Here is a 72089-nt window from a genome sequence, read left to right as displayed (position 1 = left end):
TTGGAGGGTACATTAGTAACTCCACTACGTTAGAGCTCCAACTCAAGGGAGGTACCACTTCTTTTATCTTTTTTGTCTCTCCTATGTGAACCAACGTGCTACGTGAGAAATGCATGCCTACTCCGCTTTCCTTACCTCCTTGCATGGATTCACTTGCTTTTACTTTTATTTAAGTTTTATGGGGTATGTGTACACCTCTTGGCTTGTAATAGATAGGGCTTGGCGAGCAATTTTATTTAAGTCTCATTATGGGTTATGTGTACACCTCTTGGCTTGTAATAGATAGGGCTTGGAGGAGCATTCAATGAAGACCTATCGAAGACGTGTGCCTAGCTAGCAAATGTAATAGTTAGGGCTTTAATTGCCTCATGTGTCTTGCATGCTTAGTTGCTACGTGTTAATTTGCTTTGTTAGGGCCTTGCATTTAGTCGAGCATGCTAATTGTTATGTGCTATGTGTTTATGGGTGTTTGGCATGTCTAATCGCTTTCCATAGCCATGAATGAATGTGATGGATGAATGTACGTCACCACACTAGTCCAATGCTAGTTGTGGCTCATTATTTCATTAGGAATTCATAGAAAGGGCTAGTCCAACGCTAGACCCAATAGGCCATCCCCTTTTGTTAGTGCATATTTGCATGTTCACTACATGTCATGCATTTTTCTTAGTTTTATCATTGGCATGCTCCTCGAACCCCTTTTTCCCCTCATTTTTAGGTTTTGCATCTCATACTAGTTATAGGGCTCATTTGCTTGAGAGTCCCCTTTCGATAAGGGAAACGAGCGAGTGTGGCTACTCGATAGCCTTAGCACGCTAGTTTTGCCTTCTAATCAAAGGGAAGATTAAGTCACAAAGTTAGGATCACATGGCATGCATTCCACTCATTTTTACGTCATTTAGGATCATGTGTGACCTCTCCGAAGGATCATTATTGGGCTTCACAATTAATGTGATTGGCACCACTCAACCTTTGAAGAGAAATTTCCCCCATGTCCCCCTAGGTCTAGGTTTTTTGCATTCATATAGACATATCCAAACACGCGATACATACCTTGGGTAGAAAAATTAGGAAAAATTGGTTTAAGTCACGCAACTAGCCTTGGCTAGGTCGAAGGGGTGCCTTGGATTTTATCCTTGCCTTCCCCTTCGTCAAATGTGACCCCCGATCCCTCTTTTGGTTACGTAGACCCAAAAGTTCTCTAAAAGGGTTTATTTACTTTTTCATTCAAAAACAAAAATCATTTTTGGGTGACTTGGTACACCCTAACTCGATACCAAGTGGCGACTCTATTTTCATTAAAAAACCCTTTTTTGAACTTCCCTTGGCCAAATCGTCGCATTCTTAAGTCCCATGGCCTTTTACTTTTCATTTCACACACGTTCACATCATACACACTCACATCTCACACACCACCACATTCATTCAAAAAGTGGGGCGCGACAGCCACCACAACTCATGTGGTTGGGACCAAAAAGCCTCGTAAGAGACATTTTAGATTTAGGATTGCATTTCTTTTTCATACCCATTAGTCATATCCAACATGCAAAACATACTTTGGGTAGAAGAAATTAGGAAAAGAGGGGCTAAGTCACGCAACTAGCTTTTGCTAGGGTAAGGGAGTGCCTTAGGCTTTGCCTTTGCCTTCTCCCTTATCAAATGTGACCCCGATCCCTTTCTTTGGTTACGTAGACCTAAAAGTTCTTAAAAAGGGGTTTGTTTACTTTGCTTTCCAAAAAATCACTTTTTGGGTGGCTTGGTACACCTTAACTCTATACCAAGTGGCGACTCCATTTTCCATTCAAAACCCTTTTTGAACTTTGTTTGGCCAAATCGTCGCATTTTCAAGTCCCATGGCCTTTTATCTTCATATTCCACACACTACTCACACACACACATCAAAAAAGTGGGGCGCGACAGTTGGCGACTCCACTGGGGACTTCCTAAGTGGGTCCAAGCATTTGATTTAGTCATTCCTTTCCGTTTTCTACCCTTGTTATGCATAGCATTTGGATATTAGGATTGCATTTTCCATTTTAGGACTTTTTGCCTCGCGCACGTACCAAACTACTTCTTCGCTCATGTTTGTATGATGGGTTTTTTGGATGTATGTTTCACTTATTTTATCTCGCGCTTTGCATTGCATTTGGGGGAGGGTGTGTGTCACCTTTAGAGCCTCGCGATGGTTCTCAACCCTTTCCCTCAAAATAGGGAGCACTTCATACGTGCACGTTTATTTATTGTTATCCCATTTTATTTTATTTTCGTGGGCGTTTCCCACACCGCCTTGTAGGATTAGGATCGATCGCCTTGGGTAGGCGGATGGTGTGCGCTGCGCCCATAGCGCTACTTAAGGGATCACTCGAGCCACCGACCAAGGGCCCTGGGAGTGATGACCCTTCGCCTTTAGGTCTGAAGGCTTGGGAGCCGAAGCCTTATCGAGTCTAGATGCATTAGTGAACCCCAACCTCATGCATCCATATTAGAATTGCCTAGGGTAGAGTCGACCTTATCCTGAACTAGGGACACTAGGCACGAGGGAAGGGATCCCACCCCTTTCCTTATTTACTTTTCCTGCTTTTTATATCATTTAATTGTCCAACGTGTTATGTGATTATGTGTTGAACTAACTTTCCTTGTCTCTTGCCTTTGCATTCACAAACGTTAGGGAATAAGAGGTCTGGCATGACCTTTCTTTTAGGACCTACCCTTGTAGATAGGCTATTGCACGTTTAAAAATTGTGGTATATTTCGTTCATAAATTAATAATGCCATACCATCTTAGGCCTACCCTGGCAGATAAAGGGTTCCTTAGGTCACGTCTCATTTCGAATTGCATATTTTACTGCTTTTAATAAACTGGCATCACGCATAAACCATAGAAAGGGAATGCCACGTAGGGGATCCCGTGTTTAGGAATAAACCACCTTATGTCTCGGATACTTAATCCAAGGAGACTTGCACGTTTACATTTTGTACCATCCGAAGGGGTAGTGCACGAGGTAAGGTAGGATCCGATCATTTTCGAGAGCGATCTTTGGAATATGAGCGTCTAATAATCACCTTTTGGCCATTTTATCAAATTGGTAAAAATCCCTTGCAAAAAGGACATTAACTTGAAGAAATTCACAAACAATTCCTCACTATTGAGACGATAAATAAACTGAGGCCAAAATTTGATTTTATAAGACTCATAGACTAATGCATCAAGCCATTCAGTCCATTGGATCATTTGATTCATCCAGTCCATTTTATCAATTTGTTCATTTTTAGGGCAACCTAGTCGATTTTGAATTCATTTGACTAGTTTATCCATTTTAGGGCAATCTAGTCGATTTTTGAATAAGATCACCAATTTCATTCAATTCATTTGATTAGTTTACCCATTCTTAGGTCAACTCAATCAATTTTGAATAAATCCAAATCAGCGGATTCGTTCAATTTCATTTGACCAGTTTACCCTTTTTAGGGTGATTTAGTCAATTTTCCGATCCATTTGACTAGTCTACCTATTTTTAGGACAATTCGGTCGATTTTGAATAAATCATCCTTTCACTCGATCGGTTTGGTCAATTGATTTCATTCAATTCATTTGATTAGTTTAAACTATTTTTCAGGGTTATCCATTCAATTTTCAATAAATAATCAAATTTCATTCAATGCATTTGACCATTTTACCCCTTTTGACACATCATGCGTCGATCAAAACAGGCGATCCATTCGGACTTTGTCCTCATTTTTTAGGACGAATGTTTCTTCTCACTCCAAATTGGCCAAATTTTTCAAATCATTTTTCACTCAATCAATTGATCGGATTCATCAGGTATGGTATAGTGCCTACCCTAGAGGATCGCATTTTCATGCTAGGCCTACCCTTGGCATAAAAGGGGTTCCCCCATAGGACATGCATACCGTTTTTTTATTTATTCTTGCTTACTGACTCTGGGTATTTTTCTTTTTGTTTTTCCCCTCCCCCTGCATTCATAAAAATATTTCAATAAGGGGAAAATACCCTTCTATATCTGATAATAATTTTGATCTGATAAAATTTGAAAATTACAAGTATTACTTGATTCTTAGGCAGGCCCTGCAATGTGAATTTGAAAATTCATCTGAAAGCGCTCGTGTAAAACATGTAAAAGATTTCATTGCTCAAAGGAAAAGGGGATATTAAGAGAGAAAATGTGTATACATGTGCAAAGAAATTTTGTAGAATTTTTCTCATATGTATTGCTTTTAAATTTTTCAAACATTGGCAATAATGAAGCTTTTGTTCAAGCAATTATTTGTGTACATTTCATTCTTTATTGAGCTCATTAAGAGGTTTCATGGTGAATTTTAAGAAATAAGCTCAAATTGAGATTTTTCAACCTCTTGCCTGAAAACTCACAAATGTATACACCAGACTGGTGATCCGAGCTACACAATAAGAGTGCTCAAAATTGAAAGAGGTCACTCAGAAGGCCCATGAGATACCTTTCTCCTTCACTTAACCCCAAAATAAAATCAGTCACATTGATTGATAAATTGCAAATTGGGGCAACTTTTGCTTGAAAATGTTCAAGGTGTCTAATTTGGTTCAATCACATCTAAGTGAAAGCAAAAATGTGCATTATTCTTGTTTGTTTTGAAAATTTGGAATGATACTTTGAGCATTCGTTTCTCTACTTATACAGATTTTATCATTTGCTTTCTCATTTGAGCCTTTAAAAAATAATTTCGTTTCAAATAAGAGCCCTATTGATCACTACCCAATATTGGAAAATTTTCAAATATCAAAAAGGGGAATGGATTTTCAATGACCATTTCGTTACTTTGGTTGATGATGCTTTGACCGTCGTTTCTACAACCCAAACACCATTTATCCCTTGCATCCTCATTTGAGCCAAAAATTGGTGGTTTTTTTTTCGAGTGCACATATGATCGCACCCCACATTAGGGAAGGAGATTGGGGAATTTTGAAAAAGGAAAAGGGAAAAAGGAAAGGGAACCGCGAATTGGGGAAATTTGATTCTACCGGGGTTTCAATTTTTGAAAAGAAAAGAAAAGAGGAAAAAGGACAAGTTCTGTCTGGTGGATCACTTGTGTTTCATATATATGAATGAGCAAGAGTCTTCCTCAGTCAATTAATTCAGATACATGCAAGAAATTTCGCATTAATGAAAGTTTCCTTTCAGAGTCATTGTAAGGAGCAGAATGAAAGTCAGGCCCTCTTCTTTTCCAATCAAACATTCTATCTCTAGTTATCCCTTTTGAGCCTTCAGAATAAATTATTTCGTTTGGCAATCCCTGAGAATCGCAAACCCCATACTGGGGGCAAGTTTGAGTTGAAAAAGGAAAATTTCAAGAAGTGAAAAAGTGAAAAGCAACAAAATAAAAAACAAAAGAAGAAAAGAGAACCTCAGTTCAAAATAAACTGGGGCAAATTTCACAAAACGGCAGAAGGCCGAAAAGTCAAAAGAAGAAAGAAAATGAAAGTGAAAAAGCCTCAATTGAGCATAAACTGGGGCAAATTCTGATTTAACCCTAAAATAGGGTTGGCGCGACAATGCGATCTCAGATTCTTCAAACCGCTTTTGAAATCCGCTTTCAAGCCTTAACCTTTTTTAAGCACCCCACCTGACCCCATTACAAAAGCCGAAAGTCCTAACTTCTATTCTTTGCAATGGCCCTGTCAAGAAAATTTTCGATGCCGGAATATTTTAGCTGTATTTCTGAATTGCTTGGGTATGGGGCTGACGCTACTCACCATGAGAAAACCCACCGAGTTGAGGGAAAGGAAAAAGAGGCAAAAAGCAAAGCAAGAAAAGTAAATGCAAGAAAAATGCAGAAAAAATTCGACGCTGAAGTCCCTGGTGAATGATGAGGAAAATGCAAACAAAGTCTGAGGTCTTTGAGTTCAAAATAGAGGCAATTTTGAAAAAATGCGATCTTCGGTGCAATGTCCTTGAGAATCTTATTTCTTTAACTATCGTTTCAAGCCACATTACAAGCTAATAAAGTCCATCGTTGACTTATTCCTTCATGACAATCCAAAGTGAGGATTATGCTCATAAGAAAATCCATCAATCATTTGCGATCATAAGGTTATGACCCGTTTTCACATGTTTAGTTATCGTTTCTATCCATATTGTTGCAAGCCCATGAAGCTTATATGTTGACTAAATTTTCTTAAGAAATAGGGGTGACATACTATTTGCTTTCATTAAGATGTGGTTTTGAAGGGATTACATACCGTTTGGGCACAAGAATAAGACAAATCTTGATTTTCCATTTCCAGATCAGACATAACGCCCACTTGATTGGTCCTGAAAGAGAGCCAACAGGGAATGGTGACCCATTACCCAAAGCATCGATGCTAAAGTGAGGAAGAAATCTTTTGTAATTTGGCATTATTTTGAGAAATTCATCATGAGTTAAGCAAGACGTTCCATTTTCTTCACACTATATAGGAAACACAGTTCAAATAAATGGAGAGGCATCCAAACCAATTTTTTGCAATCAAATGGGCCCCCACTGGAGCAAAATTTTTATTTGCAAGATTTCGCAAAATAAGCCCACACTGGGGCAAACTTTTTATAGTTCATTTGAGGATTTCGTCAAAGATTTAAGCAAGACTTCCAGATCAATCACGCTACTCTTTCCATGAGAAGTAGTTGCATTAATTTTTAAAATAATTTAAGTGCATGTTTTACTTTGGCAAACCCCCTGTGTAGGTATCCATGGCTGAAATCAATGAAGAAGCGCAAGTCAAAATCTTACGAATCAAGGCCTCAAGGGGGAGCAACCATGCCGCAATGCAAATCAATTGATCGGTTGCACAATAATTGGTGGAAACTGGGGCAAATCATCTTTGGAAAGATTCTCTCGAAAAATCAGAAAAATTCAAAAGTCAAAAGTCAAAAATCAAGTTCAAATTCTTGTTTCTTGGAAAATCAAATTCCTGGTTTTTTGACAAAACAAATTCAATTTCTTGACCATTGGATGGCAGGACTGGGCCTTATCCCACTGACCATTCACTTCATCACGTTGGGCCTGGACTTGGTGCTGCCAACATCACTTTATCACGTTGGGCCTGGACTTGGTGCCGCCAACATCACTTCATCACGTTGGGCCTGGACTTGGCGCCGCCAACTTCACAAAGATCACGTTGGGCCTGGATTTTGTGCCGCCAACATCACAAAGTTCACGTTGGGCCTGGACTTGGTGCCGCCAACATCATTTTATCACGTTGGGCCTGGATTTAGTGCCGCCAACTTCACAAAGATCACGTTGGGCCTGGATTTTGTGCCGCCAACATCACAAAGTTCACGTTGGGTTTGGATTTTGTGCCGCAAACTAAGGCAGGCTCGGGTTTAATCCCACTGGCCAATTCATCGCACTGGGCAAATCTTTGGATAGCTTTTTTTCGAGTAAATCTTATACAGTTTTTTCATACATGCCACTAGCCGTTGGGTCAGTCCCACTAGTGCGCATTTCTTTCATTCGGCCACTAGCCATTGGGTCAGTCCCACTAGTGAGCCCTTTCTTTCATTCGGCCACTAGCCGTTGGGTCAGTCCCACTAGCCGTTGGGTCAGTCCACTAGTGAGCCCTTTCTTTCATTCGGCCACTAGCCGTTGGGTCAGTCCCACTAGTGAGCCGTTCTTTTATTCTGCCGCTAGCCGTTGGGTCAGTCCCACTAGTGCGCCTTTCTTTTATTCTGCCGCTAGCCGTTGGGTCAGTCCCACTAGTGCGCATTTCTTTCATTCGGCCACTAGCCGTTGGGTCAGTCCCACTAGTGCGCCTTTCTTTTATTCTGCCGCTAGCCGTTGGGTCAGTCCCACTAGCGTGCCTTTCATTTGCATTGCCACTAGCCGTTGGGTTAGTCCCACTAGTGTGCATTTTGTTTTCTTTGCCACTAAACATGGTTTAGTCCCACTAGTGTGCATTTTGTCTTCTTCGCCGCTAAACATGGGTCAATCCCACTAGCGCGCATTTCATTTTTATTGCCGTTAAACATCGGTCAGTCCCACTAACGTGCATTTCATGTTTCATTGCCACTAAACATGGGTTAGTCCCACTAGTGTGCATTTTGTTTTCTTTGCCGCTCAAACATGGGTCAGTCCCACTAGCGCGCGTTTCATTTTCATTGCCGTTAAACATGGGTCAGTCCCACTAACGTGCATTTCATGTTTCATTGCCACTAAACATGGGTTAGTCCCACTAGTGTGCATTTGGTTTTCTTTGCCGCTAAACATGGGTCAGTCCCACTAGCGCGCGTTTCATTTTCATTGCCGTTAAACATGGGTCAGTCCCACTATTTCATGTTTCGTTGCCACTAAACATGGGTTAGTCCCACTAGTGTGCATTTTATTTTCTTTGCCGCTAAACATGGGTCAGTCCCACTAGCGCGTGTTTCATTCTCATTGATCGTTTTAAATTTCTGTTCGGGTTCAGTCCCGTTTAAATTCCTGTTCGGGTCAGTCCCGTTTAATTTCTGTTCGGGTCAGTCCCGTTTAAATTTCTGTTCGGGTCAGTCCCGTTTAAATTCCTGTTCGGGTCAGTCCCGTTTAAATCGGGTCAGTCCGTTTAATTCCTGTTCGGGTCAGTCTCGTTTAATTTCTGTTCGGGTCAGTCCCGTTTAAATTCCTGTTCGGGTCAGTCCCGTTTAAATTTCTGTTCGGGTCAGTCCCGTTTACATTTCTGTCCGGGTCTATCCCATTTACATTTATGCCCGGGTCTATCCCTCCCGTGGGTCTATCCCATTTACATTTCTGTCCGGGTCTATCCCGTGGGTCTATCCCATTTACATTTCTGTCCGGGTCTATCCCGTGGGTCTATCCCATTTACATTTCTATTCGGGTCTATCCCGTGGGTCTATCCCGTTTACATTTCTGTTCGGGTCTATCCCGTGGGTCTATCCCATTTACATTTCTGTTCGGGTCTATCCCGTGGGTCTATCCCGTTTTAAATTTCTTGTTCGGGTCAAATGTGACCCCCGATCCCTTTCTTTGGTTACGTAGACCTAAAAGTTCTTAAAAATGGGTTTGTTTACTTTGCTTTCCAAAAAATCACTTTTTGGGTGACTTGGTACACCCTAATTCTATACCAAGTGGCGACTCCATTTTCCATTCAAAACCCTTTTTGAACTTTGTTTGGCCAAATCGTCGCATTTTCAAGTCCCATGGCCTTTTATCTTCATATTCCACACACTACTCACACACACACATCAAAAAGTGGGGCGCGACAAACGTCATGTAGTAGCCATATATGGGTGCATCAAAAGAAAAGGGATACATTGCCCCACACCATGTTAACCCCGTCCGGTCTCTCACGTCACTTTCTATCCCACTAGATGTCCATTGGACTCCTGAAATCATTCTAGCCAGACCAAGACTGTTCATTTCCCAAAATGCGAATCTCAAATACTGAGCATCGCCTCAACGCTAAAGTACTCGGGCACGAGAATCCAAAATAAGACAATTCACATCTCGAGCTGGCCAGTCCCAAGAGTAAACCATCTACAATCGAAATTCCTACCCGACATACCTATCTATGGTCCTCAAATACCATGAGAGAGATTTAAAGCCTATAACATTCACAATTCATAGCTTATGCTCAAACGAGCACTTAGTCCCTCATACTCATTCACCACTTAGTCCAGGCTCACTCCGCGCAGAGACCATGCGAAACAGGCTCTAGGTTTTATCCCTCAATTGCTTAACTTTAAAGTCAAATCGAATTCCCACAGTCCAGCATCCTAAACTTTAGCCTAGGATACACTACAGAGATCTGAAGCCTAAGCTCTGATACCGACTGTGACGGCCCCACCTTCCCCTAAGGCGAGCCAAAGGGTTCGGCGGGCCGCCTGCCCAGCTCTCGCAGGGACTCAGTCAGTCACTACAGTCCTCAAATAAATTACAATATAAATCTCAAATATACATCAAATTCTCCAATAAATACAAGTCATAAGCGAAGCGGAAACTATTCCCAACTATACATAAAATGATTCCAAATCCAAACTGTGCAAGATATATGCCATCCAGTCACGTGAATAAGTACTACAAGCCTTCCTTCACCACGAGCCCTGTGGAGGGGAATAAAATAGTTTTGGGGTGAGCTAAAAGCTCAGTGAGTAACCAATAAAAGCAGTCATCAAATCAGTTTCTCAATAGTTCATTTCAATGATGTCATGAATCAGTAATCAAATATACGTTTATTGCTCTGGTGAGCCAGTGAAATCATTGCACTTAAACACCCAACGCTCAAATAGATCACTTAACGTTAAAAAATAAGGGGGAGCAACGTCAGTGCTCCAGATCATGTCATGAACAATAAACAGGGTGGAGACGTTGGTGTTCAGCACAAGACTCCCCAAGAACTCATTAAAGCCAAATCATGTCATGAACTCACATGCAAGCACGCATGATATGCAGTCGAGTAAATAATGCAAGAAACAATTCATAAGTAGCTTTGGAAACAGTTTGGGGTCACTCACATCCACGGCTCAGGAACCATCCATCATAGATCATTGGCTTGCCCAAATCCAAGCCATTCAACTCAAACTCAAAGCCCTCAAATGCTTTCAAGGATCGGACAGCATATCCCCTTAATTTTCTTACTTTTCCAGCCGTCATGGCTTCATTATTTCCTCAGCCAGTCCCAAAGTCATACGAAATATAAATTCATCCCAACAGTCGTTCAATAGGCTCAAAGTCATTCAAATACAAGATTTAGCTAGGAAAATGACCGAAAATGAAAGTTAAGCTCTAACTCGGAAAACAGTTTTTGGCATCGTTTAGCGGTTTTGGTACCACCGACATTACGATTATCGGATGAAGGTGAAAGATACACCGTTTCGAAGCTAAGAGATAGGGGTACAATGTAGTAGAAGGTCACTCAGCCCAGTTTCGAGTGTAACCAGGTCAAAAATGCAATATACTACACCAGAACCGCAAAAACAGATTCACAAATCGCATTCTGGTGCACACATCATAAATCAGGCTACCTAAGTCCAAATCCAGTAATTCCAAAGCCATCCGAAAGCTAAGAAACAGGGATACAATTCATCGGAAGACCTCAACAACCTATTCCGAAATATTCCCAACCAAAATGGCCAATTACAGAAGCAATTCTCAAGTTCGGGTAGAAACAGGGCAACAAGGGTAATTCCATCTTTTCTCAAGCTAAGTTGCTCCGATTGACCTGAAATTTTGTAGCCATCTCTAAAATATCATTCCCTACAACTTTCATGTTTTAACTCAAGACCAATTCGGCCCCTAGTTATGAGCTACAGAGCCAGGCAGAATGTAAGAACATAAAACCCTAGGTTTCCAATTTTCCTTCCAAAACAGAAATTTCTTGCAATTAACCACCAAATACACCTTCTAGCTTCATTCTATATCATTTCCAATCATCATACATAGCCACACCATAACAATCATATTAAAACAGAAAAATCACGAATAATTATGAAAATTCACCAATCTTCACCAAAAGTCACAAAACCTTGCACCAATCCAACTCTATGACTAACACAAGTCACTAATTAAACATTATTAAGAACAAAGAAAGGATTGCTAGACATGATACCTTGAAATCTCAAGAAAGGTGATGGCTTAGTCCTTTCCCTTCTCCAATCACTCCACCACTACCTTCAATCTTCCTAAACAAGTGACTTTTGTGGAGGAATTTGAAATTTTAACGGTTGATTCACAAGATTGAGCAAGAAATGGAGTTGGAGTTGAAGGCTTTCTTCTTGTTTTTCCTCCTCAAGAATTCGGCCAAGATGCTAGAAGAATGAAGATGTTTTTGGTCAATTTTGATTTATTGGTAAAGTTGGTTCAAAGGTCAAAGTCTAACCAAATCACAAAGTGACACTTGTCACTCTCATTAATGCTTGGCTATCCTTTTGTCTCTCCACTCTCATCCATATAACAACCTTTAATTATCTCTTAGCACTTGGTAAAATAAATCCGGTATCCAAAACTTAACCTAATTGGCCGAATTTTTCCGAACATTTCGCACTAGCGGGTCCCACATTCGATATACACTCTTAATTTCACATGAACTAACTTTTACTAGAAAAATGATTTAAAAACTATATTTGCTCATAAAAATTATCTGGGGAATTTTCTAATAAAGAAAAGGTATCAAAGCGTGAAATTAAATAAAATAAAGCCTAGAAATTCGGTAAATTTTCGGGTCCTCACACCCTCTCCCCCTTAAAAAAATTTCGCCCTCGATATTTTACCTTCATTTGCCTCAGACGAGTCCGGAACTGTTTGGTTTCCTAACGCATACACTTTTGCTGGCCCACTAGTTCGGTTCCCTCTTTCCTTTGCTTGTTTTGCTTTAGCTCCTTCCAGTTGCGGAATACTACCTCCGCGTTGTGACAGCCCCACCTTCCCCTAAGGCGAACCAAAGAGGTTAGCGGACTGCCTGCCCAGCTCTCGCCAGGACTAACGGTGCAGTATAGAGCGATCTATCACGTTCCGGAACTTATAACGCGCGAAAACAAGGCAAAAGGGCAAAATAACCCAAAATAAAAGAAACGAAATCCGGAGTCGGTCATGAATAGTAACCGACCCGCCCGAAACCCAACCAAACATCGAAATACATATACAACATAACATTAAACATTTACAAGCCACAATGGCATTTAAAAGTGATACAAAAGTCACTACATATGTGGTTTGCCAAAACAAAAGTGAAAACGGCCCTAATGATACATTTAGGGTCCCATTTTATATACAATACAAAAGAGTCATTTATCTAGTTCATTCGGCAACCATTTATCAAAATTCTTTCCAAAAGAGTCATAATCCTGTAAGGAAAACAAAAGGAACGGGGTGAGCTAATTGCCCAGTGAGAATACAACTCAAGCCACCAAGTTCATAGATGCATCAAGTTGAACAGTCCAATTGACCAAAAATAAGTAAAGCCACACATTAAGAATGAGGATAAAGGATACGGGTGGCTCTCAAGAGCCCTTTTCCTCGTTTGCATTCTTGATCGGATCTCATTGACTCTCCGTCAATGTTTGAAAGTAACCAACCGTAGACTTCACTTAACTTCCATTCCCTTCCTCCTAACATTCCTCAACCGGGCCCGAAATCCAAATGCATGCATTGTGGTATTACTCGAGTAAACCGGAATCAAGAGTCTCTCATACTACAAGATTCCATATAACGTTGCCCAAGGTACATTAATTGGCACGACCAAGCCCTCGCCGGCTCGATTGAATCAATTTCCAATGGGATTGAGCTCATGGATAATATTTGAAGTCATTGATAACATTGATAACATTTGTATTTCATTTCATATAACATTTCATATAACATTCCAATAACTTTTCAATAACATGCGAAACAATAAGTGAGAGTGATAAAGTACACTTTCACTTCAAGCAATTAACATTCCAAGCACCAAGTTCAAGTAGCAAAGCCATATAATAGCACACAAGTGAGTAGTAAACTCATCACGCAAGAAAGTGGTGTTTCATACACCGTGGTCACCAATCCGCCGTGAACTACCGTCACGTCCTAGAATCACGCAACAAATGCAATGAGACTCGATAACGAGTCATATAGCAATGCTTAACACAACCCCAATAGGGTTTCATATGCACAAATAAGCATGATAGCAAACCAGAAATTAAGAAAGGGCTTTAACTTAGGCCTTGATAAGAAAACCGGTTTTGACGTCATAATGCGGTAATGGCACAACTCTCACTACAAATATCGGTTGGGGGTGTAAGACCTACCGTTTCGAAGCTATGGAACAGGGCTACAACAATGTAGAAGACCACTCAATCCAGTTCTTAACAAAATTAGGTCAAATATGCCAAATACTAACCCAGAATTCCCACAACAGGTTTGCAAAACACACAAAACTGTAATACGTCAATCTCAGCCTACACAGGTCCAAATGCCGAAATTCCAAAGGAATAAGTTATCTAAGACATCCAGCTACATTTCCTCAGAAGACACCAACTTCAAAATCCAAACCAATTCCAGTCAAAACAGGCAATTACTATCGCAGTTCGGACATTCTGTGCACCAAAAACAGCAACAGTAAAAACGGCATAACTCACTCTACACTAGTCCAATTGCCCTGAAATTTTTCAGGCACACTAAACTCATCAATACCTACAACTTTAATGTTTTGAGAAAAGTCCAATTCGGCCTCTAACCCAGTGATCTAAAACCGGACAGAATTGGGATTTTATGAACCCTAACTTTCCAATTTTCCATCCAAATCCAAAATTAATTGCATTTATCCACAATTCACTCCCACTAGAACCATTATAGTCCATTTCCAATCATCCAAGATAGCTACAACATTCATTTCATATTAAACCAGAAAAATTCCCAATAAAATAAAAGCTTCACCAAAACTCTTCAAATCAAGAAATAAATCATATATTTCATCACCCAAGGCACCTCTAAGCATATTATAAGCATCATTAGGTATAGGGGAGAGGTTGTAGCATCACTTACCAAGAAACAAGGGAAAGAGAGGTTGTGGACACCTTTGCTCTTCAAAACAACTTCACTACAACCCTTACTAGCACTAGAAGGTAGGATTTTATGGAGTGAAATGGATGGAAGCAAATGTTTTTGGTTGATTTGCACCAAGTAGAAGCTAGAACTTGAAGAGTTTCTCCTTCCTTCTTTGCTCAAGATGGCCGGCCAACAAGAGAAGAAAAATGGTGATTTTTGTGCATTTTTTTGATATTTAATCCTTTGGTCAAAAAAGTCAAGAAAGTGAATAGTGTTTCTTAAAGTCCAACCAACCATATTGTGACACTTGTCACACTCATTAATGCATTCTTCTCTTTCTTTTTCTCTCTCACATCAATCACTTCACACACTCTACTTATCACTTAACACCCGATAAATTTCTCACAGTATCCGAAACTTAACCTTATTGGCCGAATTTTTCCGAACTTTTCGCACTAGTGGGTCCCACATCCAATATATATTCTTAATTTCTCAAAATCTATTCGATACTAGAAAAATCATCTAAAAACTATATTTACTCGTAAAATAATCTAGAAAATTTTCCGGATACAGAAAGTGTAGAAAACAAGCCATTGAAAATAAGAAAGCCTAGAAAGATTATAAAACCTAACAAATGGAAAAGTTACGGGTTCTCACACGCGTGACTGTCTCCTCGGATAGTTGCTAACTTGGTGCTCACCACTCCCACAAATCAAGCACTTCCGCCCTTTCCGCCAACAATCGTTCTCGGTATGATTGGCCTTTCCGCAATAGCCACGAGTCAAGTAGGAAGCCATCTTTTGGCTTTCTGGAGAAGTCTCCCCATGTCCGGTTTGGCTTCCTTTGGTAGACCTTCCATTTCCCGCCCCTACTGTCCATGGCGGGTAGGACAAAAAGTTCACTTTCTGCATTTTAGAAGGTGCTATTGATTCACTAGGAGGTTCTTCAATCATACTACCAACTGCACCTCTTTTCCGAGTTTGGGAGGCCTTTACTTGTGCCTTTGCATTCTCGATTCGTTGAGCCTTCTCAAGGGCCTCCGTAAAGGTATTCACTTGCGCCGCGGCTAACGCCTCTTGGATGTCCAAATTCAGTCCCTGTATAAACCGTCTTACTCTGCGCCGTTCAGTGGCTACCAGTTCAGAAGCAAACTTTGATAATCTTGTAAATTTTGTTTCATATTCGGCCACACTTAACGTTCCCTGGCATAATCCAATAAACTCCTCCTCCCTCCTTGCTTGGACTAAAGGTGGAAGGTACTTCTCGGTAAATTCTCTTATGAAGTTCGCCCATGTCCAGATGGTCTGTTCTCTTTCCCACTTTGCTCGAATTACGTTCCACCATGATCGGGCCGGTCCCTCAAATTGAAATACTGCAAAGTTCACTTGCCTTTGCTCAGTGTAGTTTAGGGCTGTAAAGATATTAACCATGGTTTCTATCCATTGTTCAGCCACGTCCGGATCGGGCCCTGCAAGGAATTTTGGCGGAGCAAATTTTTGGAACCTTTCAAGAGCCTTATCCTCGCCCATCTCAGGGTTTCAATTTTGGTTTACGGGTATTTGGCCTTGTTGATCCACTAGTCTTGCCAAGATATCCGTCATTTGTTGCATTGCCGTTGCCATTTGGTCTCCAGTCGCAGCTCTTGATCCCTGCCCTTGCTCGGCTGACGTTTCCCTTTCTCCTCTTGATTCCGGGGTCCGCTCAGTTCCCCGTCCTCGACCACGTCCACGACTACGTCTCCCGTCCATAGATATGTTTTTCCCTCTCTCTTTTCTTTTGTTTCCACAAAAGGTATTTTAGTGAATAAACACAGTAAATTAACTAAGCACCAATTCCAACATACCAAATACACAAGTAAACATATACGCACATAACACGCCAGATCAAGAAGGCAGATAATCAAATACACAAATAAATATCAAGTTTGACAGATAATATATACACGAATTCACATGTTAACGTCATGTAGTAGCCATATATGGGTGCATCAAAAGAAAAGGGATACGTTGCCCCACACCATGTTAACCCCGTCCGGTCTCTCACGTCACTTTCTATCCCACTAGATGTCCATTGGACTCTTGAAATCATTCTAGCCAGACCAAACCTGTTCATTTCCCAAAATGCGAATCTCAAATACTGAGCATCGCCTCAACGCTAAAGTACTCGGGCACGAGAATCCGAAATAAGACAATTTACATCTCGAGCTGGCCAGTCCTAAGAGTAAACCATCTACAATAGAAATTTCTACCCGACATACCTATCTATGGTCCTCAAATACCATGAGAGAGATTTAAAACCTATAACATTCACAATTCATAGCTTATGCTCAAACGAGCACTTAGTCCCTCATACTCATTCACCACTTAGTCCAGGCTCACTCCGCGCAGAGACCACGCGAAACAGACTCTAGGTTTTATACCTCAATTCCTTAACTTTAAAGTCAAATCGAATTCCCACAGTCCAGCATCCTAAACTTTAGCCTAGGATACACTACATAGATCTGAAACCTAAGCTCTGATACCAACTGTGACGGCCCCACCTTCCCCTAAGGCGAACCAAAGGGTTCGGCGGGCCGCCTGCCCTGCTCTCGCCGGGACTCAGTCAGTCACTACAGTCCTCAAATAAATTACAATATAAATCTCAAATATACATCAAATTCTCCAATAAATACAAGTCATAAGCGAAGCGGAAACTATTCCCAACTATACATAAAATGATTCCAAATCCAAACTATGCAAGATATATGCCATCCAGTCACGTGAATAAGTACTACAAGCCTTCCTTCACCACGAGCCCTGTGGAAGGGAATAAAATAGTTTTGGGGTGAGCTAAAAGCTCAGTGAGTAACCAATAAAAGCAGTCATCAAATCAGTTTCTCAATAGTTCATTTCAATGATGTCATGAATCAGTAATCAAATATACGTTTATTGCTCTGGTGAGCCAGTGAAATCATTGCACTTAAACACCCAACGCTCAAATAGATCACTTAACGTTAAACAATAAGGGGGAGCAACGTCAGTGCTCCAGATCATGTCATGAACAATAAACAGGGTGGAGACGTTGGTGTTCAGCACAAGACCCCCCAAGAACTCATTAAAGCCAAATCATGTCATGAACTCACATGCAAGCACGCATGATATGCAGTCGAGTAAATAATGCAAGAAACAATTCATAAGTAGCTTTGGAAACAGTTTGGGGTCACTCACATCCACGGCTCAGGAACCATCCATCATAGATCATTGGCTTGCCCAAATCCAAGCCATTCAACTCAAACTCAAAGCCCTCAAATGCTTTCAAGGATCGGACAGCATATCCCCTTAATTTTCTTACTTTTCCAGCCGTCATGGCTTCATTATTTCCTCAGCCAGTCCCAAAGTCATACGAAATATAAATTCATCCCAACAGTCGTTCAATAGGCTCAAAGTCATTCAAATACAAGATTTAGCTAGGAAAATGACCGAAAATGAAAGTTAAGCTCTAACTCGGAAAACAGTTTTTGGCATCGTTTAGCGGTTTTGGTACCACCGACATTACGATTATCGGATGAAGGTGAAAGATACACCGTTTCGAAGCTAAGAGATAGGGGTACAATGTAGTAGAAGGTCACTCAGCCCAGTTTCGAGTGTAACCAGGTCAAAAATGCAATATACTACACCAGAACCGCAAAAACAGATTCACAAATCGCATTCTGGTGCACACATCATAAATCAGGCTACCTAAGTCCAAATCCAGTAATTCCAAAGCCATCCGAAAGCTAAGAAACAGGGATACAATTCATCGGAAGACCTCAACAACCTATTCCGAAATATTCCCAACCAAAATGGCCAATTACAGAAGCAATTCTCAAGTTCGGGTAGAAACAGGGCAACAAGGGTAATTCCATCTTTTCTCAAGCTAAGTTGCTCCGATTGACCTGAAATTTTGTAGCCATCTCTAAAATATCATTCCCTACAACTTTCATGTTTTAACTCAAGACCAATTCGGCCCCTAGTTATGAGCTACAGAGCCAGGCAGAATGTAAGAACATAAAACCCTAGGTTTCCAATTTTCCTTCCAAAACAGAAATTTCTTGCAATTAACCACCAAATACACCTTCTAGCTTCATTCTATATCATTTCCAATCATCATACATAGCCACACCATAACAATCATATTAAAACAGAAAAATCACGAATAATTATGAAAATTCACCAATCTTCACCAAAAGTCACAAAACCTTGCACCAATCCAACTCTATGACTAACACAAGTCACTAATTAAACATTATTAAGAACAAAGAAAGGATTGCTAGACATGATACCTTGAAATCTCAAGAAAGGTGATGGCTTAGTCCTTTCCCTTCTCCAATCACTCCACCACTACCTTCAATCTTCCTAAACAAGTGACTTTTGTGGAGGAATTTGAAATTTTAACGGTTGATTCACAAGATTGAGCAAGAAATGGAGTTGGAGTTGAAGGCTTTCTTCTTGTTTTTCCTCCTCAAGAATTCGGCCAAGATGCTAGAAGAATGAAGATGTTTTTGGTCAATTTTGATTTATTGGTAAAGTTGGTTCAAAGGTCAAAGTCTAACCAAATCACAAAGTGACACTTGTCACTCTCATTAATGCTTGGCTATCCTTTTGTCTCTCCACTCTCATCCATATAACAACCTTTAATTATCTCTTAGCACTTGGTAAAATAAATCCGGTATCCAAAACTTAACCTAATTGGCCGAATTTTTCCGAACATTTCGCACTAGCGGGTCCCACATTCGATATACACTCTTAATTTCACATGAACTAACTTTTACTAGAAAAATGATTTAAAAACTATATTTGCTCATAAAAATTATCTGGGGAATTTTCTAATAAAGAAAAGGTATCAAAGCGTGAAATTAAATAAAATAAAGCCTAGAAATTCGGTAAATTTTCGGGTCCTCACACCCTCTCCCCCTTAAAAAAATTTCGCCCTCGATATTTTACCTTCATTTGCCTCAGACGAGTCCGGAACTGTTTGGTTTCCTAACGCATACACTTTTGCTGGCCCACTAGTTCGGTTCCCTCTTTCCTTTGCTTGTTTTGCTTTAGCTCCTTCCAGTTGCGGAATACTACCTCCGCGTGACTGTCTCCTCGGACAGTTGCTAACTTGGTGCTCACCACTCCCACAAATCAAGCACTTCCGCCCTTTCCGCCAACAATCGTTCTCGGTATGATTGGCCTTTCCGCAATAGCCACGAGTCAAGTAGGAAGCCATCTTTTGGCTTTCTGGAGAAGTCTCCCCATGTCCGGTTTGGCTTCCTTTGGTAGACCTTCCATTTCCCGCCCCTACTGTCCATGGCGGGTAGGACAAAAAGTTCACTTTCTGCATTTTAGAAGGTGCTATTGATTCACTAGGAGGTTCTTCAATCATACTACCAACTGCACCTCTTTTCCGAGTTTGGGAGGCCTTTACTTGTGCCTTTGCATTCTCGATTCGTTGAGCCTTCTCAAGGGCCTCCGTAAAGGTATTCACTTGCGCCGCGGCTAACGCCTCTTGGATGTCCAAATTCAGTCCCTGTATAAACCGTCTTACTCTGCGCCGTTCAGTGGCTACCAGTTCAGAAGCAAACTTGGATAATCTTGTAAATTTTGTTTCATATTCGGCCACACTTAACGTTCCCTGGCGTAATCCAATAAACTCCTCATCCCTCCTTTCTTGGACTAAAGGTGGAAGGTACTTCTCGGTAAATTCTCTTATGAAGTTCGCCCATGTCCAGATGGTCTGTTCTCTTTCCCACTTTGCTCAAATTACGTTCCACCATGATCGGGCCGGTCCCTCAAATTGAAATACTGCAAAGTTCACTTGCCTTTGCTCAGTGTAGTTTAGGGCTGTAAAGATATTAACCATGGTTTCTATCCATTGTTCAACCACGTCCGGATCGGGCCCTGCAAGGAATTTTGGCGGAGCAAATTTTTGGAACCTTTCAAGAGCCTTGTCCTCGCCCATCTCAGGGTTTCAATTTTGGTTTACGGGTATTTGGCCTTGTTGATCCACTAGTCTTGCCAAGATATCCGTCATTTGTTGCATTGCCGATGCCATTTGGTCTCCAGTCGCAGCTCTTGATCCCTGCCCTTGCTCGGCTGACGTTTCCCTTTCTCCTCTTGATTTTGGGGTCCGCTCAGTTTCCCGTCCTCGACCACGTCCACGACTACGTCTCCCGTCCATAGATATGTTTTTCCCTCTCTCTTTTCTTTTCGTTTCCACAAAAGGTATTTTAGTGAATAAACACAGTAAATTAACTAAGCACCAATTGCAACATACCAAATACACAAGTAAACATATACGCACATAACACGCCAGATCAAGGAGGCAGATAATCAAATACACAAATACATATCAAGTTTGACAGATAATATATACACGAATTCACATGCTAACGTCATGTAGTAGCCATATATGGGTGCATCAAAAGAAAAGGGATACGCTGCCCCACACCATGTTAACCCCGTCCGGTCTCTCACATCATGATTTCATTTCAAATTGCATGTTTTACTGCTTTAATAAATTGGCATCATGCATAAACCCTACAAAGGGAATGCCATTTAGGCGATCCTGTGCCAGGAATAAACCACCTCATGTCTCGGATACTTAATCCAAGGAGACTTGCACGTTTACATTTTGTACCATCCGAAGGGGTAGTGCACGAGGTAAGGTAGGATCCGATCATTTTCGAGAGTGATCTTTGGAATATGAGCGTCTAATAATCACCTTTTGGCCATTTTATCAAATTGGTAAAAATCCCTTGCAAAAAGGGCATTAATTTGAAGAAATTCACAAACAATTCCTCGCTATTGCGACGATAAATAAACTGAGGCCAAAATTTGATTTTAGGAGGCTCATAGACTAATGCATCTCAATAATTTTGAAATCACCAATGGTCGGACAATTCAATCAATCCATTTTGCCAATTCATTCATTTTAAGACAATATAGTTGATTTTGAATAAATCGTCAGTTCCGTTCAATTTCATTTGACCAGTTTACTCTTTTAGGGTGATCTTGTCAATTTTTAAATCATCCGATCCATTTGACCAGTTTACCTATTTTTTCGATCGGTTTGATCAATTTTATTCAATTAATTTGATTAGTTTAATTCATTTTTAGGGTTATCCATTCAATTTTCAATAAATAATCAAATGTCATTCAATGAATTTGACCATTTTACCCCTTTTGACACATCATGCGTCGATCAAAATAAGCAATTCATTCGGACTTTGTCCTCATTTTTTAGGACGAGTGTTTCTTCTCACTCCAGATTGGTCAAATTTTTCAAATCATTTTTCACTCAATCAGTTGATCGGATTCATCAGGTATTGTATGGTGCCTACCCTAGAGGATTGCATTTTCATGCTAGGCCTACCCTTGGCACAAAAAGGGTTCCCCCATAGGACATGCATACTGATTTTATAGTCTTGATTACTGACTCTGGGTATTTTTCCTTTTATTTTTCCCCTCCCCCTGCATTCATGAAAATAAGTTCAATAAGGTGAAAAATATCTTTCCATATCTGATAACAATTTTAATCTGATAAGGTTTGAAAATTACAAGTATTACTTGATTCTTGGGCAGACCCTACAATGTGAATTTGAAAATTCATCTGAAAGCGCTCGTGCAAAACATCTAAGGGATTTCATTGCTCAAAGAGGGCTATTAAGAGGGAAAAGTGTGTATACATGTGTAAAGGAGTTCCTTAGACTGTTTTTCATATGTATTAATTTTTAAATTTTTCAAACATTGGCAATAATGAAGCTTTTGTTCAGACAATTATTTGTGTACATTTCATTCTTTATTGAGCTCATTAAGAGATTTCATGATGAATTTTGAGAAATAAGACCGAATTGAGAGTTTTTTCAACCTCCAGCCTGAAAATTCGCAAGTGTATGCATTTTAGAATCCTTGTGTACACTAGATTGGTGATCCGAGCCACACAATAAGAGTGAAAAGGTCACTCAGAAGGCCCATGAGATACATTTCTCCTTCACTTAACCCTAAAATAAAATCAGTCACATTGATTGATAAATTGCAAATTGGGTCAACTTTTGCTTGAAAATGTCCGCGGTGTCTGATCCGATTCAATCGCATCTAAGTGAATGCAAAAGATGTGCATTATTCTTGTTTTTTTTGAAAGTTTGGAATGATACTTTGAGCATTCGTTTCTCTACCTATACAGATTTTATCATTTGCTCTCCCATTTGAGCCTTTAAAAGAATAATTTCGTTTCAAATAAGTGCCTTAATGATCACTACCCTACATTGGGAAAATTTTCAAAAGGGAATGGATTCTCAACGAGCAATTCGTTTACTTGGTTGTCATGAGGCGTAAGAATGATACTTTGGCCATCGTTTCTACAACCTAAACACTGATCATCCCTTGCATCCTCATTTGAGCTAAAAATTGGTGGTTCTTTTCGAGTGCACATATGATCGCACCCCACATTGGGGAAGGAGATTGGGGAATTTTGAAAAAAAGGGAAAAGAAAAGGAGGGAACCGCAAATTGGGGAAATTTGATTCCACTTGGGTTCCAATTTTGAAAAAAAAAAGAAAGAAGAAAAGGAAGAGTTTTGTCCGCGTGGATCGCCAATGTTTCACAAATATGGATGAACAAGGGTCTTCCTCAGTCAGTTAATTCAGATACATGAAAGAAATTTCGCATTAATGAAAGTTTCCTTTCAGGGTTATTATAAGGAACGGAATACAAGTCAGGCCATCTTCTTTTTCCAATCAAACATTCTATCCCTAGTTATCCCTTTTGAGCCTTCAGAATAGAATACTTCATTTGGCAACCCCTGAGAATCGCAAACCCCACACTGGGGCAAGTTTGAGTTGGAAAAGAAAATTTTCAAGAAGTGAAAAAGTGAAAACAACAAAATCAAAAGCAAAAGAAGAAAAGAGAACCTCAGTTCAAAAGTAAATTGGGGCAAATTTCAAAGAATGGCAAAAAGCCGAAAAGTCAAAAGAAGAAAGAAAATGAAAGTGAAAAGCCTCAATTGAGCATAAACTGGGGCAAATTCTGATTTAACCCTAAAATAGGGTTGACGCAACAATGCGATCTCAGATTTTTCAAACCGCTTTTGAAATCCGCTTTCAAGTCTTAACTTTTCTAAGCACTCCACCTGACCCCATTACTAAAGCCGAAAGTCCTGACTTCTGTTCTTTGCAATGGCCTTGTCAAGGAAATTTCTGATGCCGGAAGTTTTAGCTGTATTTCTAAATTGCCTGGGTATGGGGTTGACGCTACTCACCATGTGAAAACCCACCAAGTTGAGGGAAAGGAAAAGAGGCAAAAAGTAAAGCAAGAAAAGTAAATGCAAGAAAATGCAGAAAAATTCGACGCTGAAGTCCCTGGTGAATGATGAGAAGAATACAAACAAATTCTGAGATCTTTAAGTTTAGAATAAGGGGAATTTTGGGAAAAAATGCGATCTTCGGTGCAATGTCCTTGAAAGACTTATCTTTTAACTATCGTTTCAAGCCACATTACAAGCTCATAAAGTCCATCGTTGACTTATTCCTTCATGACAACCCAAAGTGAGGATTATGCTCATAAGAAATCCATCGATCACTCATGATCATAAGAGTATAACCAGTTTTCGCATGTTTAGCTATCGTTTCTACCCATTTATGGCAAGCTTAAAGCTTATATGTTGACTCAATTTTCTTAAGAAATAAGGGTGACAAACTATTTGCTTTCACTAAGATGTGATGTTGAATGCATTACAATTTTGGGCACAAGAACCAGACAAATCTTGACCTCTCATTTCCCTCAACCCCCTCAAAAATCAAAAACAAGACCACTGGATTGCTCCTGAAAAATGAGCCAATAAGAAGTGGTGACCCGCTACTCTAAGCACAAATGCTAAAAGTGAGGAAGAAATCTTTTGTGATTTGGCATTATTTTGAGAAATTCATCATGAAATTTTCTGTATGAGTCATGCAAGACGTTCAATTTTCTTCACATTATATAGAAAACACAGTTTCTTACTTTGTTCAAATAAATGGAGAGGCATCCAAACCAATTTTTGCAATCAAATGGGCCCATACTGGGGCAAAATTTTTATTTGCAAGATTTCGCAAAATAAGCCCACACTGGAGCAAATTTTTTATAGTTCATTTGAGGATTTCGTCAAAGATTCAAGCAAGACTTTCAAATCAATCACGCTACTCTTTCCATGAGTAGTAGTTGCATTAATTTTTAAAAAAATAATTCAAGTGCATGTCATACTTTGGCAAGCCCCCTGTGCAGGTATTCATAGTTGAAATCAACGAAAGAGCTTCTGAGTTGTGGAAGGCCGATGCCGAAGAAAGAGAAGAAAGAAGGGAAAAGGGCCCTACACTGGGGCAAATTATTTCGACAAGTCTCTCAGTCAGGAAAAATCAAAAAATCAAAAAATCAAAAAATCAAATCAACTTCATCACGGCAGGCTCGGGTTTGATCCCACTGTCCGATTGTCAAGACATTTTCATCGCCACTGGAGCGTGAGGTTAATCCCGCCAGTGAGCATTTCATTTTCACAGCCACTGGAGCGTGAGGTTAGTCCCGCCAGTGAGCATTTCGTTTACATCGCTACTGGAACGTGGGTCAGTCCCGCCAGTAAGCATTTTCATTTACATCGCCACTGGAGCGTGAGGTTAGTCCCGCCAGTGAGCATTTCATTTTCACAGCCACTGGAGCGTGAGGTTAGTCCCGCCAGTGTGCATTTCATTTTCACAGCCACTGGAGCGTGAGGTTAGTCCCGCCAGTGAGCATTTCGTTTACATCGCTATTGGAACGTGGGTCAGTCCCGCCAGTGTGCAATTTTCAACCGCGACTTTCTATCCATTTCACCATACAAGTGAGTTTAGCAAATACCAAAGCTTCAAATTATAGACTAAACGAAACGCATACTCTTGTTGCAGAATTGAAGCTAAACATTTAAGTTGTCCAACAGCAAGGGAAGAGGGAATTTTTTCACGCAAGTTTCATGCAGTCACGTATGGCTCTCTGCGACAAACATTACTAATGAAAGCTTTCTGCAATCAAACAGACTTTCGGCAGGCAATTTCACACAGCACCTTTTGGACTAATCCCAACAAGCATGACTAACGTTTCAGTGCAAATGCAATTCGCAGAAACATTTCATGCAAGCAATAACAGCGGGACCAGCTTCTGCAAATTTTTGCCGCAAGCTTTGACATCTTCAAGCCATGCGTATTTCACACCAGAAGAAGCACAAAACTCATTTGTTTGCCAACCCAACTCACATGAATTCCAAATTGCCAACCCAAGCATCATTGTCTATCACTATGTGATCCAACGAAGAGTATCCCAAGCAAGAAAAACAAGGAAAGAAACAGAAGAGATCCTGAACCTTGCTCAAAACATCGAACCAGAACATCCAATAAAACATGCTAAAGCCTGGACCATAAAGCAATCAAGATACTAGACATCTGTACAAGAATTTTCAAGGCAACATCATGCAATTCAAACCTGCTGCCCTACGAACATAACCCAAAAAAAATAGCGAAGAGACTCAAAAACTGTTGCAACCAACCAAGAAAAATCAAGTTTATGACAGTTAAACCTCTCACTATGACTCTAAGGATCTTAACGGGCCCAAGTTATGCAGAAAAAGACCCAAGATACAGCCTTTCGGTCATCAAATTGGAGAAAGATATAACCTTTCAATCAAATACCAAGCTAAGCATCATTCAAACACAAACTGCAGTCTCAGCAAACAAAGGGAAAGAACTACAAAAGACTAGTACTGGCCGAAAAGGTCCAATTTGATTGCAGCCAAAATTTTAGTCCAAAGGTTTTAGCATGCTACATAAAAACACACTCAGAAGAGAATCATCAACATCAGCCGTCAACACCGAACAAGAATCCGTGATTTGGAAAGCTATTTGTAAGAAAAGGTAAAAGGAGAGGCTTACAACGCTATTTCTGGTGAAGATTCGGCAGCAACAATGAGGTTGAATTCGGTAAGCGACAACGGTCCCAGATGATACTGGATCCTTCCTTCGTTTCCTTTTCCTGAAGCTCTTCTCCTCTTCTCTCGTAGCCCTCTGCCTTTCTTATCCCACTGCTGTCTTGTTTTCTGCTTGGCCTTTCTGCAACTTTCTCCCTTCCTTTTTCACTCGATCTCCAGTTTTGCGTTGCCAGCCCCTCCGATGCTCACCTCCTCCTCTCTGTTCAGTTCTCAGTTTTCTCAACCTCTGCCGCAATTCCCAGTTTTCCTTGCCCGTCTCACAGAAGCTCTCTCAGTTTCCTCTCCAAACTCACCGAAACTCAGTTCTCTCTCTCGGTTTTGTTTTTGTCCAGCCCTCCTAGACCCTTAGCTACCCACCAGATCCCTTCTTTCCGTTTCTTTCTCCTTTCGAAGCCTTTCTGCCAAAACCTAGCCGCTCTCTCCCTCTGTTTTTCTCTAGCTGTCTCACGCACTCTCTTTTTCCCTTTCTCCCTCTTGCGGCTGCTGTTCTCCTTGTATTTATACCAGACCAACCCTCACCTCAAGGGTGAGGATGGAATAGTAGATTTCTCTCCAACCCCAGGCCATCCGATGGTATGGTTTCCACGCCGCTGCATGCGGCTCTATTTCACCTCATTTTTTTTAAATAATTCAACAAAATTGATAATAATAATAAAAATAAGTAACAAAACAACCATTTAAGTAAATCATTTAACAACAATTTAAATCATTTTTCATTTTCATCATTTTTCTCTTTTTTTTCAAGAAAACATTGAATTTTAAAAAAAACAACTAAATCATATTTTTGTTGAATGCTTTTCCTTTTTTCTTTTTCTCTTTTTTCTTTTTCGAGAAATTCTATGCTAAAAATTACAAATAAAAATAATAAAAACTAAAAAACTAAAAACTAAAAAGTGAATAAAACTTAACACGACAAATTAAGACAAAATAGTAAATGCAAATTACACTAAAATTTTGGTGTCTACAGTTTGCCCCTCTTTGTCTGAGTTTTGGAAAAACTTGAGACAAAGAAGTAGACACCAAATACTTACCTGTGTTATTTGGCTGTGAACGACTCGAACGATGGGGACTGACCCCTTTTGATGAGATTAACTGGGACGAGAAATTTTTAATGGACTGATCTGAACAAGAAATTTAAAACGGGACTGACCCGAACAAGAATTTAAAACGGGACTGGCCCGAACAAGAATTTAAAACGGGACTGACCCGAACAAGAAATTTAAAACGGGACTGCCCCGAACAGGAATTTAAATGGGATAGACCCACGGGATAGACCCGGACAGAAATATAAACGGGATAGACCCGGACAGAAATGTAAATGGGATAGACCCACGGGATAGACCCGAGCAGTAAATTTAAAACGGGATTGACCCGAACAAAAAATTTAAAACGGGAATGACCCGAACAGGAATTTTAAAACGGGATTGACCCGAACAAAATTTAAAATCATGTGACTGACCCGAACCAAATTTAAATCATGGGACTGACCCGAACAAAATTTAAATTATGGGACTGACCCGAATAAGATTAAAAATCATGGGACTGACCCGAATAAGATTAAAAATCTTGGGACTGACCCGAATAAGATTTAAAATCATGGGACTGACCCAACGGCTAGTGGCAGTGCAAATGAAAGGCACGCTAGTGGGACTGACCCAACGGCTGGTGGCAGAGTAAAAGAAATGCGCACTAGTGGGACTGACCCAACGGCTAGTGGCAATGCAAAAGTGGGACTGACCCAACGGCTGCAAGTGGGACTGACCCAACGGCTAAAAGAAATGCGCACTAGTGGGACTGACCCAACGGCTAGTGGCAATGCAAATGAAAGGCACGCTAGTGGGACTGACCCAACGGCTAGCGGCAAAATAGAAGAAATGTGCACTAGTGGGACTGACCCGACGGCTAGTGGCAGTGCAAATGAAAGGCACGCTAGTGGGACTGACCCAACGGCTAGCGGCAGTGTAAATGAAAGGCACGCTAGTGGGACTGGCCCAACGGCTAGCGGCGGAGTAAAAGAAATGCGCACTAGTGGGACTGACCCAACGGCTAGTGGCAGTGCAAATGAAAGGCACGCTAGTGGGACTGACCCAACGGCTAGCGGCAAAATAAAAGAAATGCGCACTAGTGGGACTGACCCAACGGCTAGTGGCAGTGCAAATGAAAGGCACGCTAGTGGGACTGACCCAACGGCTAGCGGCAAAATAAAAGAAATGCGCACTAGTGGGACTGACCCAACGGCTAGTGGCGATGTGAAATGAAATGCGCACTAGTGGGACTGACCCAACGGCTAGTGGCAATATAAGAGAAATGCGCATTAGTGGGACTGACCCAACGGCTAGTGGCGATGTGAAATGAAATGCGCACTAGTGGGACTGACCCAACGGCTAGTGGCAATATAAGAGAAATGCTGGTATGTATGAAGAGACTGTATAAGACTTGCTCGAAAAATTGTCCAAAGATTTGCCCCAGTGTGATGAATTGGTCAGTGGGATTAAACCCGAGCCTGCCTTGGTTGGTGGTACAAAATCCAAGATAGAATAAAACACATACATTAGTGAGATAGACTCGATACTAACGGTGGCAGAATGAAACACACACGTTAGTGAGATAAACTCGATGCTAACGGTGGTAGAATAAAAACGCATACGTTAGTGAGATAAACTCGATGCTAACGGTGGTGGAACAAAAAATGCACGCGTTAGTGAGATAAACTCGATGCTAACGGTGGTGGAATAAAACACACACGTTAGTGAGGTAGACTCGATGCTAACGGTGGTGAGATAAAAACGCACACGTTAGTGAGATAGACTCGATGCTAACGGTGGTTGAAGTCAGTGAATTCAATGTGGTTGTCAAGAATAGGGATTGGAAGGGTGCGCGGCGGGCGCTGAGACCAAATTGAAAATTTGTCAAGGAACAAGAAAGTAAATTTAAGTTTGATTTTTTGAGAATCTTTTCAACAAATAATTTGCCCCAGTTTCCACCAATTAATGTGCAACCGATCAATTGATTTTCATTACGACATGGTTGCTCCTCCTTGAGGCCTTGATTCGTAAGATTCTGACTTACGCTTCTTCGTCGATTTCAGCCATGGATACCTGCACAGGGGGCTTGCCAAAGTAAACATGCACTTAAATTATTTTAAAAATTAATGCAACTACTACTCATGGAAAGAGTAGCGTGATTGATTTGAAAGTCTTGCTTGACTCTTTGACGAAATCCTCAAATGAACTATAAAATTTTGCCCCAGTGTGGGCTTATTCTCACGAAATCTCATAAACAAAAATTTGCCCCAGTATGGGCCATTTAATTGCAAAAACTTGTTTGGATGACTTTCCATTTATTTGAACACTGTAAGAAACTATGTTTCCTAAAAGAAAATTTCATGATGAATTTCTTGAAATAATACCAAATTACAGAAGATTTCTTCCTCACTTTAGCATCTGTGTTTTGGGTAATGGGTCACCACTTTCAGTTGGCTCATCTTCAGGACCAATCAAGTGACTTTACTTCTGATTTGAGGTGGCCAAGGAAAATGAGAGGTCAAGATTTGTCTGGTTCTTGTGCCCAAAATTGCAATGCATTCAACATCACATCTTAGTGAAAGCAAAGAGTTTGTCACCCTTATTTCTTAAGAAAACGTAGTCCACATATGAGCTTTATAGGCTTGCAACAATATGGATAGAAACTATAGCTAAGCATGCGAAACTGGTTATACCCTTATGATCACAAATGATTGATGGATTTTCTTATGAGCATGATCCTCACTTTGGGTTGTCATGAAGGCATAAGTCAACGATGGACTTTATGAGCTTGTAATGTAGCTTGAAAACGATAGTTAAAGAATAAATTTTTCAAGGACATTGCACCAAAGATCGCATTTTCCAAAATTGCCCCTATTTTGAACTCAAAGATCTCAGACTTTGTTTGCATTTTCTCATCATTCACCAGGGGTTTCAGAGTCGATTTTTGCATTTACTTTTCTTGCTTTGCTTTTTGCCTCTTTTTCCTTTCCCTCAACTTGGTGGGTTTTCTCATGGTGAGTAGCGTCAACCCCATACTCAAGCAATTCAGAAATATAGCTAAAATTTTCCGGCGTCAGAAATTTTCTTGACAGGGCCATTGCAAAGAACAGAAGTCAGGACTTTCGGCTTTTGTAATGGGGTCAGGTGGGGTGTTTAGGAAAGTTAAGGCTTGAAGGCAGATTTCAAGAGTGGTTTGAAGAATATGAGATCGTATTGTTGTGCCAACCCTATTTTAGGGTTAAATCAGAATTTGCCCCAGTTTATGCTCAATTGAGGCTTTTCACTTTCATTTTCTTTCTTCTTTTGACTTTTCGGCCTTTTGCCATTCTTTGAAACTTTCACAAAATTTGCCCCAGATTTTTGAACTGAGGTTCTCTTTTCTTCTTGCCCCAGTGTGGGGTTTGCGATTCTCAGGGGTTGCCAAATGAAGTATTTTATTCTGAAGGCTCAAAAGGGATAACTAGGGATAGAATGTTTGATTGGAAAAAGAAGATGGCCTGACTTGTATTCCGTTCCTTACAATAACTCTGAGAGGAAACTTTCATTAATGCGAAATTCCTGGCATGTATCTGAATTAACTGACTGAGGAAGACCCTTGTTCATCCATATTTGTGAAACATAGGCGATCCACGCGGGCAAAACTCTTCCTTTTCTTCTTTTTCTTTTCAAAATTGGAACCCAAGTGGAATCAAATTTCTCCAATATGGGATTCCCTCTTTTCTTTTAATTTTGGCATTTTTACTTTTCTCCTTTTTGGAAAATTCTCCAATCTCCCTCCCCAATGTGGGGTGCGATCATAAGTGCACTCGAAAAAGAACCACCAATTTTAGCTCAAATGAGGATGCAAGGGATAAATGGTGTTTAGGTTGTAGAAACGATGGCCAAAGTATCATTCTTACACCTCATGACAACCAAAGTAACGAAATGGTCATTGATAATCCATTCCCCTTTTTGATATTTGAAAATTTTCCAATATAGGGTAGTGATCATTAGGGCTCTTATTTGAAACGAAATTATTCTTTCAAAGGCTCAAATGGGAGAGCAAATAATAAAATGTGTATAGGTAGAGAAAAGAATGCTCGAAGTATCATTCCAAATTTTCAAAACAAACAAGAATAATGCACATTTTTGCTTTCACTTAAATGTGATTGAATCGGATTAGACACCGCGAACATTTTCAAGCAAAAGTTGCCCCAATTTGCAACTTATCAATCAATGTGACTGATTTTTATTTTGGGGTTAAGTGAAGGAGAAAGGGTATCTCATGGAGCCTTTTGAGTGACCTCTTTTAATTTTGAGCACTCTTATTGTGTAGCTCGGATCACCAATCTAGTGTACACAAGGATTTTAGAAAGCATACACTTGCGAAATTTTAGGCTGGAGGTTGAAAAAACTCTCAATTCGGTCTTATTTTAAAAGTGGGGCATTTTTTTATTCTTGCTTACTGACTCTGGGTATTTTTCTTTTTGTTTTTCCCCTCCCCCTTGCATTCATGAAAATATTTCAATAAGGGGAAAATACCTGATAACAATTTTGATCTGATAAAGGTTTGAAAATTACAAGTATTACTTGATTCTCAGGCAAGCCTTACAATGTGAATTCGAAAATTCATCTGCAAGCGCTCGTGTAAAATATTTAAGAGATTTCATTGCTCAAAGGGGGCTATTAAGAGGGAAAAATGTGTATACATGTGTAAAGGAGTTCCTTAGACTGTTTTTCATATGTATTACTTTTTAAATTTTTCAAACATTGGCAATAATGAAGCTTTTGTTCAGACAATTATTTGTGTACATTTCATTCTTTATTGAGCTCATTGGAAGTTTCATGATGAATTTTAAGAAATAAGACCGAATTGAGAGTTTTTTCAACCTCCAGCCTGAAAATTCGCGAGTATATGCTTTCTAAAATTAAAAGAGGTCACTCAAAAGGCCCATGAGATACCTTTCACCTTCACTTAACCTCAAAATAAAATCAGTCACATTGATTGATAAATTGCAAATTGGAGCGAATTTTGCTTAGAAAAATGTCCATTGGTTTGACCAAATTCAATCGCATCTAAGTGAAAGCAAAAAATGTGCATTATTCTTGTTTGTTTTGAAAATTTGGAATGATACTTCGAGCATTCGTTTCTCTATCTATACAGATTTTATCATTTGCTCTCCCATTTGAGCCTTTGAAAGAATAATTTCGTTTCAAATAAGAGCCCTAATGATCACTACCCTATATTGGAAAATTTTCAAATATCAAAAAGGGGAATGGATTTTCAATAACCATTTCGTTACTTCGGTTGTCATGAGGTGTAAGAATGATGCTTTGGCCATCGTTTCTACAACCTAAACACCATTTATCCCTTGCATCCTCATTTGAGCCAAAATAGGTGGTTCTTTTCGAATACACTTATGATCGTACCCCACATTGGGGAGGGAGATTGGAGAATTTTCCAAAAAAGGGAAAAGCAAAAATGCTAGAAAAGGAGGGAACCACAAATTGGGGAAATTTGATTCCACTTGGGTTCCAATTTTGAAAAAAGAAAGAAAATGAAGAGTTTTGTCCGCGTGGATCGCCTATGTTTCACAAATATGGATGAACAAGGGTCTTCCTCAATCAGTTAATTCAGATACATGCCAAAAATTTCCCATTAATGAAAGTTTCCTTTCAGAGTTATTGTAAGGAACGGAATAAAGGTCAGGCCCTCTTCTTTTCCGATCAAGCATCTATCCCTAGTTATCCCTTTTGAGCCTTCAGAATAAAATACCTCATTTGGCAACCCCTGAGAATCGCAAACCCCACACTGGGGCAAGTTTGAGTTGAAAAAGGAAAATTTCAAGAAGTGGAAAAGTGAAAAGCCACAAAATCAAAAGACAATGGAAGAAAAGAGAACCTCAGTTCAAAAATAAGCTGGGGCAAATTTTGTGAAAGTTCAAAAATGGCAAAAGGCCGAAAAATCAAAAGTAGAAAGAAAATGAAAAGAAAAGCCTCAGTTGAGAATAAATTGGGGCAAATTTTGATTTAACCCTAAAATAGGGTTGGAACAACAATGCGATCTCAGATTTTTCAAATCGCTTTTGAAATCCGCTTTCAAGCCTTAACTTTTCTAAGCACCCCACCTGACCCCATTACAAAAGCCGAAAGTCCTGACTTTTGTTCTTTGCAATGGCTCTGTCAAGAAAATTTCTGATGCCAGAAAATTTTAGCTGTATTTCTGAATTGATTAGGTGTGAGGTTGACACTGCTCTTCATGTGAAAACCCGCAAGGGCACTTTTGAAAAAAGAGAGAAGGAAAAGAAAAAGGAAAAAGAGAGCGAATGCAAAAGAAAAATGCAAAAAGATTTGATGCTGAAAGTCCCTGGTGAATGATGAGGAAAATGCAAACAAAGTCCGAGGTCTTTGAGTTCAAAATAGGGGCAATTTTGGAAAAATGCGATCTTCGGTGTAATGTCCTTGAGAATCTTATTTCTTTAACTATCGTTTTCAAGCCACATTACAAGCTAATAAAGTCCATCGTTGACTTATTCCTTCATGACAACCTAAAGTGAGGATTATGTTCATAAGAAATCCATCGATCACTCATGATTATAAGGGTATAACCAGCTTTCGCATGTTTAGCTATCGTTTCTACCCATTTGTTGCAAGCTTAAAGCTTATATGTTGACTCAATTTTCTTAAGAAATAAGGGTGACAAACTATTTGCTTTCACTAAGATGTGATTACATACAATTTGGGCACAAGAATAAGACAAATCTTGACCTCCCATTTCCTTTAGCCACCTCAAAATCAGAAATAACGTCCACTTGATTGGTTCTGCAAGCGGTGACCTATTACCCTAAGCACCAATGCCAAGGTGAGGAAGAAATCTTCTGTGATTTGGTTTTATTTCAAGAAATTCATCATGAAATTTTCTTTTAGGAAACATGGTTTCTTACAGTGTTCAAATAAATGGAAAGTCATCCAAACAAGTTTTTTGCAATTAAATGGCCCATACTGGGGCAAATTTTTGTTTTCGTGAGAATAAGCCCACACAGGGGCAAAAATTTTTATAGTCCATTCGAGGATTTCGTCAAAGATTCAAGAAAGAATTTCAAATCAATCACGCTACTCTCTCCATGAGTAGTAGTTGCATTAATTTTAAAATAATTTAAGTGCATGTTTATTTTGGCAAGCCCCCTGTGCAGGTATCCATGGCTGAAATCGACGAAGGAGCGTAAGTCAGAATCTTACGAAACAAGGCCTCAAGGAGGAGCAACCATGCCGTAATGAAAATCAATTGATCGGCTGCACATTAATTGGTGGACACTGGGGCAAATTATTTTTGAAAAAGATTCTCTCGAAAAATCAGAAAAATTCAAAAGTCAAAAATCAAAAATCAAGTTCAAATTCTTGTTTCTTGGGAAATCAAATTTAATTTCTAGTTTTTTGACAAATCAAATTCAATGTCTTGACCAATTGGATGGCAGGACTGGGTCTTATCCCACTGACCATTCACAAACTTCACAAAAATCACGTTGGAGCTGGGTTTTATCCCGCCAACCTCGGCAGAACTGGGTTCTATCCCGCTGACCGTTCATACTTCATTGGGACCGGGTTTCATCCCGCCAACCTCGGCAGGACCGGGTTTTATCCCGCTGACCGCTCATACTTCATTGGGACCGGGTTTCATCCCGCCAACCTCGGCAGGACCGGGTTTTATCCCGCTGACCGTTCATACTTCATTGCGACCGGGTTTCATCCCGCCAATCTCGGCAGGACCGGGTTTTATCCCGCTGACCGTTCATACTTCATTGGGACCGGGTTTCATCCCGCCAACCTCGGCAGGACCGGGTTTTATCCCGCTGACCGTTCATACTTCATTGGGACCGGGTTTCATCCCGCCAACCTCGGAAGGACCGGGTTTTATCCCGCTGGCCGTTCACACCCCGGCAGGTTCGGGTCTAATCCCACTGACCAATTCATTACACTGGGGAAATGTTTGGATAATTTTTCAGACAAGTCTTATACAGTTTCTTCATACATACCAGCATTTCATTTTCACTGCCACTGGAGCGTGAGGTTAGTCCCGCCGGTGTGCATTTCATTTTCACAGCCACTAGAGCGTGAGGTTAGTCCCGCCAGTGAGCATTTCATTTTCACAGTCACTGGAGCGTGAGGTTAGTCCCGCCAGTGAGCATTTCATTTACATCGCTACTGGAACGTGGGTCAGTCCCGCCAGTAAGCATTTTCATTTACATCGCCACTGGAGCGTGAGGTTAGTCCCGCCAGTGAGCATTTCATTTACATCGCTACTGGAACGTGGGTCAGTCCCGCCAGTGAGCACTTTATTTTACACCGCCACTAGCCGTGGGTCAGTCCCACTAGCGAGCACTTTAATTTACACCGCCACTAGCCGTGGGTCAGTCCCACTAGTGAGTGTTTCACTTTTCATTGCCACTAGCCGTGGGTTAGTCCCACTAGTGCGCATTTCACTTTTCATTGCCACTAGCCGTGGGTTAGTCCTACTAGTGAACGTTTCACTTTTCATCGCCACTAGCCGTGGGTCAGTCCCACTAGTGAGCGTTTCACTTTTCATCGCCACTAGCCGTGAGTCAGTCCCACTAGTGAGCGTTTCACTTTTATCGCCACTAGCCGTGGGTCAGTCCCACTAGTGTGCATCATGATTTTAAATTTCTTGTTCGGGTCAGTCCCGTTTAAATTTCTGTTCGGGTCATCCCTCCTGTTCGGGTCAGTCCCGTTTAAATTCCTGTTCGGGTCAGTCCCGTTTTAAATCCCTGTTCGGATCAGTCCCGTTTAAATTCCTGTTCGGGTCAGTCCCGTTTGAATTCCTGTTCGGGTCAGTCCCGTTTAAATTCCTGTTCGGGTCAGTCCCGTTTAAATTCCTGTTCGGGTCAGTCCCGTTTTAAATCCCTGTTCGGGTCAGTCCCGTTTAAATTCTTGTTCGGGTCAGTCCCGTTTAAATTCCTGTTCGGGTCAGTCCCGTTTTAAATTCCTGTTTAGGTCAATCCCATTTCAACATTTTGATGAAGAGATCAGGCCTCGTTTCAAGGGCGACAATCATTGGAATCATTCGCAGCCGAATAACACAGGTAAGTATTTGGTGTCTACTTCTTTGTCTCAAATTTTTTCAAAACTCAGACAAAGAGGGGCAAACTGTAGACACCAAATTTTCAGTGAATTTCATTTACTATTTATTTTTTTTAGTTTTTATTTGTCGTGCTAGGTTTACTCATTTTTTTTTAGTTTTTAGTGTTTTATTTTATTATTTTATTATTTCATTTTTAAGTTTTAGCATAGAATTTCTCGAAAAAAGGGGGAAAAGCATTCAAAAATATGCTTTAGTTGTTTTTATTCAAATTCAATGTTTTCTTGAAAAAAAAAAGATGAAAAAATAGAAAAATGAAGAAAAGAAAAGAAAAATCGCAACTTTGTTGTTCATTATTTCTAGTTGGTTTATTTTGTCTGATGTTTCTTAAATTATTGTTTTTCTTTACTTAATATCATTTTTCATTTTTTGTATTAAGTTATTAGTTAAAAAAAAAAAAAACGCAGCATGCAAGCTGCGTATTTTGGCAGCTTGCAAAGAAGAGTGGTACATGCCCATCGGATGGCCAAGACAAGAGGTTGAGAGGAGATTGATTGCTAGCCATTGAGAGCAGGGTTTAAGGGTTGTGAACTTGATATAAAAGCTGAAAAAATAGCAGCCGCAAGAAAAAGGGTTTCAGGCTAAACAAAACAGAAAGAGAGTGGACGGCTAAGAAAAACTGGGAAGCGAGAGAGAGCAAGAGAAAGCGAGGTTGGAAGGGGCAGTTGACGGCTGTGGAGAGAAAAGGCTACGGAGGTTCTAAGCTGACGGCAGAGAACAAAAGGAAAGAAAAAGTGAAGGTTGGCGGCGGAGAGGAGAGATTAGTATGAGAAAGAGAAAACCGAGAGGAAAAAGGGAGAGATAGAGGTTCGGCTGGCGGCTGTGAGGAGAGAAAAAACAAGGAGGTGGCGGCTGGGGTTTACGTGAGAGAAAGAGGAGAAACCAAGGAGAGAGGTGAAGAGGGCTTCAGGCCAAATCAAAAGAGAAAGAGAGGCTGCCGTGGAGAAGAAAGAAAGAGATCTGAAAAAGAGAAAAGAAAAGCTGCAATTTTTTTTCTCACAACAAGGGTACGAGTTCGAAGCCGCAACGGGACGATTGCAGTAGCTTGTTCACGACGTTTCCTGTCCGGATTTTGATCCAAAAAGCTTGGGCAGGTACTCTCCTAGATTGGTGTCTTGGTCCCTTCCAGTTTCGTTCTTTGTTGAGTCGTCGCTTTGAATTTCTTGTGTGTTATTGCTGTTTACTTTCTCTGTTTCCCTTCATTTCCGGTTCCTCCATGCTAGTTTAACTTGCCGATCCTCTTGTTCGAAACCTGGGATTGCATGGTCTTGCTTTGATTAGGATAATTTGTAGATCTGGATTCAGGGTTATGTGATGTTTGATTGAGTCTGTGATATGATTAGCTTCTTGATTTGGATGACTCATGCGGAGCTTGTTAAAGATAAATCCAGAAATCTGGTTGTTGTTTCTGTGTTGCTCGTTGGATACCTCGTTTGATTTTTAATGTTTTGGTGTTTGCAACTGGGTTGTGTTAATCAAAATGTTCAGTTTGTTAAAGGTTTTGAGTGATGGGTCTGCTGACTTTGGTTCGAAGCTTGACATGAATTTTCTGCTTCAAAATTGCAGAATGTTGTTCTTCGATGCTTGCATGGTCTTTTTCGTCCAATTTTTGTGCTTAAATATAAGGATTTTGTGGTCAAAAAGTGGAAATGCTTGGTAATCTCGTTACTTTAGTCCAGATTTTTGTTGTTTGAGCCGTTGGTTATGTTCGGATTGCATTCAAAAATTCACCAGAAATTTGAACCCAACATTCAGGAACCTAGTAGAAGCAATAAAAGATGTTTTTCTGTCTTTGTGGACCTGTTGAGGGGGATGGAACTTGAACTATGGTTTTTGTGTCATGATTTTGTTTCCATCCGTGAGTAAACTAGTGAATAAAACCTGTGAGCAAAACCCAACCAGAGTTTGTTTCCTGCTAGCCGTGCATTTCCTTTCATTCGCCTCCCATGTCAGGAGTTTTTGCACAAGGAGAATTGCAGATTCTTATCATGATTTTTTTCGCATATTGGAACGTTTGAATTGCTGCATTTTGATTGTTAGAATAGAGTTTGATGTTGGGAGCTGTAGCATTTGTTTATTTTCATCTGAAAGCTTGATATTCGGTTGGTTTGTCCGTGTTTAATGAAACAAGAAGGAAGTTGCAATGTTGCAGATGAATGATGAAGAAAGCTTCGTATGCATGCATGAAGTAGTTTTCAAAATTACACTTTGACCCCCCAAGTCTCCCCTCGTTCTACTATGACCCAATCAATTGCATGATTTTCTCAATTTGGTCCTTGATAGCTTGTAATTTTACAATTTCATTGCTTGTTTGTTTCAATTGACTACTATGCTTTGTTCCAATTGCACTTAAATCATGACTTTAGGGGCTTTATGATCAAGTGAGCTTTGTATTTGCACATTTCTTTTAATTTTTCTCAATTAAAGTGGTACCTTGACCTTTTGTTGTTTTGAAGCCATTTTTCTTTCATTTGGACATCATTCCAAGGGAGGTAAAATTTCTTTTAGTTTTTTTGTCTCTCCCCTATGTGATCCAACGTGCTAAGTGAGAATTGCATGTCTACTTTGTTTTCCTTACTTTTCCTTAATGCCTTTCATTTATTTCAATTACTTTTGCTTTTATCAAAGTCATTCTTTTATGGGGTATGTGTACACCTCTTGGCTTGTAATAGATAGGGCTTGGCGAGCATTTTGTCCAATTTTCCCTTCCCCTTTTGTTTCAGTTAGCAAATGTAATAGGTTCATTGCTTGCTTTTGTTGCTACGTGTTTAATCGCTTTATTAGGCCCTTGCATCTAGTCGAGCATGCTAAGTGTTATGTGCTACGTGTTTATAGATGATTTGCATGCCTACTTTACTTTCTATAGTCATAAATGAACTTGATGGATGAATGTACGTCCACACTAGTCCAACGCTAGTTGTGGCTCATCGTTCCGTATTCCACTAGTCCAACGCTAGTAGGAATTCATAGAAAGGGCTAGTCCAACGCTAGACCCAATAGGCCGTCCTCCTTTCGTTAGTGCATACTTGCATGTTCACTACATTTCATGCATTTTCTCTTAGTTTTTAGCATTTGGCATGCCCCTCCAACCCTTTCCCCCTCATTTTAGGCTTTTGCATTCTCATGCTAGTTATAGGGTACATTTGCTTGAGGGTCCCCTTTCGATAAGGGAAACGAGCGAGTGTGGCTACCCAATAGCCTTAGCACGCTAGTTTTTCCTTCCAATCAAAGGGAAAATTAACGTCGCAAAGTTAGGAGTCATTCCCGTACCCGACTTGATGCATTCCTCTAAGTTCATACATTCTCATTCTTATTTCACTTTCTCACCCTTTTGTTCACATTTTCTCACTACTTATGTCCTTCTCAATGCAAATGCTATGCTCACACATTTTTCCTCTTGTCACTTGTTTTTCTACCTCACAAATTGCACCCAATTGCACTCATATGTATCTACTATCATATTTTCATTCATTTGCACACAAACACCTTTATTTTCCCAATTTGCACACATGCACTTGTCTTACATTCGCACACATGCACGTTTTCATACATTTTCACACTTGCACTCATATTTGAGTCTTCATTTGCATCATTCGCGACCTCTATGAGGACTTTCCTTATTGGCCACCACAACTCATGTGGTTGGGACCAAAAGCTTCATAAGAGACATTTTAGATTTAGGATTGCATTTTTTTAGCATCCATTAGTCATATCCAACATGCAAAACATACTTTGGGTAGAAGAAATTAGGAAAAGAAGGGCTAAGTCACGCAACTAGCTTTTGCTAGGGTAAGGGAGTGCCTTAGGCTTTGCCTTTGCCTTCTCCCTTATCAAATGTGACCCCCGATCCCTTTCTTTGGTTACGTAGACCTAAAAGTTCTTTAAAAAGGGTTTGTTTACTTTTCTTTCTTAAAATCACTTTTTGGGTGACTTGGTACACCCTAACTCTATACCAAGTGGCGACTCCATTTTCTATTCAAAACCCTTTTTGAACTTTGTTTGGCCAAACCGTCGCATTTTCAAGTCCCATGGCCTTTTATTTTCATTTTTCACACACGATTCACAAACATATCTCACACACTACTTTCACACCACATCAAAAAGTGGGGCGCGACAGTTGGCGACTCCACTGGGGACTTCCTAAGTGGGTCCAAGCATTTGATTTAGCTATTCTTTTCCTTTTTCTACCCTTTTTATGCATAGCATTTGGATATTAGGGTTGCATTTTTTCTTTTGTTAGGATTTTTGCATTTCGTGCGTATCAACTCACTCACTCACCCATTTGGCGTACGATTGTTTTGATGGATGATTGGTTTATGTATGTAATTCCGCGCTTTGCATTGCATTTGGGTGGGGGGACATTACCCTAGAGCCTCACGTTGGTTCTCGATCCCTCCCCTCCAAACGAGCACTAGCATACGTGCATACGTTTTTAATTATTTACCCTCTCTTTTTCCTTTTTCGTGGGCGCCATCCCACACCTCCTTGTAGGATTAGGATCGATTGCCTTGGGTAGGCGGATGGTGTGCCCTGCGCCCATAGCGCTACCTAAGGGATCACTCGAGCCACCGACCAAAGGCCCTGGGAGTGATGACCCTTCGCCTTTAGGTCTGAAGGCTTGGGAGCCGAAGCCTTATCGAGTCTAGATGCATTAGTGAGCCAAACCTCATGCATCCATATTAGAATTACCTAGGGTAGAGTCGGCCTTACCCTATTAGGGACACTATTCACGAGGGGAGGGATCCAACCCCTCTTTTCCCTTTCATTGCTTTATTTCTTTGTATTTCTTTGCTACAATGTGCTATGTGTATTCATTTGATTGTACTAACTTTTCTTGTTTTTTTGTCTCCACTGCATTCATAAGCCCTAGAAAATAAGAGTCCTGGCATGGCACTCTCTAGGAGCCTACCCTATTTGATATGACACGTTTAAATTCAATACTTCACATTTGTAGCATGAATAAATTTCATTTTAGGCTCACCCTGACACACAAAAAGGGGTTCCTTTAGGACACGTTTCATTGGTGTACTGCATATTTAGTCGCTTTGATAAACTGGCATCATGCATAAACCCTAGAAGGGAATGCCATTTAGGGGATCCCGTGTTAGGAATAAACCGCCCTGTGTCTCGGATATTTAATCCAAGGAGACTTGCACGTTTATATTTTTGTACTATCCAATGGGGTAGTGCACAAGGTAAGGTAGGATCCGATCATTTTCATAGAGCGGTCTTTGGAATATGAGCGTCTAATAATCGCTTTTTGGCCACTTTATCAAAATTGGTAAAAATCCCTGGCCTAAAGGACATTAATTGGAACAAATTCACCAATATTTCCTCACTGTTGAGACGATAAATGAATTGTGGCCAAAATTTGATTATTTGAAGGCTCATGCACCGTAATAAGTTTTTGGAACTACCAATGGATAGATTGATTTTTTTTTAATAGGCTATCAATTCCATTCAATCCATTGGACCATTTTATTCATCAATTTCATCCAATTCATGTATCAATTTGTTCATTTTAGGGCAGTCTAGTCGTTTTCGAATAGATCACTGATTCATTTGATTAGTTTACCCATTCTTAGGTCAATTCAATCAATTTTGAATAAGTCATCAATTTCGTTCAATCTCATTTGACCAGTTTACCCTTTTAGGGTGGGCTAGTCAATTTTGAATAAATCAACCGATCCATTTGACCAGTCTACCCATTTTTAGGGCAATTCGGTCGATTTTGAATAAATCATCATCTCACTAAATCAATTGATTCCATTCGCTTCATTTGATTAGTTTAATTCACTTTTAGGGTTATCCATTCAATTTTCAATAAATAAACAAATTTCATTCAATGAATTTGACCATTTTAGGGTAGTGCACAATGAATAAGCCAACTGTCGCGCCCCACTTTTTGATGTGGTGAAAAGTAGTGTGTAATGTGTATGTGAACATGTGTGAAAGTGGAAATAAAAGGCCGTGGGACTTGAAAATGCGATGATTTGGCCAAACAAAGTTCAAAAAGGGTTTTTGAATAGAAAATGGAGTCGCCACTTGGTATAGAGTTAGGGTGTACCAAGTCACCCAAAAAGTGATTTTTTGGAAAGCAAAGTAAACAAACCCCTTTTAAAGAACTTTTAGGTCTACGTAACCAAAGCGAGGGATCGGGGGTCACATTTGATAAGGGAGAAGGCAAAGGCAAAGCCTAAGGCACTCCCTTACCCTAGCCAAAGCTAGTTGCGTGACTTAACCCTTCTTTTCCTAATTCTTCTACCCAAAATATGCGTTGCATGTTGGATATGACTAATGGATATGAAAAAGAAATGCAATCCTAAATCTAAAATGTCTCTTACGAGGCTTTTTGGTCCCAACCACATGAGTTGTGGTGGCCAATAAGGGAAGTCCTCATAGAGGTCACGAATGATGCAAGTGAGAACTTAAGTGCAAGTGTGCAAGTGTGAGAAAATAAAGGTGTTTTTGTGTGCAAATGAATGAAAATAGGATAGTAGATACATATAAGTGCAATTGGGTGCCATTTGTGAGATAGAAAAATAAATAAGTGATAGGAAGAAAGTGGTGAGAAAGTGTAGATTGAGAAAAACTCTAAATAGTGAGAAAATGTGGCTAAAAGAGTGTGGATGTGGTATAAAAAGAATGCAAGTGTATGACCTTAAGGGAATGCATCAGGTCGTGCACGGGAAGGACTCCTAACTTTACGACTTTGATTTTCCCTTGGATTGGAAGGAAAAACTAGCGTGCTAAGGCTATTGGGTAGCCACACTCGCTCGTTTCCCTTATCGAAAGGGGACTCTCAAGTAAATGGACCCTATAACTAGCATGAGAATGCAAAAGCCTAAAATGAGGGGAAAAAGGTTGGAGGGGCATGCCAAATGCTAAAAACTAAGAAAAATGCATGAAATGTAGTGAAACATGCAAATATGAACTAGCGAGGGGAATCCCTAAGGGTCTAGCGTTGGACTAGCCCATCTATGAATTCCTACTAGCGTTGGACTAGTGGAAATCGGAACAATGAGCCACAACTAGCGTTGGGCTAGTGTGGATTCGGGAAAGGGGGCCACAACTAGCATTGGACTAGTGTGGTGACGTCCATTCATCCATTACATTCATCCACGACTATAGAAAGCAAGTAGACATGCAAATCATCTATAAACATGTAGCACATAACACTTAGCATGCTCGACTAGATGCAAGAACCTAATAAAGCAAATTAACACGTAGCAACAAAAGCAAGCAATCAATCTAATGAACCTATTACATTTGTTAACTAAAACAAAAGGGGAAGGGGAAAAATGGACAAAATGCTTGCCAAGCCCTATCTATTACAAGCCAAGAGGTGTACACATACCCCATAAATAAATAAAAGAGAGACTTAATAAAAAAGCAAAAGTAAATGAAACAAATGAAAGGTATTAAGGAAAAGCAAGGAAAGCAAAGTAGACATGCAATTCTCACTTAGTACGTTGGAGCACATAGGAGAGACAAAAAAGATAAAAGAAGTTATACCTCCCTCGCGATGGTAATCAAATGAAGTAAAAATGGCTTCAAAACAATAAAAAGGTCAAGGTACCACTTTATTTAAGAAAAATTAAAAGAAATGTGCAAAACAAAGCTCACTTGATCATAAAGTCCCTAAAGTCATGTCTTAAGCGCAATTGAAGCAAAGCATGGTAGTTAATTGAAGCAAACAAGCAATGAAGTTGCACAAATTAAAATTACCAAAGACCAAATTGATGAAATTATTTAATTGATTGGGTCTTAGTGGAACAAGGAGAGACTTGGGGGGCCAAAGTGCAATTTTCAGAGAATTATTTCATGCAAATTCATGCAAGCTACGTAGCTTATGCTTTCTGCAAATTTTCAGCTGTGACTTTCTATCTTTGCATATAAACTTTCGGCAACCCCAAGTTCAGGTAAAGCTTCGAATCAACTCCACTCAAAATCCCTCAAAAACATTTCAAATAACAAGCAAATTAAGTAGTTCAAACAATCAAAAATTTCAGCAACTGAAAGTGAAGCCTGCTGCATTTTTGGTTTCCAAGCTTGTTGTTTCATCATGCAAACAGATTTATCCAACCAGAAATTACTGATGACCTTTGACACCAAGTTCCCAAACACGCATAGGACATTTCAGTCAAGCTACAAACCAAATCAAGCGTTTGAAACAAAGCCAAAGCTTCGGCCATCTAAGGAAAAGAAAAGGTATTCGCGCATGCGGCTGCAACAGGACCAAGAGCTTTGAGCTCATTGCAGCAGATTTTATGCGCAGGTTTCTGTAACTAGAGTGAATGCCGGCTGCATTTTTATCTTCAACCATAGATTTCAGAAAACTAACTCAAACTTTGATCAAACTCTCTCAAAACAACACAACACACAACTTTGACATTCAAACCAGTAAAACGCAGAAAGAAATGATGCAAAATCAAGGAAATATTCATGCCAAGCAACGTAAGAACACATGCTACAACAAAGTTTCAGCAAGCTATGAAGCTTTCGGCAATTTCCACTTTCTTGCTGCAGTTTTCTTAGTAATCCAGCAAGACTATAACAATTTTAAGCAGGGCTCACGCTTTATTGACACAAAATTTAAATACCAACACAGGACCCTGCAGCCGAATGAATCTCTCATGCTCTGCAACTTCAGAAATTGTTCGACAAAGACAAACAACAATAAACTTCCACCAAACTTTACACGACTGCCTCAAACAGAGATCCCACCCCAAATTTTTATTAAAACTCATCATCTCAATGCATTATCATACGTACAAGGGGATAAAACCAAAAAAGGCGAAGGTTTGCAGAATCTAATTCATTCAAAAGATCTCCACCCATTCTGAATTTACCTATGGGAAGTTACTTAAACAAATAACACTCATGCTGGATTGGCATTATGAAAAGGAAAACAACATTGGAAGTCTTGATTCATATTAAAGCAAGTCAAAATCTCTCAAACGTGCTCTTGAGCAAGACTCCACAGAGTCGTAAGAAGACAGCTATTTAAACAACTGAGCGAACAGGAAGAAGAAAAATACAGACAGCACCACGAAAGACAGCAAGCCTGCGCTGCCACTGATTGTTGTTTCAGATAGCAGCGAGCCCATAGATGGGATTTTTATCCCACTAAAAGTTTCAGCAGCAACCAGAACAAGACTCCAACATTTGTACAAGCCAAGACAGATTCAAAAAGGACACGGAGCAGGCCACTCTATTTTGCAACATATCTAGTACTTCAAACGGACAGACCAGGTAAAGCTGGGATCTTGCTACTAAGCCTAGGAAAGAAATATAATCAACACCAAATAAATTTCAGGCCTCATCATACACAATAACAGCGAAAAGACAACATCTTTGAGCCATAAAAAAATTACCCACAGATGACATCCGTTTCATTTTTGTATGAAGGAGAGGAAACACGAAAGCTAACAGATTTAGGTTCATAAAAGTACACAAGTTCTAAACAGAGTCACTGGAATCATAACTTATCTACCCGATCATGCCCAGCATACAACCATGAAGATCTGGGGTTTCTAACTCACAGACGAGGGACAAGATTTGGTAATTTAAAGGAAAGAAGGTGCAACTTACAGTGATGATGGCTTCCTCTCGGTGAAAGTGATGACTATCAGGAGGGCTAGCAATTCTGATGAATCCTTTGCTGACCCTTCTTCCTTGGTCGATGCTGTAATCCCTAAGCTTCTCTCCCGTTTCCGCAGCTGGTTTCTTTCTTTTGCTACTGTTTTCAGCTACCAACAGATTTTTCCTCTAATCTCTCTCAAAAACTCTATCTCTCTCGGCTTCCTCTCCTACCCACGGCTGTTCCTGCTTTCTTTTCCCAGTTCCCCAGACCCACGGTCTTCCTTCTCGCTGTATCTTTTCCTTCCTCCTCTCGTTTCTTTTGCTTTCCAGATTTTAGTTGTCACCTCTCTAAAACCTCTCTTGCGGCTGCTGTTTCCCTTCCCTTTTATAGGACTCCCCTATCTCCTAAACCCTCACCCCAATGGTGAGGATGAAAGGCTTGCTCTGCCTTAAAATCTAGCCTTCCAATGGGACCTGCGTGGCTGTCCTTGCAAGCTGCAAAAATATGCAGCTTGCATGCCGCGGCTTTCTTCTTTTTTTATTTTTTTTATTTTTAATAATAACTTAACAAAAATATAGATAACTAATTAATAAAAAATAAATAATGGAGAAATGCTAATTAAGATAAAAATGAAATGCTAATTTTCCTTTCTTTTCCTTTTCTCTCTTTTTTCCTTTTTCCTTTTTTTTCCAAGAAAACATTGAATTTGAATAAAAACAACTAATTAAAATACAATAAGAGACACGAGACAGGAATCAACCAAAATAAATCTAAAATTGAACAAATAAATCCAAAATTAAACTAATTTAAAAAATAAAATTCGAAGCCAAAAATTTGGTGTCTACAGTTTGCCCCTCTTTGTCTGAGTTTTGAAAAAACTTGAGACAAAGAAGTAGACACCAAATACTTACCTGTGTTATTTGGCTGTGAACGACTCGAACGATGGGGACTGACCCCTTTTGATGAGACTGACTCGGACGAGAAGTTTATAATGGATTGATCTGAACAAGAGTTTTAAAACGGGACTGACCCGACCAAAAGTTTAAAAACGGAACTGGCCCGAACAAAAATTTAAAACGGGACTGACCCGAACAAGAAAATTTAAAATGCGAGACTGACCCGAATAAAATTTAAAATCATGATGCACACTAGTGGGACTGACCCACGGCTAGTGGCAGTGCAATGAAAGGTTCACTAGTGGGACTGACCCAACGGCTAGTGGCGATGTAAAATGAAATGCTGGTATGCATGAAGAGACCGTGTAAGACTTGCTCGAAAAATTATTCAAAAATTTGCCCCAGTGTGATGAATTGGTCAGTGGGACTAAACCCGAGCCTGCCTTAGTTGGTGGTACAAAATCCAAGCCCAACGTGAACTTTGTGATGTTGGTGGCACAAAATCCAAGCCCAACACGATTTTTGTGAAGTTGGTGGCACGAAAACCAAGCCCAACGTGATTTTTGTGAAGTTGGCGGCACAAAATCGAGGCCCAACGTGAATTTTGGGATGTTGGTGGCACGAAAACCAAGCCCAAAGTGATTTTTGTGAAGTTGGCAGCACGAAATCCAGTCCCAACGTGAACTTTGGGATGTTGGTGGCACGAAAACCAAGCCCAACGTGAATTTTGGGATGTTGGTGGCACGAAAACCAAGCCCAAAGTGATTTTTGTGAAGTTGGCAGCACGAAATCCAGTCCCAACGTGAACTTTGGGATGTTGGTGGCACGAAAACCAAGCCCAACGTGATTTTTGTGATGTTGGCGGCACGAAATCCAGGCCCAAAATGTGAACGCACGAAATCCAGCCCAACGTGATTTTTGTGATTTGGTTGGCCGACACGAAATCCAGGCCCAACGTGAACGTCCACGGCCCAACGTGATGTTTGCCAACGTGATTTTGTGATGTTGGTGGCACGAAAACCAAGCCCAACGTGATTTTTGTGAAGTTGGCGGCACGAAATCCAGGCCCAACATGATAAAGTGATGTTGGCGGCACCAGGTCCAGGCCCAACGTGATTTTTGTGAAGTTGGCGGCACGAAATCCAGGCCCAACGTGATAAAGTGATGTTGGCGGCACCAGGTCCAGGCCCAACGTGATTTTTGTGAAGTTGGCGGCACGAAATCCAGGCCCAACGTGATTTTTGTGATGTTGGTGGCACGAAAACCAAGCCCAACGTGATTTTTGTGAAGTTGGCGGCACGAAATCCAGGCCCAACGTGAATTTTGGGGTGTTGGTGGCACGAAAACCAAGGCCAACGTGATTTTTGTGAAGTTAGTGGGATAAGACCCAGTCCTGCCATCCAATTGGTCAAGAAATTGGATTTGATTTGTCAAGATACAAGAAATTAAATTTGATTTTCCAAGAAACAAAAATTTGAACTTGATTTGATTTTTGATTTGATTTTTCATCTGTTTGAAATTTTTTTTTTTTTGATATATGGGAGAATCTTTTCAAAAAATGATTTGCCCAAGTTTCAATTATTGTGTCACCAATCCTTCGATCTGCTTTATGGTATTATTGCTTTTTCCTCAAAACTTTGATTCAGCCTTTTTTCCTCAGTTCAAACCATGAATATTCAGTTCTTGGACGACATCTCACAGTTCAAAATTTGCCCCAGTTGCGGTATTTGAAACAAGCATGGACCTGCGAAAGAAATAAACAAATAATGCCACCACCATCCGATCAATTCCTCCTTCAAGAAATGTGTAAACATGAGTACTTTGATGTTTTCCCCTTGATACTTCGAAAACTCAGCTTTGTTTTGTGATCTGATCAAATTCCATTGACTTCCAATGCTAATAAGGCCCTTGGTGTCCAGGGATTTTCGATAAATCAGGGGGGTTGCCATCTAATGAACTCAAAGAGATAAATAAGACCATGAAAGTCATGGAAGAATATCTTATTTACACAACAAATGATGAAAATTTCTATAACATGAAAACAATCATTTATTTTTATTGAAAGAAAATTAATTTTAAAGAAATGAATCTATAAATTCGACAATTTACGCTTGAAAAACCAAAGTATTCCGACTTCAAACAAAATGCCACGCTTGACCCTTTAGACATCATCCGCCCTGAGTTCAATGTCGGCAACAGAAAAACCACAATGCAAGGAGGAATCCCAAATGAACCGAATCACCAGCTTTCTAATTCAAACCTCACTTTTTCTCATGAAACTCTACCTTAGCGCCCTTTTAGGTTTTCACTAAGGCTATTCCCACCTTTTTTGTTTTTTTTGTTTTGTTTTTTTTTCTTTCTTTTTTTTTTGCCCCTTTTTTTTCTTTTCGTTTCTTCTTCTCTTTTCCTTTTCTTTTCAAATGTGCCCTTTTCGGATTTTCACCTGATGAACAAATCCTGCCAATAGCTTTTATCAACTCAAAAAATGTGTTTTAAGAAATAATGGCATCAGTGCGACAACCCCTTCCCTTACAAAATGAGTGAAGGCGTATTGACATCATTTGCCATGTGACTTAGAAAATTTCCTTAAAAGAGGTGATGCCAAGAATGGAAGCCAGGACTTTTGGCTTTTGTAATGGAGTCTGGTGAGGTGCTAGGAAAGGTTAAGGCTTGAAGGCAGACTTCAAAAAGTGGTTTAAATGATCTGAGATCGCATTTTCATGTTAACCCTATTTTAGGGTTAAATCAAAATTTGCCCCAGTTTTTTTTCAACTGAGGTTCTCTATCTTTCACTTTCTCTACTTTTTTTTTTTTTTTTCACCCATCTTTCAAAATTTTGAAATTTTGCCCCAGTTTATTTTTAACTAAGGCATTCTTTTGTTCATTTCCTTTTCTTTCGATTTTCCTTCAAAAATTGAATTTACCCCAATGTGGGGTTTTCTCTCTTTTCCTTTTCTTTCAAAACTAAATTTGCCCCAGTGTGGGGTTTGCGATTTTCAGAGGTTGCCAAATGAAATAATCTATTCTGAAGGCTCAAAAGGGATAACTAGGGATATAATGTCTTAATGGGAAAAGAAGAGGGCCTGACTTTCATTCCATTCTTCGCATTAACTCTAAAAGAAAACTTCCATTTATCGGATGAAAATTTCTTACACATCTCCGAGTTGATTGGCTGAGGGAACAAGTGCTCCACCAGGCGATACCCTTTTGATAATAAGAGCACCTTACCAATTCGCGGCAAACTCTCCTTTTGGCTTCATTTTGTACTGATGAAAACCACCTTAATACTTTGCCTTCTCGTCTGAATGGTCATGATTTGATCCTTTAATGGTAATCAAGGACCAATCCTTTTGATCATATTGACCATGATGGACTGTGTTTAACTGCTTCTTATTCCTAATCTTGATCCCGATTCAGCTTGAACTTCTTTTATTCCATTCGGGCTTCTTTGAAATATTTTCGAATGTCTCTTCCCCACTTCTCTCATTTTGAAATTCAAAATCACATTCGTGAGATCGCTGCCATCAAATTTCTGAACAGTGATATCCAAAGGGTCAGACGGTTTTATTCTGGGCCATCTGAAAAGAATGTGTGAGTCATAATATATAAAACTGTACATTTTATTGAATTTCCAGACACAAACCAAACTTAATATTCATGAAACGTGTCTTTAGCGGTCACTTAATTGAAAACTATTTACAAAAAATATAGTTAAACAAAAGACACATGTATGAATGATTTTCATTGGTTTTAACCAAAACAACTCCCCAAATTTATCGAAACTCCCTTCAAGGGAGAGAAATCTCACTAATTCAACCCCTTCCAGAATTCTCAAATTTCTTCATTGGGGGTGGATGCCTCAAAGGCGTCCTTGTGTTCGGGAAAGGGGTTTGTGCTTGTGCTCGGACCTTGTTCACCCTTTTTCCTTAGCACTATTTCTCCGAATTCGATCATATCCTAGATTTTATGTTTCAATGCCCGACAATTATTGGTGGAATGCCCGGAAGCTCCAGAATGATAAGCGCAGACTGCTTGAGGGTCATAGTCAGAGGGAAAGCGCTTAGAATAGATCTTAGGAGGTATAACACCAATTTTCCTGGCAGCTTTCAATTGCTCGTATAATTGGTCAACAGGCCGACCTAGATTGGTGAAGGTTCGGCATGGCGTTGAATGTTGGGTGTCACTGGTTTGTTGGTAGGAGCAATTTGGATTAGGGGATGGAATAGGTCTTGGGTTAAAAGGAGGGCGAGGTCTAGTTTGGAGATTTGGTTGAGGATTTTGAAAGGGTGGTGCGAGTACATTTGGGTAATTTGGTCGAGGTGGAGAATGGTTACTGGTAGTATGGCAGATAGGACGGGAGTATGGATAGGGTGATGAATAAACAAGGCGGTTTGAAAATCTAGGTCTGGCCGAGAGGCCCTGATCCCCAACAAAAGCAATTTCCTCTTCTTTTCCCTTAAATTGGGATTTCTTCCCACTGTTATTCTGGCCTTGCAGAGCCTCTAGTTGCATCTTCAATGTTGACACATTAACAATTTTTCTGGCCTTCACAAACTCATCAAATTCTTCCAATTTATTGACAATTTCGGCAAAGGAACACCCAGTCATTCGAAAAATTTCCTCAAAATACGGCGGGTCATGAGCTTTGATGAACGTGCGAACAATCTCATTTTCAGTCATGGGAGGTTCTACTTTGGCAGCCAATTTTCTCCATCTCCTTGCATACGTCTTATGGTCCTCCGATGGTTTCCTCTTAGTCCCCTCCAATGTGGTTCTCGTTGGAGCAAGCTCGCAATTATATTCGTACTGTCTCATAAAAGCAGTTGACAAATCCATCCAAGATCTCATATCCTCAGGTTTCAAATTGGAATACCAATCCAACGCGTCGCCTTCTAAACTTTTGGGAAATAAGCGCATAGGTAGATTCTCATCATCTATCGGCTTCCCTAGCTTGTTTGCAAACATCCGAAGGTGTGTTTTGGGATTGCCAGTTCCATCGTACTTGCTAAATTTGGGTGCTTTGAAACCCACTGGCAATTGCATATTCGGAAACAGGCACAGCTCGTTGTATTCCAAACCTCCTTGCTCGTTCAAACCTTGGTTTTTCCTTATGAACTCTTCAAATCGATCCAATCTCTTTAGCAAGTTCTTATCCACTGGCGTGGATGATTCCCCAACTTCAGCTTTTCCTTGGGCGGTGGTATCTAAGGTGAATGGCTCAGCGGTGGAGTAATAATGTGGTCCTTGAGGTTCAAATGGCGTGCTCATAGTGATTGGCGGATAATTCTGGGGAATTTGGGCATGAGAAGGGTTAATTTGGATGTTAGGTGCATAAGTTAGTGGTGGGCCATGAGTGGGATAGGTAAAGGCCTCTTCAGGTGGATTTATGACATGTGAAGTAACAGGAGCTTGAGTATAAGGTAAGAATATTGGTTGAGGTTCAGATTGGCCAGGGGGTAAGGGCTCTGGTCGTTGCTCACCGCTAGCACCACCAGTGACCAATTGGTCGATCGCGCGCCGTTGGGCCATCATTTCAACACTTAGCTCATTAAATTGGTTGAGAACTTCGTTCAGCTGAGCTCCCAGATTCACCAAATCAGTTGATGATGTTGTTACGGGCCTATCAAATGGTTCTGGATGGGTACTCATGTTTACACTTTCTCTTGAAATTCGGCTATGTGATCAGGTAATAATGGGGCTTCTTTATGTAGCAATATTTGTGATTACTACCTGAGAGTGTAAGAAAACCCTTATTAGCCCTTCTTGATTGATTGTTGTCAAAAAGAAAAGAAAAAGGAAAAGAAAAAGAGAGGAGTTAGTAAAAATTAAAACAATTCGGATGCATGTCCTATTGGAGGACCCTTTTAACGCCAAGGGTAAGCCTAGCATGAAAATACAATCCTCTGGGGTAGGCACTATACTATACCTGATGAATCCGATCAATTGATTGAGTGAAAAATGGTTTGAAAAATTTGGCCAATTTGGAGTGAGAAGAAACATTCGTCCTAAAAATGAGGACAAAGTCCGAATGAATTGCTTATTTTGATCGATGCATGATGTGTCAAAAGGGGTAAAATGGTCAAAATTATTGAATGAAATTTGATTATTTATTGAAAATTGAATGGATAACCCTAAAAATGAATTAAACTAATCAAATGAATTGAATGAGATCAATTGATCAAATCGATCGAGTGAAAGGATGATTTATTCAAAATCGACCGAATTGCCCTAAAAATAGGTCAAATGAAAATTGACTAAATCACCCTAAAAAAGGTAAACTGGTCAAATGAAATTGAACGAATCTGATGATTTGGATTTATTCGAAATTGATTGAATTGACCTAAGAATGGGTAAACTAATCAAATGAATTGAATGAAATTGGTGATCTTATTCAAAAATCGACTAGATTGCCCTAAAATGGATAAACTAGTCAAAATCGACTAGGTTGCCCTAAAAATGAATAAATTGATAAAATGGATTGGATGAAATTGATGAATAACATGATCCGATGGATTGAATGGAATTGACGGCTTATTGCGATGCATTAGTCTATGAGCCTTCTAAAATCAAATTTTGGCCTCAATTTATTTATCGTCTCAATAGCGAGGAATTGTCTGTGAATTTCTTCAAATTAATGTCCTTTTTGCAAGGGATTTTACCAATTTGATAAAATGGCCAAAAAGTGATTATTAGACGCTCATATTCCAAAGATCGTTCTAGGAAAATGATCGGATCCTACCTTACCTTGTGCACTACCCCTTTGGATGGTACAAAAAATATAAACGTGCAAGTCTCCTTGGATTAAGTATCCGAGACACAAGGCGGTTTAGTCCTAATGTGGGATCCCCTAAATGGCATTCCCTTTCTAGGGTTTATGCATGATGTCACTTTATTAAAGCAGTAAAACATGCAATTTGAAATGAAATCATGACCTAAAAGGACCTTTTATACGCCAAGGTAGGCTTAGAATGCTATGCAATTATTGATCTATGAATGCAATATACCAAAATCTTTAAACGTGCAATAACCTATCGACGAGGGCAGGTTCTAAAAGAAGGTCATGCCAGACCTCTTATTTGCTAGGGTTTGTGAATGCAATGGGGACACAAAACCAAGAAAAGTTAGTTCAGCCAGACAAATACACATAACACATTGTAGTAAAACAATACAAAGCGATAAAAGAAAAGAGAGGTTGGATCCCTCCCCTCGTGAATCGTGTCCCTAATAGGGTAAGGCAGACTCTACCCTAGGTAAACTATCATGGATGCATGAGGTATTGGCTCACTAATGCATCTAGACTCGATAGGCTTTAGGTCCCCGAGCCTTCAGACTTGGAGGTCATCAATTCCAAGGTTCCTTGTCGGTGGCTCGAGCGATTCCCCAGACATTGCTACGCACACATCGTGTCACGGCTACATGTCATGAGTGAATCTATCAGAAATCCTCAACCTTCAACCAAAAGCTAAAGGCTATGAACCCAAAGCTTAAAATGGAAGATTGAGTGACCCCTCGGATCAAGCTACGCACACATCGTGTCGCGATCACAAGTCCGAGTGAGTCGCCTAAAATCCTAATAGGATGGAGTGGCGTGACAAGCCACTAAAGAAAAATAAATGAGGGGTGAAAAATTAAAGCGTATGCACGTATGCTAGTGCTCGTTTGGAGGGGAGGGATCGAGAACCAACGCGAGGCTCTAGGGTATGTCCCCCCACCCAAATGCAATGCAAAGCGCGAGATAAAACAAATACAATATACATCCAAACAACCAATCATACATACGTGAGTGAGGGAATAGTTTGATATGCGCGCGAGGCAAAAAGTCCTAAAAAGGAAAAATGCAACCCTAATATCCAAATGCTATGCATAAAAAGGGTAGAAAACGAAAAAGAATGGCTAAATCAAATGCTTGGACCCACTTAGGAAGTCCCCAGTGGAGTCGCCAACTGTCGCGCCCCACTTTTTGATGTGGTGAAAAGTAGTGTGTAATGTGTATGTGAACATGTGTGAAAGTGGAAATAAAAGGCCGTGGGACTTGAAAATGTGACGATTTGGCCAAACAAAGTTCAAAAAGGGTTTTTGAATGGAAAATGGAGTCGCCACTTGGTATAGAGTTAGGGTGTACCAAGTCACCCAAAAAGTGATTTTTTGGAAAGCAAAGTAAACAAACCCCTTTTAAAGAACTTTTAGGTCTACGTAACCAAAGCGAGGGATCGGGGGTCACATTTGATAAGGGAGAAGGCAAAGGCAAAGCCTAAGGCACTCCCTTACCCTAGCCAAAGCTAGTTGCGTGACTTAACCCTTCTTTTCCTAATTCTTCTACCCAAAATATGCGTTGCATGTTGGATATGACTAATGGATATGAAAAAGAAATGCAATCCTAAATCTAAAATGTCTCTTACGAGGCTTTTTGGTCCCAACCACATGAGTTGTGGTGGCCAATAAGGGAAGTCCTCATAGAGGTCACGAATGATGCAAGTGAGGACTTAAGTGCAAGTGTGCAAGTGTGAGAAAATAAAGGTGTTTTTGTGTGCAAATGAATGAAAATAGGATAGTAGATACATATAAGTGCAATTGGGTGCCATTTGTGAGATAGAAAAATAAATAAGTGATAGGAAGAAAGTGGTGAGAAAGTGTAGATTGAGAAAAACTCTAAATAGTGAGAAAATGTGGCTAAAAGAGTGTGGATGTGGTATAAAAAGAATGCAAGTGTATGACCTTAAGGGAATGCATCAGGTCGGGCACGGGAAGGACTCCTAACTTTACGACTTTGATTTTCCCTTGGATTGGAAGGAAAAACTAGCGTGCTAAGGCTATTGGGTAGCCACACTCGCTCGTTTCCCTTATCGAAAGGGGATTCTCAAGCAAATGTACCCAATATCTAGCATGAAGATGCGAAAGTCTAAAATGAAGGGGAAAGGGTTGGAGGAGCATGCTAAATGATAAAAACTAAGAAAAATGCATGAAATGTAGTGAACATGCAAGTATGCACTAACGAAAAGGGACGGCCTATTGGGTCTAGCGTTGGACTAGCCCTTTCTATGAATTCCTACTAGCATTGGACTAGTGGAAACGGAACAAAGAACCACAACTAGCGTTGGACTAGTGCGGTGACGGGAAAAGGGGCCACTACTAGCGTTGGACTAGTGTGGTGACGTGCATTCATCCATCATATTCGTCCATGGCTATGGAAAGCAAATAGACATGCCAAACACTCATAAACACGTAACACGTAACACTTAGCATGCTCGACTAGATGCAAGAGCCTAATAAAGCACTTAACACATAACATATAGGCATGCAACCAAGCTAATGAATCTATTATATTTGCCAACTAAAACAAAAGGGGAAAGGGAAAATGGACCAAATTGCTCGCCAAGCCCTATCTATTACAAGCCAAGAGGTGTACACATACCCCATAATGAATAACTTAAATAAAAGTAAACGTAAATGAAATAAATGCAAGGAATTAAGGAAAGGAAAGGAAAACGAAATAGACATGCATATTCACATAACACGTAGGAGCACGTAGGGTCAAATGAAGTGCAAATGAGGGATAGAGTGTACCTCCCTTGAATTGACGCCCTAATGAAGTGAACTTGCTAATTTACCCTCCAAAATAATAAAAAGGTCAAGGTACCACTTAAATTATCAAATAATCACATGAAACAACCATTAAACACAAAAGTGGAAATTAAGCACGAAACAAAAATTAAATATGGAATAGATCATGTACGTGCAAGCAAAACTCGGTCTCAAATAAAAGGTCTCAAGAATCTAAAATGGAGTGCTAAATTGAAATGCTTAAGGTGGAATCCATCACAATCAAATGCAAAAATCACAAAAGAGAAAAACTATCACAGAAATTATTTATTATGATTAAATAACAAAATTATCTAAGAAAAACTGAATCAAATGAAACCAAGACTATGAATTCTTCCAAGATTATTAAGCTTTCATGACATTTGGAATTATCCATTGAAATTTGTTCACAATTCACGTAAAAACATACCGAGGCAAATTATCATGTAAAAGGGATCCAATTGCAAACATTAATCAATCATGTGAGCCCAATTAGAACATTTAAGCACTTCAAAAGTCCCAAAATAAAAAGAGGCCAAATAACGGTTCAAGTTGCCATCAATTTAGGACTTAATTACAAAAGATTAGCACATAATTGGGTCATAGTGCAACCAAGGGAGACTTGGGGGGGTTAAAAAGCAATTTCCTTAGACATTTTTCATGCAAAAGCATGCAACCCACGTAGAAGCTTTCTGCAAATGTTTCCTTAGGCCTTGAAGCTTTTACAACTCTTGCATGACAGACTTTCTAAGAAAACAAAACAAAAACTCTCAAACCAAAATCCAACTTCAAGTTCCTACCAAACTCATCATGCATGCAAGAGCCAAAACGAAAATGATTTCTATGCAAATTTGGTACAACAACTGAAAAACCATCCCAGCAACAAAAGGACTTTCAGCAACAACGAATGAAGCTTGCTGCAATTTTCTTTTCCAGTCACGGCTTTTCTTTCATCATGCAAACCAGATTTTTGATTCAAATACAAAGCTTTGATTAGATATTTCTCAACCCAACATCATAACTCCAATTAATCAACAAGCGACTTAACTTTAAACTCCAAACAAGCAAGAACAATAAAAGAGCTAATGCATCACAGAAATTCTGGACAAGACATTCATGCAGAATGGTTTGGCAATCTGAAATCCATTTTCCAACTCAAGTATTTCAGATTTTTAAACATTCAAACTCAACACCTCACCTTCCATTTCCTCCCTTCAAAACAAAATTCAGCATGCAACTGAAGTGCAAACTCAGAGAGCAGCCACGGAAAGAACAGTAAAAAAATGCAGCAAAAGTTCTCGGCAGTTTTCTCATGCTAAGCTTCACTACTTTGCTTTGACAGATTCTCAACCTCTCAAACCGAAACCCACCCTCATGCTCTTATCTAGCTTATCACACATGCAAGGAAATGGCGAAACCAGAATGAGGAAAATCTTCATGCACATTCATGAAATGAAACTGCCGCAACAAGCCAAAGAATGCGGCCACAGAATGTAGCAGAAGCAGAATGCAGCAAGAATTTTTTAGTGTTGGAACATGATCCAAACATTTTAGCCCCTAATCTAATTCCTCTTTCCAATAAATTGGTCAACCAGCAAACTGAATGGCCGACACTTTGGTGAGTAAATGCAGGCAAGAGAAACGGTAAAGAGAAAGCGAGGCCCCATTTGTTCTGCTGCAACATGTTGCAGCTTCTCTACGTGGGTATCTTATGCAGTTTCAGACCAAACCAATGAACTCATTTACCCATCCCATTAAAATTCAAAACACCTGACTAATACAACACAAAAAGTAGGAAATAGAAGCACTGCATATCACACGGACAACGTGGAACAACAGAGAGAAATGCAAACAATTTCTCTATTGAGTTCTGGGTTCATTATCCACATGCTAACATTTCACATCCGTTCCCAACCAGCAAAACATGCAACTTACATCTATTACTACCAAAAAACAGCATAAAAGCAGGATATACAAACCCACAGGACAAAAGGGCAATCAACGAAACAAAGGGTCAGAAATGTAACTTGCTGGAATTGCGTCCTATTTTCTGGTTTTGCTCTCATTCCTCACATGAACAGAAACCACAAACTCAAACAATAATCCAGGACACTAGCTTACGGGGGAAGGCCCTAGATTTCTACCTCAAAAAACTCAAACTGAGACAAACCGCCAATCAAAGTTGGAAACTTTCGGTCATTTTCTCTCGGCCAATACACCAATATGCAGGAGACCGACTCCTTACCCAAACCCCAGCCTTAGCAGTACCCAAACAAGAACCATTAGCTATATTGAAGCAAGACCAGAACCAGTAATAACGCAGAAATACAAACAAACAACTAAAGAAAAGAGCTTTCAACTTAAAAAGAAGAGCTCGATACCTGAATCGAGTGATGGAGAACAGGCTCAGATGATTCGGCCAAGCCTTCAAAAAACGTCAATGGAAGGGCGATGATGATGACGCAAGTCCCTCTTCGTCCTTGCAACTGAAGACCTTCTGGTTTTGCTTTCCTTTCTTCCTGGTTTCTAGCCGTCAACCTTTCCTCAAAGCTCTAGCCTTTTTCCTCACCAGCCGACCTTCCCTCTGTTTTTTCTTTCTCCCAAAAATGGTTCTCTCCTCAAAACTCCCCAGATTATCCCAGCTTTTTCTCGCTCTCTCTCGCTTTCTCCGTTTTTCTTTTAGCCGTTCCCTCTTTCCTTTCCCTTTTTCTGTGTTTCTATCTCTCGGATTCCTCTCCTACCCACGGCTGTTCCTGCTTTTTTTTCCCAGTTCCCCAGACCCACGGTCTTCCTTCTCGTTGTATCTTTTCCTTCCTCCTCTCGTTTCTTTTGCTTTCCAGATTTTAGCCGTCACCTCTCTTAAACCTCTCTTGCGGCTGCTGTTTCCCTTCCCTTTTATAGGACTCCCCTATCTCCTAAACCCTCACCCCAATGGTGAGGATGAAAGGCTTGCTCTGCCTTAAAATCTAGCCTTCCAATGGGACCTGCGTGGCTGTCATTGCAAGCTGCAAAAATATGCAGCTTGCATGCCGCGGCTTTCTTCTTTTTTTTTTTATTTTTTTATTTTTAATAATAACTTAACAAAAATATAGATAACTAATTAATAAAAAATAACTAATGGAGAAATGCTAATTAAGATAAAAATGAAATGCTAATTTTCCTTTCTTTTCCTTTTCTCTCTTTTTTCCTTTTTCCCTTTTTTTTTCAAGAAAACATTGAATTTGAATAAAAACAACTAATTAAAATACAATAAGAGACACGAGACAGGAATCAACCAAAATAAATCTAAAATTGAACAAATAAATCCAAAATTAAACTAATTTAAAAAATAAAATTCGAAACCAAAAATTTGGTGTCTACAGTTACTAATACCTTTTCTGTAGAAGATCCATTTCAGAAATAACACCAAACAGGAAAAGAAGATCAAAGAGGATGAAAAGTACTGAGGATGATGTCGGACGCACAAAAGGAGATTATCGGACGTCCGACATCCTTTGAGTATCTTCGGACGTGTGAAGAACTCAGACTCGGACGTCCGAAGAAGTCAAGCCAGGACCTCTATAATCACTAATCATGATCGGACGCTCAACACCTGAGTTTCGGACGTCCGAAAACCGTTGCTGCTTTTCGGACGCATGATGATAAGGGATCGGACGTCCTAAGAGATTCAAGCAAATTTCCAGAACTCATTGATCTCGTTCGGACGCATAAAAACTACACATCGGACGTCCGACAACACCAACGGCTAGTTGACTCTTCAGTTGCTTTCTGTCCGTTGACAGCATTAATTGAAGAATTATTCTGGTCTTTTATAAAGAGAACAAAGTCAACCACCTCAAAACAACTTTGCACATCAAGCCTACATCAGATTGTGAGTGATTCAAGTGCTAGAATACTCAAAAGGAACTTTTGTACTCTTTGCGTGTGCAATCTTCGTGTAGTTTTTCAAGTGTGACACAGCTTCTTCAATAGTGTAGCATAGTGAGGGTTTGCGAGTGTTTGTAAAACTTCCTTGCTTGACCAAGTGTGGTTTGGGGTAAGAAGGAAGTGATCCCTTCCTTGTACACAAAAGATTGGTTGCAAGTTTGTTCGACTTGAAGTAACTTGGTATATAAAAGTGGTGTTCAAATCTCAGTTGTGTTTGAAGCCTGGTTTGTTTCTTTATTTTCATTTACTGTTTTTCTACATAAACTGTTCTTCTCTTCATCTCACGAATACTTGTGCTCTTGTGCTATCTCGTTCATTGGAAGGTATTTGAGAAAAGAAAGGTAGTCTGTGAAAAAGTGGACTATATCTTAGCAGGTTTTTTTTTTGAAAGCCTAATTCACCCCCCCTCTTAGGTTGTCTTCGATCCTTACAACCTTCTAACTTCATTCTATATCATTTCCAATCATCATACATAGCCACACCATAACAATCATATTAAAATAGAAAAATCACGAATAATTATGAAAATTCACCAATTTTCACCAAAAGTCACAAAACCTTGCACCAATCCAACTCTATGACTAACACAAGTCACTAATTAAACATTATTAAGAACAAAGAAAGGATTGCTAGACATGATACCTTGAAATCTCAAGAAAGGTGATGGCTTAGTCCTTTCCCTTCTCCAATCACTCCACCACTACTTTCAATCTTCCTAAACAAGTGACTTTTGTGGAGAAATTTGAAATTTTAACGGTTGATTCACAAGATTGAGCAAGAAATGGAGTTGGAGTTGAAGGCTTTCTTCTTGTTTTTCCTCCTCAAGAATTCGGCCAAGATGCTAGAAGAATGAAGATGTTTTTGGTCAATTTTGATTTATTAGTAACGTTGGTTCAAAGGTCAAAGTCTAACCAAATCACAAAGTTACACTTGTCACTCTCATTAATGCTTGACTATCCTTTTGTCTCTCCACTCTCATCCATATAACAACCTTTAATTATCTCTTAGCACTTGGTAAAATAAATTCGGTATCCAAAACTTAACCTAGTTGGCCGAATTTTTCCGAACATTTCGCACTAGCGGGTCCCACATTCGATATACACTCTTAATTTCACATGAACTAACTTTTACTAGAAAAATGATTTAAAAACTATATTTTGCTCATAAAAATTATCTGGGGAATTTTCTAATAAAGAAAAGGTATCAAAGCGTGAAATTAAATAAAATCAAGCCTAGAAATTCGGTAAATTTTCGGGTCCTCACACCCTTTCCCCCTTAAAAAAATTTCGCCCTCGAAATTTTACCTTCATTTGCCTCAGACGAGTCCGGAACTGTTTGGTTTCCTAACGCATACACTTTTGCTGGCCCACTAGTTCGGTTCCCTCTTTCCTTTGCTTGTTTTGCTTTAGCTCCTTCCAGTTGCGGAATACTACCTCCGCGTGACTGTCTCCTCGGACAGTTGCTAACTTGGTGCTCACCACTCCCACAAATCAAGCACTTCCGTCCTTTCTGCCAACAATCGTTCTCGGTATGATTGGCCTTTCCGCAATAGCCACAAGTCAAGTAGGAAGCCATCTTTTGGCTTTCTGGAGAAGTCTCCCCATGTCCGGTTTGGCTTCCTTTGGTAGACCTTCCATTCCCCGCCCCTACTGTCCATGGCGGGTAGGACAAAAAGTTCACTTTCTGCATTTTAGAAGGTGCTATTGATTCACTAGGAGGTTCTTCAATCACACTACCAACTGCACCTCTTTTCCGAGTTTGGGAGGCTTTTACTTGTGCCTTTGCATTCTCGATTCGTTGAGCCTTCTCAAGGGCCTCCGTAAAGGTATTCACTTGCGCCGCGGCTAACGCCTCTTGGATGTCCAAATTCAGTCCCTGTATAAACCGTCTTACTCTGCGCCGTTCAGTGGCTACCAGTTCAGAAGCAAACTTGGATAATCTTGTAAATTTTGTTTCATATTCGGCCACACTTAACGTTCCCTGGCGTAATCCAATAAACTCCTCCTCCCTCCTTTCTTGGACTAAAGGTGGAAGGTACTTCTCGGTAAATTCTCTTATGAAGTTCGCCCATGTCCAGATGGTCTGTTCTCTTTCCCACTTTGCTCGAATTACGTTCCACCATGATCGGGCCGGTCCCTCAAATTGAAATACTGCAAAGTTCACTTGCCTTTGCTCAGTGTAGTTTAGGACTGTAAAGATATTAACCATGGTTTCTATCCATTGTTCAGCCACGTCCGAATCGGGCCCTGCAAGGAATTTTGGCGGATCAAATTTTTGGAACCTTTCAAGAGCCTTATCCTCGCCCATCTCAGGGTTTCAATTTTGGTTTACGGGTATTTGGCCTTGTTGATCCACTAGTCTTGCCAAGATATCCGTCATTTGTTGCATTGCCGTTGCCATTTGGTCTCCAGTCGCAGCTCTTGATCCCTGCCCTTGCTTTGCTGACGTTTCCCTTTCTCCTCTTGATTCCGGGGTCCGCTCAGTTCCCCGTCCTTGACCACGTCCACGACTACGTCTCCCGTCCATAGATATGTTTTTCCCTCTCTCTTTTCTTTTCGTTTCCACAAAAGATATTTTAGTGAATAAACACAGTAAATTAACTAAGCACCAATTCCAACATACCAAATACACGAGTAAACATATACGCACATAACACGCCAGATCAAGGAGGCAGATAATCAAATACACAAATACATATCAAGTTTGACAGATAATATATACACGAATTCACATGCTAACGTCATGTAGTCGCCATATATGGATGCATCAAAAGAAAAGAGATACGTTGCCCCACACCATGTTAACCCCGTCCGGTCTCTCACGTCACTTTCTATCCCACTAGATGTCCATTGGACTCTTGAAATCATTCTAGCCAGACCAACCCTGTTCATTTCCCAAAATGCGAATCTCAAATACTGAGCATCGCCTCAACGCTAAAGTACTCGGGCACGAGAATCCGAAATAAGACAATTCACATCTCGAGCTGGCCAGTCCCAAGAGTAAACCATCTACAATCGAAATTCCTACCCGACATTCCTATCTATGGTCCTCAAATACCATGAGAGAGATTTAAAACCTATAACATTCACAATTCATAGCTTATGCTCAAACGAGCACTTAGTCCCTCATACTCATTCACCACTTAGTCCAGGCTCACTCCGCGCAGAGACCACGCGAAACAGACTCTAGGTTTTATCCCTCAATTGCTTAACTTTAAAGTCAAATCGAATTCCCACAGTCCAGCATCCTAAACTTTAGCCTAGGATACACTACAGAGATCTGAAGCCTAAGCTCTGATACCAACTGTGACGGCCCCACCTTCCCCTAAGGCGAACCAAAGGGTTCGGCGGGCCGCCTGCCCAGCTCTCGCCGGGACTCAGTCAGTCACTACAGTCCTCAAATAAATTACAATATAAATCTCAAATATACATCAAATTCTCCAATAAATACAAGTCATAAGCGAAGCGGAAACTATTCCCAACTATACATAAAATGATTCCAAATCCAAACTGTGCAAGATATATGCCATCCAGTCAAGTGAATAAGTACTACAAGCCTTCCTTCACCACGAGCCCTGTGGAAGGGAATAAAATAGTTTTGGGGTGAGCTAAAAGCTCAGTGAGTAACCAATAAAAGCAGTCATCAAATCAGTTTCTCAATAGTTCATTTCAATGATGTCATGAATCAGTAATCAAATATACGTTTATTGCTCTGGTGAGCCAGTGAAATCATTGCACTTAAACACCCAACGCTCAAATAGATCACTTAACGTTAAACAATAAGGGGGAGCAACATCAGTGCTCCAGATCATGTCATGAACAATAAATAGGGTGGAGACGTTGGTGTTCAGCAGAAGACTCCCCAAGAACTCATTAAAGCCAAATCATGTCATGAACTCACATGCAAGCACGCATGATATGCAGTCGAGTAAATAATGCAAGAAACAATTCATAAGTAGCTTTGGAAACAGTTTGGGGTCACTCACATCCACGGCTCAGGAACCATCCATCATAATTCATTGCCTTGCCCAAATCCAAGCCATTCAACTCAAACTCAAAGCCCTCAAATGCTTTCAAGGATCGGACAGCATATCCCCTTAATTTTCTTACTTTTCCAGCCGTCATGGATTCATTATTTCCTCAGCCAGTCCCAAAGTCATACGAAATATAAATTCATCCCAACAGCCGTTCAATAGGCTCAAATTCATTCAAATACAAGATTTAGCTAGGAAAATGACCAGAAATGAAAGTTAAGCTCAAACTCGGAAAACAGTTTTTGGCATCGTTTAGCGGTTTTAGTACCACCGACATTACAATTATCGGATGAAGGTGAAAGATACACCGTTTGGAAGCTAAGAGATAGGGCTACAATGTTTCAGAAGGTCACTCAGCCCAGTTTCGAGTGTAACCAGGTCAAAAATGCAATATACTACACCAGAACCGTAAAAATAGATTCACAAATCGCATTCTGGTGCACACATCATAAATCAGGATACCTAAGTCCAAATCCCGTAATTTCAAAGCCATATGAAAGATAAGAAACAGGGATACAATTCATCAGAAGATCTCAACTACCAATTCCGAAATATTCCCAACCAAAATAGCCAATTACAGAAGAAATTCTCAAGTTCGGGTAGAAACAGGGAAACAAGGGTAATTCCATCTTTTCTCAAGCTACGTTGCTCCGATTGACCTGAAATTCTGTAGGCATCTCCAAAATATCATTCCCTACAACTTTCATGTTTTAACCCAAGGCCAATTCGGCCCCTAGCTATGAGCTACAGTGCCGGACAGAATGTAAGAACATGAAACCCTAGGTTTCCAATTTTCCTTCCAAAACAGAAATTTCTTGCAATTAACCACCAAATACACCTTCTAGCTTCATTCTATATCATTTCCAATCATCATACATAGCCACACCATAACAATCATATTAAAACAGAAAAATCACGAATAATTATGAAAATTCACCAATCTTCACCAAAAGTCACAAAACCTTGCACCAATCCAACTCTATGACTAACACAAGTCACTAATTAAACATTATTAAGAACAAAGAAAGGATTGCTAGACATGATACCTTGAAATCTCAAGAAAGGTGATGGCTTAGTCCTTTCCCTTCTCCAATCACTCCACCACTACCTTCAATCTTCCTAAACAAGTGACTTTTGTGGAGGAATTTGAAATTTTAACAGTTGATTCACAAGATTGAGCAAGAAATGGAGTTGGAGTTGAAGGCTTTCTTCTTGTTTTTCCTCCTCAAGAATTCGACCAAGATGCTAGAAGAATGAAGATGTTTTTGGTCAATTTTGATTTATTGGTAAAGTTGGTTCAAAGGTCAAAGTCTAACCAAATCATAAAGTTACACTTGTCACTCTCATTAATGCTTGACTATCCTTTTGTCTCTCCACTCTCATCCATATAACAACTTTTAATTATCTCTTAGCACTTGGTAAAATAAATCCGGTATCCAAAACTTAACCTAATTGGCCGAATTTTTCCGAACATTTCGCACTAGCGGGTCCCACATTCGATATACACTCTTAATTTCACATGAACTAACTTTTACTAGAAAAATGATTTAAAAACTATATTTTGCTCATAAAAATTATCTGGGGAATTTTCTAATAAAGAAAAGGTATCAAAGCGTGAAATTAAATAAAATCAAGCCTAGAAATTCGGTAAATTTTCGGGTCCTCACACCCTCTCCCCCTTAAAAAAATTTCGCCCTCGAAATTTTACCTTCATTTGCCTCAGACGAGTCCGGAACTGTTTGGTTTCCTAACGCATACACTTTTGCTGACCCACTAGTTCGGTTCCCTCTTTCCTTTGCTTGTTTTGCTTTAGCTCCTTCCAGTTGCGGAATACTACCTCCGCGTGACTGTCTCCTCGGACAGTTGCTAACTTGGTGCTCACCACTCCCACAAATCAAGCACTTCCGCCCGTTCCGCCAACAATCGTTCTCGGTATGATTGGCCTTTCCGCAATAGCCACAAGTCAAGTAGGAAGCCATCTTTTGGCTTTCTGGAGAAGTCTCCCATGTCCGGTTTGGCTTCCTTTGGTAGACCTTCCATTCCCCGCCCCTACTGTCCATGGCGGGTAGGACAAAAAGTTCACTTTCTGCATTTTAGAAGGTGCTATTGATTCACTAGTAGGTTCTTCAATCACACTACCAACTGCACCTCTTTTCCGAGTTTGGGAGGCTTTTACTTGTGCCTTTGCATTATCGATTCGTTGAGCCTTCTCAAGGGCCTCCGTAAAGGTATTCACTTGCGCCGCGGCTAACGCCTCTTGGATGTCCAAATTCAGTCCCTGTATAAACCGTCTTACTCTGCACCGTTCAGTGGCTACCAGTTCAGAAGCAAACTTGGATAATCTTGTAAATTTTGTTTCATATTCGGCCACACTTAACGTTCCCTGGCGTAATCCAATAAACTCCTCCTCCCTCCTTTCTTGGACTAAAGGTGGAAGGTACTTCTCGGTAAATTCTCTTATGAAGTTCGCCCATGTCCAGATGGTCTGTTCTCTTTCCCACTTTACTCGAATTACGTTCCACCATGATCGGGCCGATCCCTCAAATTGAAATACTGCAAAGTTCACTTGCCTTTGCTCAGTGTAGTTTAGGGCTGTAAAGATATTAACCATGGTTTCTATCCATTGTTCAGCCATGTCCGGATCGGGCCCTGCAAGGAATTTTGGCGGAGCAAATTTTTGGAACCTTTCAAGAGCCTTATCCTCGCCCATCTCAGGGTTTCAATTTTGGTTTACGGGTATTTGGCCTTGTTGATCCACTAGTCTTGCCAAGATATCCGTCATTTGTTGCATTGCCGTTGCCATTTGGTCTCCAGTCGCAGCTCTTGATCCCTGCCCTTGCTTTGCTGACGTTTCCCTTTCTCCTCTTGATTCCGGGGTCCGCTCAGTTCCTCGTCCTCGACCACGTCCACGACTACGTCTCCCGTCCATAGATATGTTTTTCCCTCTCTCTTTTCTTTTCGTTTCCCCAAAAGGTATTTTAGTGAATAAACACAGTAAATTAACTAAGCACCAATTCCAACATACCAAATACACAAGTAAACATATACGCACATAACACGCCAGATCAAGGAGGCAGATAATCAAATACACAAATACATATCAAGTTTGACAGATAATATATACACGAATTCACATGCTAACGTCATGTAGTAGCCATATATGGGTGCATCAAAAGAAAAGGGATACGTTGCCCCACACCATGTTAACCCCGTCCGGTCTCTCACGTCACTTTCTATCCCACTAGATGTCCATTGGACTCTTGAAATCATTCTAGCCAGACCAAGCCTGTTCATTTCCCAAAATGCGAATCTCAAATACTGAGCATCGCCTCAACGCTAAAGTACTCGGGCACGAGAATCCGAAATAAGACAATTAACATCTCGAGCTGGCCAGTCCCAAGAGTAAACCATCTACAATCGAAATTCCTACCCGACATACCTATCTATGGTCCTCAAATACCATGAGAGAGATTTAAAGCCTATAACATTCACAATTCATAGCTTATGCTCAAACGAGCACTTAGTCCCTCATACTCATTCACCACTTATTCCAGGCTCACTCCGCGCAGAGACCACGCGAAACAGGCTCTAGGTTTTATCCCTCAATTGCTTAACTTTAAAGTCAAATCGAATTCCCACAGTCCAGCATCCTAAACTTTAGCCTAAGATACACTACAGAGATCTGAAACCTAAGCTCTGATACCAACTGTGACGGCCCCACCTTCCCCTAAGGCGAACCAAAGGGTTCGGCGGGCCGCCTGCCCAGCTCTCGCCGGGACTCAGTCAGTCACTACAGTCCTCAAATAAATTACAATATAAATCTCAAATATACATCAAATTCTCCAATAAATACAAGTCATAAGCGAAGCGGAAACTATTCCCAACTATACATAAAATGATTCCAAATACAAACTGTACAAGATATAAGCCATCCAGTCACGTGAATAAGTACTACAAGCCTTCCTTCACCACGAGCCCTGTGGAGGGGAATAAATAGTTTTGGGGTGAGCTAAAAGCTCAGTGATTAACCAATAAAAGCAGTCATCAAATCAGTTTCTCAATAGTCCATTTCAATGATGTCATGAATCAGTAATCAAATATACGTTTATTGCTCTGGTGAGCCAGTGAAATCATTGCACTTAAACACCCAACGCTCAAATAGATCACTTAACGTTAAACAATAAGGGGGAGCAACGTCAGTGCTCCAGATCATGTCATGAACAATAAACAGGGTGGAGACGTTGGTGTTCAGCACAAGACTCCCCAAGAACTCATTAAAGCCAAATCATGTCATGAACTCACATGCAAGCACGCATGATATGCAGTCGAGTAAATAATGCAAGAAACAATTCATAAGTAGCTTTGGAAACAGTTTGGGGTCACTCACATCCACGGCTCAGGAACCATCCATCATAATTCATTGCCTTGCCCAAATCCAAGCCATTCAACTCAAACTCAAAGCCCTCAAATGCTTTCAAGGATCGGACAGCATATCCCCTTAATTTCCTTACTTTTCCAGCCGTCATGGATTCATTATTTCCTCAGCCAGTCCCAAAGTCATACGAAATATAAATTCATCCCAACAGCCGTTCAATAGGCTCAAAGTCATTCAAATACAAGATTTAGCTAGGAAAATGACCAGAAATGAAAGTTAAGCTCTAACTCGGAAAACAGTTTTTGGCATCGTTTAGCGGTTTTGGTACCACCGACATTATGATTATCGGATGAAGGTGAAATATACACCGTTTCGAAGCTAAGAGATAGGGTTACAATGTTTCAGAAGGTCACTCAGCCCAGTTTTGAGTGTAACCAGGTCAAAAATGCAATATACTACACCAGAACCAAAAAAATAGATTCACAAATCGCATTCTGGTGCACAGATCATAAATCAGGCTACCTAAGTCCAAATCCCGTAATTCCAAAGCCATCTGAAAGATAAGAAACAGGGATACAATTCATCAGAAGATCTCAACAACCAATTCCGAAATATTCCCAACCAAAATAGCCAATTACAGAAGCAATTCTCAAGTTCGGGTAGAAACAGGGCAACAAGGGTAATTCCATCTTTTCTCAAGCTACGTTGCTCCAATTGACCTGAAATTGTGTAGGCATCTCCAAAATATCATTCCCTACAACTTTCATGTTTTAACCCAAGGTCCGAATACAAATCTGTCCAGCCTTGTTGTTTGTGTTATCCAACTTGTTTACTTGGTTTTTAAATCTGGATTTTGGCTAAACTTGTTGGAATTTTGTGAATCTTGAAGAGAACTTACAATAATGTTGAGTTTCTTGAATTCTTGACCACAATCTTGAAATTTCTGAAGTTCCTGACAACTTCCTTGAACGTTCTTGAAAGATCTTGGAGTTCTTGGTTGTTATTATTTGTGGACTTCCTTGTTTTGTGTCGTGGTTGATAGTTGTAGTAAAAAAAAAAAGGCAAAAAAAAAAAGAAGAAAGAAAAGAGGAATTGGTTGGCAAGAGAAAAAAAAAAGGAAAGGAAAGAAAGGGGCAACCGAATTGTTTTGAATAGAGAACCAAATCTGATTTGTGCAATCTTTCTTGGAGTAGAATTTGGAAGTTACCAAAAGTTGTTTCAAGAAGATTACCAAAGGTTGTTTCAAGAAGGTTACCAAAAGTTGTTTCAAGAAGGTTACCAAAAGTTGTTCAAGAGGAAGAGGATTTTCAAAAGGTTTCCAAAAACTAACTTGTTTCCAAAATCAATTAGGAAACTAAGTAAAGCACTTGGATAACTCTTTGTACTCACTTGGACACTCTCTCTCCTACCTTTTTAGGAAACTTTCCTAAACTCTCTCATCCATTTTTTTGGAAACTTTCCTAAATTCTCTCATCCATTTTTTAGGAAACTCTCCTAAAATTCTCTCATCCATTTTTAGGACCTTTCCTATATTCTCTCATCCACTTTAGGAAACTCTCATATATTCTCTTCCTAGATTCTAGGAACACTTTCCTACATTTTCTCCTACATTCTTGTGATTACACTTGTGGAAAGGTTGGTAACGGTTGTTGGACTTGAGCAGCATTTCTCAACTACCTAACCCAACAGGTAAAGGTATTTGGTAAGTCCATTAGAGTGACATCCATATACACGAGTGCGAGTGGATACACGTAAGGGAGCGTGAAAGGCAATATCTTCGGTTTCGTTGCTAACTTTTTGCAGGTTCCCTCATACGTCATGGCGAGTATAAGACGCATAAAAGCTAGCCCACAACATTGTTTTCCTGATCCTAAGGGAGTGAAAGAAGTGGCATTACGTGGTGTAGATGAGCAATTGGATCTCGTCAAATCTCAGTTGCTTGGTTGGTTTTATACTCGTTGCGGTGTCAAAGATAAAATTTGTAGCTTGGCCATTGATGGTAGTTGTGAAGTCAATCTTGCAAGTGCTATCATGGTTGAGAAATTAAATCTTCCAACCATTGATCATCTTCAACCGTACAAGTTGACGAGCACTCATGGGGATGTTTGGGTTACTAAGCACACACTTGTACCTATTCAAATCGGCAAATATGTGGATGAGGTGTTGTGTGATGTAGTCCCAATTCAAGTGACACATGTGTTGTTGGGCAAAGCATGGATGTCGAGGCGAGAAGTTAAAATTGATGGACATACTAATAAGTATTCCTTCTTATTTAATAGTCGTCGTCTTGCACTTGTATCACTTACTTATGACCAACTTTGTATTGATCTAGCATGCATGAAAAGTGAGCTTGAGCGTTATAGAATGGAGAAAAAGCTAGATGAGGGAATTGTGCCTGCAGAGGTAAAACCCGAGGAAGTTGAAAGTAATGAGATAAAAGGGTCAGCTGTTGAACTAGAAAAAGAGATGGAAAAATCTAATGAGATGGGTGGTAAAAAGGAAGAAAGAAGAGAAAGTGGGCTGATCTTGAGCAACCCGGTGAAGGCCTATTATTTTCTTAACAAACTTACCTTTGCTTTGTTTAGTGTTTCTTCTTTTATACAGATCAAGCAAAGGCAAGTTGAGCTGATCTTGGTGTGTTCCATTCCAAAATCAATTGTAGACGTTGCAAGCCTCCATGGAGTTGGTACTCCAAGACTTAAACCCCCTTGGTATCCATTCATGGAACAATGTCAACTCAACTCAGTCCACACCAAAGGGGAGTTGATTCGAGCTCATCTTGAAGGGAACACTCCATATTTTAGGGATGGTTGTGTACCAAGGGTTCGTTTAAAGAACAAGTACCTCAATGACTGTTTATCTCAACTCATATCTTTTGATGATTACAAAACAATTGGATGTTTCTAATACCTTTTGTAGAGATCCTTTTCAGAAATGAACCAAACAGGTCTGTGGATTTAAAGTAGAAAAAGAAGATCAAAAAGAATGAAGTCTGCTGAGGATGATGTCGGACGCACAAAAGGAGAGTATCGGACGTCCGACATTCTTTGAGTATCTTCGGACG

General features: G+C 40.1%; 1 protein-coding gene across 1 annotated transcript; it reads right to left on the bottom strand.

Annotated features, from left to right (window-relative positions):
- Positions 1-51068: 51068 nt before the first annotated feature.
- LOC113769666 lies at positions 51069-52760 on the bottom strand. Its single transcript, XM_027314116.1, has one exon. The coding sequence runs from the start codon at positions 52758-52760 to the stop codon at positions 51069-51071; it is 1692 nt and encodes a 563-aa protein (XP_027169917.1).
- Between the last annotated feature and the right edge of the window lie 19329 nt (positions 52761-72089).

This window comes from Coffea eugenioides, chromosome 1 (genome assembly GCF_003713205.1).
Source record: "Coffea eugenioides isolate CCC68of chromosome 1, Ceug_1.0, whole genome shotgun sequence".
Taxonomy (NCBI): Eukaryota; Viridiplantae; Streptophyta; class Magnoliopsida; order Gentianales; family Rubiaceae; genus Coffea; species Coffea eugenioides.
The sequence above is the reverse complement of the archived record's forward strand: the minus strand, read 5'-3'. Positions and strand labels throughout refer to the sequence as shown.

Excerpts from the sequence above, each read along its gene's own strand:
- LOC113769666 (XM_027314116.1), bottom strand. The coding sequence starts at position 52,760 with ATGAGTACCCATCCAGAACCATTTGATAGGCCCGTAACAACATCATCA.